Source organism: Trachemys scripta, chromosome 24 (assembly GCF_013100865.1).
Source record: "Trachemys scripta elegans isolate TJP31775 chromosome 24, CAS_Tse_1.0, whole genome shotgun sequence".
NCBI lineage: Eukaryota > Metazoa > Chordata > Testudines > Emydidae > Trachemys > Trachemys scripta.
This window is the reverse complement of record NC_048321.1, coordinates 9,497,403-9,548,452: the sequence shown is the minus strand read 5'-3', so window position 1 is coordinate 9,548,452 and position 51,050 is coordinate 9,497,403. Positions and strand designations below refer to the sequence as shown.

Genomic DNA, 51,050 nt, shown 5'->3' with positions numbered 1-51,050 from the left:
GGTGGTGGTGCACTTTGGGGCCCTGCCAGCTGAAGATGACTGTCTCCAGGTGGGATATTTTTCTTAGCTAGCATGACTCCGCACGGAGCCCACACACAAAAATAACCCTCCGAACGGAGCGTGGAAGAGGCAGTCGCACCTCGGCCACGCACTAAGTGGCTGCGATTACTCTGCCTGCATCAATCACGCTGATGGAGCAGCCAAGTGTTATTTCCCCCCCACACACACATACACACCTTCCTTGCCACCATCTGCCTACACCGTGACTCAGTGCCAAAGGGTGATGTCATCCTAGTCCCCAACTGCTTCGCCCACCGGCGCTGCCAGGGTGGAGACGAGGAGGGTGATGTTATTCTAACACACCGTGGCTGGTGACTCATTCTTCCCGCATGGAGCCGGAACAGGTGCGAGACGGGTCCCTCCCCATGGAAAGGTGACTGGGTCACATGGTCTGTGGGGATCTGGATGCAGCGCTGAATTGGTTAGGGGCAGAGCAACAGGTCAGTTTCCCACGGTAAAAGGAGTTTAGGAAAGTGTGTAAAAAGTCTCACGCCTGCTTGTCCCAGTCCCTGGCCCACAGAGCTGGGACTCAGCTCCTCAAAGCTCTCTACACACCTGACTGCCATTGATTTCAGTGGAAATTAGAAGTCTCCTTACCTTTGAGGATCTGGACCATACACACTGCACAGCAAAAATACCCCAAAACCGTGGCAGCGCGTCTTGGCGCCCAGCTCCACCGCCTCAGGCTAAAAGGAGCAGGGTAGAGATTTGGGCTAGGGTTGGAGACTGGGTTTCACCACCCTCTCCCGTGGCCAGGTTTCAGAGCCCAGGATCCAGCCTGTCTAGATGCCTATGCTGGTATTTTTAGCCTACAGCATGAACCCTGCAAACTCAAGTGAGCTGACCCAGGGTCTGAGACCTGCTGCCGTGGGTGGTTTTTGGCTGTGTAGACGTGCCCCTAAGGCCTGGTCTAGGCACAGAATTTGCCCTGCTTTAGCTAGCCTGGTATAGTGAAACCAGTACAGCTTCACTTGTGTGAACACAACTATAGTGATATCAAGGTACTTTATATTGGTATAGCTACAGGGGAAGAAGCTATATTGTTATAAGGCACCTTTTTCCTTATATAACTGTGTCCACATTGGGGCATGTACTCGTATAAGTACATTGATTTAAAAAGAAAATCATATCCCTAACAGCTTAGTTATACAACTATGTGTAGAACAGCTGTAAATAGATAGGACTGACAAAGAGCAAGAGGGGAAACTGAGGCATGGGTGTGACTTGCCCAACGTGCGGGGTAAGAAGGTTCCGTTTCCTTGGTGCGAGTGATTTATAAGGTTTTCTTTTTCTTGGGACCCTTTTGGGGCACTTGCTCCCTTCTTTGTCCTTGTAGGGTTGAACAAAGCACTTAAATCAATGGGAGTCAGGTGCCTGAAAACCTTGTAGGGCCTGGGTCTTGAGTGTATCGAAGTGGTGTTAAAAATCAATGAGCTTTAGACTTCTCAATCCCAAATGTGACTTTTGAAAAAGGGAGAGAGACTCTTAAGTCACTCGGGTGTTTTTAGAAAGACCATCCCATCTCAATTGAAATCAACCCAAATGAGAGAGAATTCCAAGCTGCTCTGATGATTAACGACCCATACAGTTAAAAATGTCACCTTGTTTCTGCTCTGATTTCTTCTAACTTCATCCTCCAACCGTTGATTCTTGTCCTGCCTTTGTCTGCTAGATTAAAGAGCCCGCTAGCCTCAGGTACCTCCTGGCCAATCACCACCATACTTCAAATTTGTAACTAAGTCTGATGGATTTTGATTCTAAAAACATATTCCATGGAAGACACCTTCAGTCACTGAATGTTTTTTGGGATTGAGCTAAAGCTCAAAGAGGAAATCCCAAATCTTTAATTCAATGCAATGAAATCAAAAGGTGGGAAATTCAAAACCAATAACTAATCATTTAGACTGTGGAACTCATTGCTACAGGAAGTTGACAAGGCCCAAAACATACCAAGACTCTGAAAGAGATTGGACATTGATATGGATTTCAATATCCAGAGATGACATAATTATGACAAACAATTTTGAAAGGGCTGTAAGAGAAAGAATACTGGACTAGAAGGACCTTGGGTGTAATTCAATCTGGCAATTCCTATGTTTAAATCCCAGACCTGGATGGAGGCCACCCTCAATGGGCAGCTCGAATGACTGGATCAGTCAACAAGTCTTTGAATTTCTCCCATCTCAAAGCGAAGGCAGGAAGATGCAGGAAACAATCAACACATGACACCAAGTTTCTTAAGTAATAATACTTTAATAAAATTAAGTTCTTAATGTAATTTAGCACATTTAATACATTAACCCTTTCCCTTCTTTGTTTTCTACAAGTTGTGCAACATCATTTTAATTTTTTATTTTATTTTAATTTTTTTTTCTTCTTCTCCCCTTTACTATATGCCTCAAAACTCAGACATCGAGCCTAACTCTACTTTTCTATGTTCGGTTATATCTCTCGCAGGCCTTTAATTTATTTATTTTTGCGAGATGCTGGAGAGATGAAAATAGCTGGATGGAACATGTGATCTGTTTCTGCTAGTAACAATCCCAACTACAGGTTTCCTATGATGAGAACAAAATAAAACAAGGAATGGACTTTCAACAGAGTGGCCACACAACTGGGAAATCAAGGCTAACGCTGGGGAATTTTGTGGCTGGCTGGTTTATCAAGAGAGAGATTTTGTTTTAGACCGAGTGATAGGAACGTACAACGGTGCCCAGGTAAGAAGGAAAACAAAGCGCACACACAAGTTTGCACTGCAAGTGCAATCTCAGACAAGAGGATGGTAATTTTGTTGTTAAGCAAAATACAGGAAGGGCTGAAGGGACATTTGTAATTTACTTTGAATGCACTGAGCCAGATTCGTTAGTTGTGCCAATCTGCATAGCTCCACTGAAATTAGTGGACTCAATTTACACCAGTTGAGGATCTGGCCCATTGATAATTGTGATTCTTCTTATTTCGCTCATCTCACCAATTCTGCAATGCTGGGTCCCCGTGGAGCACGCTGAAGTCCATGATCGGGATTCCAGTCTCTGTTGCTCCAGTGAAATGTGGAGTAACTCCACTGAATTCAGTGGGGCGAATGTGGTTTGCAGCCGGACAAATGAGAGAAGAATCTCCCATGTTGACTTCAGTTTGACTCCAGTGTAATTTCAGTGCAGATATGTCAGAGGTGAGATCAGAATCTGGCGCAGTCGGAGGAGAGTGGAACAGTGTGAACAGGAGAATGGAATTTGCTGAGATTGAGGTGAAAACGGCACTGTCATTTTAGGAGCCAACAGTGTCCAAAACTCAGCTTCATAATCCTGAAGCCCTTCACGTTTGCTTAACATCTTTTCTAATCTAGGAGCAAATCCTGTAGGCAAAACAGGATCTGGCCCTGAATATTTGTATTTTGAAAAGCAAGTCAGTTGTAATTATGAAAAAAAAAAGTGCTGATTATTTTATAGAATAGCAAAGCAGTTTGCAAGAACCAGACCTTCTACCACCAGCTCCAGAGAGCTTGCAGAAGGAACAAATTTAAGCGGAGATCCAAGGAGTTAGAGAGAGTTGATGGGTGTTGCTGCTACATTTCTTTGCAAGTTGTTTCAAAACAAGCTTGGAAAATCATAAGACTGAAAAACAAATTCTGCCGTTAGCTGCCAGGCTAAATCTGGTGTCACTCCAAAAGTGGCTCCAAATTTTATCCCAGTATAACTCCACTGACACATGTGGAGTGACTCTGGATTTACTCCACAGATGTCAGATTCCACTGTGTAACTCAACTGAAGTTAATAGATTAAAAATCTGGAGTCTCTATCTCCGTTGACTTTAATGGAGTCACCCCAGCATAGAATCTGGAGTCACTCCAGTAAGGTGATTCTAGATTGACTCCAATGGAGTGACACTGGAATTCCACCAGAGAAAGCAGAATCTGGCCTTCAGCTTCTACAGTATGTGAAAAATAGTAATAAAAATACAAATCCCTCCTAAAATCCTAGAAACGACTTTTTGACTAGTTAACCTTTCCTGGTCCACTCCTATCACTGCAGCCAATGGGAATTTTGCCATGGACTTAACAGAGGTAGGATGGGACCAGTGTAAAAGTTAATATAAAGTGCATCTGATCTCCAGTCCAGGGCATCACTGCATAACTTCAATCACTGACAGTTCAAGTATTAAAAACAAAAATGAGGTAAAATAAAAATAAACGAGCAAACAGCCTGCTTCTTGACCCCTGCTGGGAAGGACTAGACCTCTTCACTCCACCCACCACAAACTCCAAGGGCTGGCACACAAACCAGAAACGGTCACCCTCCGCTTTCAAAAAGCTGTCACCGTTTAAATTTTGTTGCAAGTTGGGCGATGGTGGTTCGGGCTCCGTTTCTGCTCTCCTGATTACAGCAGTGTCAGAGAGAGAAACCAGGCCCACTGGAGTTACTCCTGATTTGCAGTGCAGTAACAAGAACCAATTGTCTTCACTTCCATCCTAAACTGCCAAACGGCATTACTGTGCGCTGTTAAACAGCTGCTACGTCCCACCCCAGAAGCAGCTGCATTTCCAGCAGTTGGGGGGGAGGGATGCAGCAACTGCACTGCCTATGGAAATGCTTTGGGATCTTGCCGGGTGCTAGTGAACTGTAGGATGTTATTGGATTCTTTGTGGATGAATCACAGCACAAAATATTAAAAACTAAAAACAAAGGCAACACCTACTTCTCTGAGGCATCTCTTTTGCGGTAGTTAATTTCTTCTCGTAACACCTATATATTTTAAAACTATGTTATTTATTTTATAATAATATCATATAAATGGGAGATTTTGGTGCCATCGCCACTGCTGTGGGACACAGGGTGTAGCATGACAATACTCAAGGTTGCTGGGCAACCTTTGTCCCATCTACAGCTGCCCCAATGCACCCTCTGGGCTGTTTCCTACAGTAAAACCTGCCTTGAGTGAATGCCCAGGACACCGGATAAGATTCCATCGGCAGATCTCAAAGCTCGAGTCCTTGATCCATAGCTCCATGAACTGAGTGTAAAAGCTCACATTGATTTCAATGGCTTTTTTGGATCAGACCCTTAAACCTGAACACTGTTCTGCCAGGTAGGGAGGTGTTGGCCACACCCCCTACCAAAGCCAGGAAAAGAACCCAGGAGTCCTGCCTCCCCTTTTACATAGGGGGAAGTCAGGCATGTGGAGCGCGAGGCTGATCTGTCCCTGAGATCACAGTATCTCAGCCGCAGAACTGGGAATAGTTCCCTCTTTCACTCTGGATTCATAGATTAGCCATAAAAATAAAATAGGTATGAGGTTCATTCACTTCCATCCCTGCACCATAGTGGTACTCTGCGCTCCATCGGCCCCCTCCATTCGAGCATCTCAAATTGCTTTATCCCCAGTTTAAAGGCAGAGGAAGCTTGTGGCACAGAGCCAGGGGATGTGACTTGCCCAAGGTCTTGCACTGAATTCAGAGGTAGAGTCGGGAATAGAATCCCAGAGTCCTTGCGTGGGACTTGTGCTCTAACCACTAGACCACACTCACTCCAAGACCTGGGAGAGCCCAGGAGTCCTGATGTCCAATCCCCTGTTCTAACCCCGAGATAACACTGTTTCCCCCAAAGGTTGGAACAGAACCCAGAAATCCTGATTCCCTGCATCAGCCCCTAGATCATACTGCCTTTCCATAAGAACACATACGTCTCCTTCTTTAGCCTCTAAATCACATTGTCCCCTCTAGAGTTGGATATCAAACCCATGAATCCTGACAGTCAGTGCCCCCTTCTCTACCCAACAGACCTCCCAGGCCGAAGCCAGGAATAGAACCCAGCACTCCTGACTCCCAGTCCCTCTCTCTAACCAACAGATAACACTGCTGTCTTTCCGTTTCTATCTAGGAACCGGAGCATAAATATTAACCTTCCCACAGAGGACCTGAACTGGCAGCTCCGATGTAAACTGGTGTAGATGGGTGCACAAGAGAGTTGAGCAACCAGCTCCCCCCTCCACCCCAGCAAGTCCAAAAGACTCTTCTCCCCAAACATGACATCTCTGTGCCCCGGCAGAATGGTACAAATGCTTAGGTCTACCCGCTAATGCTAGTTGTCCATGGAAACTGGTCACGGTTTTCCAGGGTATTACGATCATCTCGTCTGACCTCCTGCATAGCGCAGGCCAGAACGTTTCACCTGGTGATTCCTGAAGGGAACCCAAACACTTGCAGTTGAGCTAAAGCCCGTGGGGTTGAGCAGGCTTCTCCACGCACACTAAGCTGTTTGGGATGGAAAAGTGGATGGTATGACATTCCCCTCACAATGCCACTTGCTCTGCCAGAACCTGCAGATTGTCTAGCAAGCAGGGGACTTTCACGTGACAAAGGGCCAAGGTTCATTTTTGCACCATCCATCCATCCCTCTGCAGTTTAGTGTCACCCGCTAATGGACAGGGTCAGTAACGCTATGAGACAGACACGTGAGACTTTGGATGCGCACCTCATTCATCTCTGGGCTTACTGGCCTGATGCTCTCCCTGTGTGGCTCAGATAGTCAGGGTGCAGAATATTAGCAGGCTGGACTTAGAATTTCCAAGAGAAACTTGCCATCAGTTTTTGCTCTGAAAGTTGCACAGCGTGAGCGTTCGGCCGGTGCATCACACAGGACCCTACATGAATCCCACATGCCCACCTAGAAGCCATACAACAGTGTCAGAGGGCCTGATTCTCGTTTATTCCACTCACTTGAAGGCACCGGCCTTAGGTGCAAATGAAACTCAGGCCCCAAACCCAACATTGCATGATCCACGAGGTGGTGAACGCACTCCTCTGACCTCAAGACACTTGGTAGAAGAAAGAGGTTAAAAAGCACCATCCTTTTACAGCACGTTTCTTTGCGTTTACAGAAGGGATTTTATTTTCCTTTGCCTCTCTGCCTATGTATAATGTAACTTGTCTCCACCAGCCTGCTTCAGGGACCTTCCAAAACCATTAGTGCTTCTGAGAAGTTTAAAAAACCCAAAGTAATAGTACAAGAAACATAACGACCACGAGATATTTAATTTTAACCCTTCTTTCTCTGAAATCTCCACTTCCACCCATGCTAGCCCAAGGTTGGAGGTCAGAATAAGGCAAAAACAAGGGCCTCACTTGCCAGTTTTGTGTGTTCAGTGGATAGCCAATTTTTATATATTAAAAAAAGGAACAGAAAACCCCAAACTGATCTTTTTTAAAAAAATACATATTATCAGATCCCATTTCCCCCCCCTCTATAAAAATAACTTCAGGACTTTGATTAACAGAAGGTACCAGACGGAGGTTTGAATTTTTGTTAGGTGCTTTGTTTTTTTTTTAAGTTTCAGAAAATAGTACTGAGCAAAAATGGATGGAATCGGTGGGGAAATTAAAACAGTAACAACTGACCTTGTTTACAAGTCTAGTTTACATTCTGTTCTGTCTGGGATCATCACCTCTACTATAGATAAAACAATATGGATAGCATCTACTATATGAACTAGTTAAGTTTATTTATTTTTTAATCTTTTCTATAGGATTATATGAAATAAATTTCAATGTTTATTATTATTTTAACATTTTTATACCCATCAACTCAAACTCCCCCCCCTCTCTTTTTGGTTAAAAACAAACAAGTCTTATTTTAAAATGCTTCTTTAGAAGGCAACAGATTAGAAACACCCCACTACCACCTTTCTGATGCCTTGGAAAAAACCCAGCCCCCGCTGACTTGTACTGGGGTCAAGAGTGCTCAGTACTTCTGCAAGTCAGGTCCTTGAGCCAAGATCATGCAAAACACTTGAGCACACGATTAAAACTTAAGTGCTTTCCTGACCAGGGATGGATTTAAACATACGCCTTGCTGGATCGGGACCTTAATGGCTAAAAGGGGGCAGGGGAATTAACATGCCCACCCTCCCCTCCAAAAGCCCACGGTTTTCTTAAAGAGGATGCATTATCTTTATAGGTTTTTGCACCAAGTGCTGCTAATGTTCTAGCTTGTAGGGGGTCAAAAGAGGGCAAGGTCAGGGTAGCCAGAAATTCAAATAAAAAAAGATAGAGGCCAGGCTCTATTCTGCGTACCCTCTTCCCCATCCTTCTGGCTTGGTCGTATCACTTACTATAATCTAAGAAGGCTGCATTAAGGCCCCCATCCTGTAAAAGCTACTGGGTGCTGCGGAACCACTTACGACAACAGGCACCTGATAATGTTTGCAAGATTGGGCTCTTGTGGTAAATCAATAATCCCGCTCCCTACAGTTCTCAGGGTCAAGCTTCTGCTCCTCACAAAGGGCTTGATCCAAAGGGGTGAAAAACGGGCCTTGCTGAAGTCAAAGGCAGAACTTCAGTGAGGCCAGGAATTCAGGCAATGGGCTTTGGATCCGGCCCTTAAGTGCATGCTTAACTTTAAGTCCTGCTCAAGTCAACGGGACTTAAGAACGTGTTTAAGTGCTTCACTGAATCAGGGCTTGAAATGACAGCATGATTGCACCAGACAGGAAAAGGCTCAAGCACATGATTAACCCTTGACTCTACTGGCAATTAAGCATATGCTTAAGTGCTTTCCCATACAGGGATGGGTTCCTGGACTGGAGCCATAGTGAAATATGCCACTGATTTAGCGAAGGCTTGTGGCCCGATCCTGCAATGACTCAGGGCCCAATCTGGCAGATTCATGCCTGCTGATAACTTTACTCCCCCAGGCAGTAGGACTACCCCCATACGTGAAGCGACACATATGAGGAGCTGTTCGGAGGATTGGGGTTTTAAATGGCAGCAAGATTTTGAATTCATAGTGGTTTTTCTCTTCTCTGATTTTTAAGTTTTTTAAAATACATACAACTTTGTGTAACTTTTTTATTTCAGGGAAGGGCCATTTGCACGGTAACTATCACCTTTTACATACACACACGCACACACAAAAAAGAAACATATATTAAAAACACTTTTTAAGCAATACTCTGGATACAAATGTATTTTTTTTAACCTACATATATTCTAACCCTTCTAAACTTTTTAAGGATCACTTTATCATAAAATAAAATATCCTTTTTTTTTCTTATAATAAATTACCTAATAAAAAGTATTTTTATTAGCCCAGTTCCTTGCTACATTTACATGTAATAAATGCATTTATTAAAATAGAATATTAAATTATAAAGAAATGTTCTAATTTTTAAATCTTATTTTTCCTCCTCTTTCTCTCTCTCTTTTTATTTTTAAAAAACGCCTGTAAAAGAACCGAAATAAAAAGTCAAACACCAAATAAGCAAGTTGAATATTTTCGATTTAAGAGGTTCTGAATGTTAACAGTCTTAGCCTTTGCATGTATGGAGATTTAAAAAAAAAGAAAGAAAGAAAAGAGAAAAAAGAATAGATATCCCTCCAGCTGAAAAATATGTTTGCGAATGGGAGCTAGGACAAGATATTCTTATAGTATCTCCTCATTAAATATAAATCCAATTTTGGTTCTTTTTTTAATTTTATGTATTATAATACATACTATTCTCTATATAATTTATGATGATGAGGATATCACAGTATATTTTATATCCCTCCCTGCCCCTTTGTTACATTTATCATCCCTCCTCCCCAAGTCATCCCCCCCACCCCCACAACCCCTCCCCGATACCTCTAAAATAATGGCCAAAGACATAGCATATTTGTGTCTCCTTTCACAGGCAAAGCAGATGTTATTAATGAATTAACCCCTCCTCTGAACATCCTGTCACAGCCCCCATCTTCTAGTGTCACAGTCCACCATCAAGGGGTGATTTGTGCCAAAACCTTGCAGTACCATATACAACACCAAGGGATGTCCCCTCCGGTCCTGAAAATCTTTACTCGCCCATCAGGACTAGTTGTTGAAGGTAGCTTGTTGAGTAAAGATTGCAGGATTAGGCAAAGCACTTAAGCGTGTGCTTATCTTTAAGCACAGGCTTAAATCCATTCCTGTTCAACAAAGCATGTGCTTAAGTCCCAAGGCTCTGCTGAATTGGGTACCAGATATGTCCCTGTTTTCTCTATCCACTCAGACTCCTAAGGGCCAATCCTGCCAGGTCCTGAGCGCTTCAGGAGAAAGGGCTCAGCACTCTCAAGTCCAATTGACGTTAACGTCTCTACGCGTATGAGTTAAGGACTATTTGCATAAGTCAGGTCCCATGTACCAGAGATGTCCCTTTCTCCCCATCCACCTATGCATCTAATCGATCTAGTTCTTTGGGAGCGCGCCCATCAGCATGGTATCGGAGCCATCTCACCTCCTATTGACTCCATGACCCCGCAGGCCTGGGGCCTAACACACAACGAGGGCTCTGTCCTGCCCTCTGCTGTGCAATCCGCCCCCTGCCCCGCAAAGCACTTAAACACGTGCCTCCACCGCTGAGCACCTTGACAGGATCAAGCCCCTCATGCGACTCCCTAGGTGTTCTATATGGTCACTGCTGTTCTATAGGGTCAAGCCCCCACCTGCTCCATTTCTCCCAGGAGCCCATTGGAATCTAGTATCGCCCGATGCTGACGTTACAACCCACCTCTAGCCTGTCCAGCAGCGCCAAGAGGTAGAGCCGCACCAGCATTAGTAGAGACCTACCCTCTAAGGCCCCGATCCTGCAAATACTTAGGCACATGGGTAACTTTACTATTACTAGTAGCCTAATTGATTACAATAGGATGACTCATGATAGCGAAGGGCAAGTGTTTGCAGGACTGGGGACTGATCCAGTTCCCATTGAGCATTCTTAACCCCTGAGGTGGGGAGAGGGTGGAACAACTCAAATGAGACCCGATACTGGTCCCATTTGCTGGGTTCCATTTCAGTCCAACATTGCCCTCTTTCCACTAGGGATGTTTTAGGGGAGGGAAGGGGGAAGGGAGATCCCCACAAATTTAGCACCCCAAATAGTGCCTCATGGAGTCCTAAAATACGTCCCTTCTCCCATGACTGCGAGGTGGAGACACTAAGGATTTGTCTACACTAAAGACATTTGCACGGGTGTAACAGTTGCAAGATGGGTCACCCAGTATCTTACCCCTCACCACAAATACACCCACTCAGATTTACATTGAGTGTAAGTTAGCAAATAAAACCCAGTACCGACAGATTAGACTGGAGAGGGGGCATTTCTTTCTTTTATCCTCACTGCTGGTGAATTGGACCAACAAGCCATTTCTAGTCACCTATCCAGGAAGGTATAAGTCAGAGCAAATAGTTAAGGTCATAGGCATTTTTTGTGTGGTTGATTTTTTTTATTTTTTTGTGGGTTTTTTTTTTTAAAGATTTTTTTTTAATATATATATACATATATTTAAAAAGAAAATAAGGAGTTATTCAAATTTATGCTCCGCCGCACGTTGGGGTCCTGGCGAGCTACTAAGAGACGGGGCCTGGGGCATTCCATCAGTGGGATGCCCCCTACAGGCGTTCAAGAGGATTTAGGCCCCCTGTGCCTCCCTCCCCCCCAAAGTATAGCCCCCTCTCAGACCAGAGGTAGCTCTTGGTGCACCTGCAGCCTGCTGTTCTCTTCTGAAGTTGCTACATCAAAATATGGGGAGGGAGAAGAGGGGCAAGGAAGGGAGAACAAAATAAAACAGGTCGCAATACTGCTACTCTGTATAAACTAGAACTGCTACATCAAGCTTTCTTTTAATATATATGTATATGTGTGTGTATATATATATATATATAAAGGTTATTGGAACTAAAGATTTCATTAAAGGCCAACTTGGAAGCTGGAGTGGGAACGCCCAGTCCATGGAGATATGGACAGGCTGCCTACTGGCCATACGGATGGCTTCCCCTCCTGGTTCCGATCGGCAACCTTGGATAGTTGTTTGGGTTAGATTTTTTTTTTTGTTTTCTTTAGAAAGGTTTTTCTAACATTTTCAGCATGCAGGAGGCTTTTATATCACTTTATGTCATGAAGGGGAGGGAGAGAATCTAAGCTCTCATACCTTCCTCCCCACCATTCCCTAGGGTCAGTGCTAGAATATGGCCCCCGTCCCACCCAGGTCCCCAGTCCAGGTATCTTCCCACCCTACCCCATCCCACCCCACCCAAAGCTCTTCACAACCTGGCATCAAAGAAAAACATTGATCAAAAACTCGCTCACATTACCACGAACAGACTTCACTTAGCCAATAATGACTAGTCACTCAACTAAGATATTGGCCCTGTGGGACTCAGCCAGGGAAGCACCGGCTGTTGTGTTGTAATCCCATCCGTTACCAACACAGATATTTCTGAACGCCCCTTTGGAAGGGTGGTCTGATTTCCAACTCGCTTTTCCCCCCAACCACTCTCCTGACATGAGTAGGAAAGGTATGCGCAAAGAGGAACAGAATTGTGGAGGTTACTCCCCAAAAAGAAAACTTATTTTTCACCTTTCCTTCTCTTCTATTGGGATCGAAACAAATCTAGATTTCAAATAATAACTGGACCCTTTCTGAAAAGGACGTGGTCAGAACAGGACAGATCCTCAAGTTTTCACTGAGGCTGTGTTTCCATTGAAGTGGCTGGGAGGGGATCTCACTGCTGCCCATTGGAGACAGCCTGAATCCCATGCACCACCATATAAGCCCTCAAGATTTGAGTGGTACTAGCCTCTTGCTCCTATGGAAGGCAACTAGCCCAATTCGCCATTGCCCTGCAGCACTGGAGTAAACGACGACATGAGCAAGTGGGTCTAAAATGCTATGGAAATGATTTGGTAGCAGTTTGCCCCCTTCTTTGCAGTGGTGTAAACGCCTGCAGAAGGTGCAGGGCAATGGAGAATTAGGCTACTTAAGGTTTGTTAAAGCTGTGAGGGGAAGAAGAGGGGTCATAACTTTGACATGACAGTGTCCCCTTTTGTACAACATTTTCTATCAGCATCCGCTGCAGAAGCTAGGAGCACAACCTCCTACCGCCGTCTATCCCCTGCCCTGTATAACAATCCACCATCAATGCAAAGTGTTATAAGTACAAAATTTCACGCCCCTCCACCTAACATCTGAAGATCATACATGGACCTTTTCCGAGGCTAGAGTCCAAACAGAGGCCTGCCTCAGTATCAGCAATCCACCCCCTGTATGTGACCGAAGGATGTCTTGAACGAATTGTAAAGGGGCTCACTTGGGGTCGAGTGGCAAGGAATCAAGAGGAAGAGGGGATAGTCCCAGGAAGCACATTACGATGAAATTAAAGTCTCCTGTAAATCAAAGAACATCTCTGGCTATTTTTATTTATTTACTTTTTGGCTGCAGAACTGTCTCTCCCAAGTTGCTAAGCTCGTTGGTCCACAGTTCTAAATCAGGGTCCAGGATTCGTGAGTAGAAGTAATTTGGGGGTAGGAAGAGAGTGGGGTGGGGGTAAATATATATATATATATTGGTACTTGGTAGGTTAATCCAACACATGTAACTTTGCCACCATGGCAATTTGGCATCCAGGTACTGGTTGAACAAACCTGATCACTTTAAGATGCTGGATTGTGATTGGCGTCGAGGCCAGATTCGAAGCCCGTCTCTCCCACTTCCCAACAGTTTAAAAAGTATCTGATTTAACAAAACCAGGAGTCTTCAAATGATTAAAAGGATGTTCAACAAGGCAATTCATTTATTTATTTTTTTGTTTTGTTCTGAAAAAAATATAATATATAAAAGTGGCAACCTCCGGAAGATCCAGGTTAAGGACAGTTGAAGAGGTTTTGGTCCATAAAGAAATATTTTCTTCTTCCTTTTTTTTTTTTTTTTTTAAATTTTCCACTTGGTTTTGGGTAACAAAAGTTTTGGTCCAGTTTAAAAACAACGACGACGACAAAATTATATATATAAACTCATTTTTTTTTGCTTTCTGTCGGGATGCATGTTGGTTTCAAATGGGCTCATCGCCTGTATTGCATGATCGTCTTTCTTAGGTTTTGGTGCGGTATACTTTTTTTAAGAAAAGAAAAGAATGTTAGCGTGTGTGTGTGTACTTTAAGAAAAAAACAATGCTGTGTGTGTGTGTGTGTGTGTGTGTGTGTGTGTGTGTGTGTGTGTAGAGCTGTGTGTAGAGCTGCAGTTGGCATCACTTGGAAAAAGCAAAGAAGAGTGAACTATGGAAACATGGAAGTCAATCCTTGCCCTTGGATGGGAACTCAAGACTGGTTTTGAAATACCCTGTTAGTGACTCCTGATTCAACTGATGAACAAATCCCAGTTTGGATTTTAAAAAAACAAAAAAAACAAACAGAGTTCCAAACTCCGCGGTGGCTCAGAATAATAAAATAAATGCTAAGCACCCAGTGTGACTCCTACAGGTTCTTCCAAACCTTCTTCAGTTTCACCGGCGTCATTTTTATTTGTTTTTTCAATGTTCTTTTTTTTAGAAAAAAAAGGAAAACAATAAAAGTTCTTTAGCTGCTGTTTTGTGGTTTTTTTTTTTTTGTTTGTATTTTTTAAAATCTTTGAGGTAATAGAGTTGTGCCCTCGTTCTAACAGGTTCCCAGAGGTTGATGTTTTTTTTTCTTTCTTTTTCCCCCCTTTGCCATCTGTTTTCTTTTCTTTCTGTTTGTTTCTTTCCGAGCTCTCCTCTGCCAGTTGGTTTGATGTCCCCGGGAGGGGGCGGGGGGCAGCTGCAGACCAAGTTAAAAGAGGGAGTGTTGGTGAGGAAGGAAGAGCTGTTGGGGAAGCCCTTCATTTTCCACGTGCCCCCGGTGTCTCGGTCAAATAAAGATGACCAAGCTTGGTCAATGCAGAAGAGCTGTGAGTCCTGTCTCGCCACAAAAAAAAAAAAATGAACTAAACCGCTTTGCTTCCGAGATCCAAGTGTGCGTTCAGAGTACTTGTTTTAAAAAGACATCGTAGGCTGGAGCATCGTTTGCCCTTCAAAATTTCTGGCTTTTCTATTCATTTTAATTTATTATTATTCACTTCTTTTTTTTTAAAAAATAATGTACATTGCTCGTAAAATAATTTCTTTTTTCTTCTTCTTTAAATTAATTATTTTAGTCTTTCATTCATTTGTTTATTCTTCAGATGTCATTCATTATTATCATCATCATTATCTTTTTATTGGACTCCCACCCCCGCCCCATTTCGGTCCCCACTTCCCCCCACCAACCCGTCCTGTCTCTTTAAGAAAATATTCTAATAGCCTGAGTGGCTACAGCATGGCAAACCGGGCACTCCGGGTCGGTCCTCTCGCAGATCCGCACAGCGCACTCCATGCAGAAGAGGTTATGGCCGCATGGCACCAGGGCGGCCGTCACTTCACTTTCAAAACACACCATGCACTCCCGGCTGCTGGAGATGGATGTCCGGGCGGTGGTGTTGGCTCCCAGCTTGGAAAATCCTTGCAGTGGTTCCCCTGGAGACCTTCTGGGGAGCCCAGAGAGGTTAGGCTCTTGGATAGAAGAGGATGGGGAGCGATGCGAGTTAGGATGGACGGCGCCGGTGCTGCCGGATCGTTGCTGCTTAGAGAAGAGCACTGAGACGGGGTTGGTGTTTTCCTGCCCGGCCCACATGGGGGCACCAGATTCTGGCACCCCATAGTAGAGATCTTGTTTGTTCACACCATAGTTAGGAAAGAGGTAACCATAATTGAAGTCATTTTGGTCGTTCAGTCGGGGTGTCTCGTAGACCGGGTCCACAGAGCAGTCACCGATGCACCCAAGGCTGTTCTGTCGGAAGGTGGAGAGAGGCTTGCAGCCTGGGGCAGGCGTGTGGACCCTCCACGCCTCTGAGTATCGGTTCTCCATGCCCGAGTCAGGGCTGCTGGACAGGAAGTCATTCTCATTGTTGTATTCCAGGATCTTGCCCGTCCTCACTGCGATGTGGGTCTCAATCTCCTCCCGGGCCCGCTCCACGTTGCCGGGTGCTCCTGTGATCTCAAAGACGGGGTCCCGGTCCCGGCTGGGTGTGATGATGTAGGTATTGGTTTGCTGCTGGATCCTCTTGATGGTGGCCCCTTTGGGACCCACTACCAAGCCCACCACACGATAGGGTACACGGACCCGGATGGTGACTTGGCCGGGCAGGGTAGGAGCGCTGCCAAAGGTGGTGCCGGCCTTGTTGCGGGAGGCCCGGATCATGGAGAAGTGCTCAGCTGCCGAGATGATCTCCCGCCTAGCCATGGCTACATCTTCCCGCCGCCCCGTCACCATGAAGACTGGCTCCTCGCCACGCACCGGGGTCTTGATGTAGGTGTTGGTCTTTGCCCTCAGAGCTTTGATCTTACAGCCTTGGGGAAAAACAAAGACAGAAAACAAGGGAAAGGGATTAGAGTCAAGGCCTTCTCCCCAACATCCTCTGCACAAAACCCCACCTGGGACTCAATTTTCCCTCAAGGCCTACCCTGGGGCCCAGCCCCATCAGAGGCCAAGCAACCTCCCACTCAAGGCCCAGCCCTGCCAGGGGCCAAATGACCAGAGACATATATTCTACACTCCCAGGCCTGTGCGTAGTGACCAGTTTGTCCAATGGTCTCCCCCAGAAATTTAGGGCCTTAACGCTATATAGCTCAGCGTTTTATGATCAGCAGCCTCCCCCGACTCCTCCCTCCCCAGCACCGGGTGCTGGGTAGCGATTCCACCCAGCAGGTCTGTTGAGAGAAATATGAGGCTCTGGTACATCCTTCGCTGGGGCCTCATCCTCTCCCCATTTCATTTTATTTGCACAGACATCACAAGTGTTTTGGGGGCCCCCTGAGCTCAGGGTCCCAGTACAATTGCCCTCCTCTCTCCCCCTTACATCAGCCCTGACCCTCAGCCCCCGGCGACCAGGCAAGGCTGGTGACTGTTGGTGGTGGCACCATCTTGAGACCAGCAAACCCAGCCCAGGAGAGGAAGGGGCTAATGCAACCGCTGGGGAGGAAAGCTTCATTTCACCACTGCAGGGATAGGTCACTTAATGAATGAGGCCCCCACCTCACCCCCTCAGCCACACACTGGGGAGTGGGGAGGGAGAGGCCCCCACCTCCCCAGACATACACTGGGGTGGAGGTGGCCCCCACAGCCACACACTGGGGAGGGAGAGGCCCCCACCCCCCTCAGCCACACACTGGGGAGAGGGGAGGGAGAGGCCCCCACCCCTCTCAGCCACACACTGGGGAGAGGCCCCCACCCCTGCCCCCCACATAAACACTGCATGTAGAGGCCTCAGGAAATCACCTGCCCTCTGCCCCACAGTGGCTTGTGCCCCCGGTCCCCTTCTCCCCCTCTCCCCCAGGCCAGGTGTCCCACCATGTCACCCTGAGAACCCTGTCCTCTTCCCTACACACTGCCTGGGCCCTGAGGGGGATTAAACAGCTCCCATGGCAACGCAGGATTCAGCCTGCCTAATGCGCCGAGGGGCGACCCATCATTCCCATTGACATTAACAGGCCTCATCCCATTGACTCCCATGGGGGAATAACGGGACCCCAACTGCAGACGAGGGAAGCTAAGCCCCTCTCAGCACGTTGAAGGTCCAGCTCCTGAATGTAACATTGGGAGAGGAGATTAGTGGTGAAAAAGAGGTGGGTTGCTTGAAGAGATGGGTTTAAAGGACAGATCAGGTGCCTGGCAGAAAAGTGTCCCGGCCTAGGGGGCAGCATGATGGAAAGCATGAAGCAGAGAGCAGGAGGAAGAGGTGAGGAAGGGATAATGCAAATGGCGGGGCCTGGGTTCCCCAACCAGCCAGTGGGAAGATGGCATGAAGCCTCCCCCGCCTCCCCGACAAAAGGGGATAAGGATGATTTAAACCCTTGAGCGAAGGGTGGTAAGGCCAAGGGGCTGAGAGTTTGGACTGAGGACCACACGTGAGGACAATGGACTTTGTTACCCTGGAAGGGGTGGAATTAAAAACATGGCCTGTCCGAAGAGCTGAACTGCAGCAAAAGACAACCCACTGCAGGACTGGAGTGATCACTGGCAGGGAGCGCTACCGAGGAAAGAGCTGCTATGTCATATCCAGCGACGAGGGGGCGAGCCAGTGGTGAGTCTTGTTATATTAATTTAGATGGAATATATGGGCCCGAAGAGTTAAAGCTGTTAACTTGACCCTGTCTGTCACTGTCCCACATAAAACAGTGTTAAATAACCTCTGGGGTTTGGTATACAGAGCTTGCTAAGTACCACGGCAAACATGCTAGGAAATTCACGCCAAAGGTTAGAAATGTATTGATTGAAACACACAAAAGGAAAAGAATCAAAAGGCGGCAAAAGGCGTTGGAACTGAGATTGAGTGATTATGCAAAACAAATTTAATCAAAACCGCTTTTTAAAGAGGACGAATACTGGTTAAAGACTTTTATTCTGTCAAGCAGTCCTTGGTGGGGGGAAAAGGATTAGTTCTGGTGTTCAGTTCTGAGTTGGAAATGATAGCCTCAACACAGAAGGGAGAGGAGGGCAACCTGGGGAAAATACAGTTTTGTCCATGTTTTTAGGGTACCGGGTGGCAGGTCAGTCAGGAATGGATGCTTTAGGATGCTCTCAACCCCACCTCACCTCCGATCATCTCACTGATCTGGTCAGGTCCCTCTCCCAGTCCATCTCAGGCCTTGCAGGACTGAATAGACTGCCTTATGTCAGTCTGCAGTGTGGTACAGTTGACTTCAAGATCAAGTAAAAAGCAGAGAGAGAGAGAGAAGACAGAAGGAATATAGTGGGGGACAGAAAGACACATGAAGGAGGGGAAGACAGAGCAGGATCTCACTCGTGTGAGCCTGGGTTCCCCACTGGAGCAGCGATGGAGGCCAAGCGTCCCCAATGGAGTACCAAGGTAAAAATCCCTATACCGCAGCCACAATGGTTGTAGCAGTTCCCTTTCCTCCCAAGCCTCTTTTTAGTGCCCCAAAAAGCGTGATGGGTGGAACGGCTCATTCTCTCCTTATTTCGCCCACCAATTAGGCCTAAGTTCCAAAGCACCAGTTTTGGCTTATTAATTTCTGGTCCGCTGCTCCCCTTGTTTACCGGTCATAATCTTAATGCAGTCCTTGGGTAATATCAGTAAGCCCCCTCTGCTGAAATTAATTCAGTCTTTCTGTCTCCTTAAATCTTTTCTTAAAACAGTTTTATGTAACAGGTCATTGTAACAATTCATGAACCTTTATCCACTTTCCATTGGCTTGGCTCACAGATACAGTAGGCCTGCTAGGCCTTCGAGATTACCTGTTATGGTAGCATCTCTGGCCCCTCCCAAGATTGGGATTTATTGTGCTGGGACATGGTGAGAGACAATTCCTGCCCTGAAGTGCTTACAATGTAAATAGACAAAGGAACAATTATTATCCCCCTTTTACTGATGGGAAACCAAGGCACAGAGAGTAAATTATTTGCATAAGGGCACACCAGGAGTGTGTGGTGGAGGCAGGAAACCAGACGTCCCGGGTCCTCGCCCAGCACCTCAGCCACAAGACCATCCTTCTTCTAGGTGGCAATAACGGATAATTACTAGTTGAAAAACAAATGTGTCCTTTGTAAGTTGAAAGAAAAATTCTTCCTGGGGGCATTCCTGTAGGACAGAGATTCTATTAAAAACTCCTATTTAAAGCATCTCAACTTCGGGGACAAATCATGTCAGGCACTGATCTGTTTGAAATAACGAAGCCGGGGGACTGGCAAGCTCAAGGGGGATGGCAGATGGAGCCTTTCACCTCTAACCCATCCGTTCAAATCGTTTTGGTAGCGACCCAGTGTTGTTAACATCTGGAGGCTATTGGGTTCCTTGTGAGAGACGAGTTCAGCAGGTCTCAGCAGCACAAAACCAGGTGTTGTCACTGGATCCCTTATTGTCAGCCTCCGTGGAGAGAGAATTGAATGTGCCCCTCTCGGTCAGAGAGATGATCCCCTTCAGACAGAGCTGAGACACACTGGCAAGCATGGTACATTTGGGGTGGTGAGTAGAATCTTGCATTGCCACTGCTGTGCTGGTACTGAAAACTTGCAGATGATCAGCTCTGCCCGCACCCTGAAGTTCCTGGAAAGACCAGTCACTGGCCACGTTTAGTGCTCCAAGGGCACCTGATCTCACCAGCTGGCTCGCAGCCTTTCTGCCAAGCTGCGGCTCACCTAGCAATTCCTCTTTTCACTTTGTCTAGGGCTAACCATTCCCTCTCCCATTGCAGCACCAAGCCTGCAGGTAGCCAGCAGCTGCACCCCCAGGCTTTGTGCGGGATCAGCGCTTCTACCAGCTCCACCCCCCTCTCCAAAGCCCCGCAGTGAAGAAGTGCACAGAGCAGGACTGCCTGAGGCTTGGGCCCTGCCCGTGAGCCCCAAATCTCCCTGTGGAACAGCCTCAAATCTGCAGCATCTGCTGCCACAGAGGGGGCAGCATTTTGCCCTGGATGAATTTCAGAGGGGTGAGATATGCAAAATAAACAGCCCTGGCCGCTGATAGTACAGCATGAACGGTAGCAAGGTGAGCTTCCTTCCTAAACTACTTGCCTGTCAATATCCTAGACGCTAGAGGAACCCGATCAACGAGCAAAGAGGAGAACTGAATCTCCAAGGTCCAGTCACTCAGCTTCTCTACTCAGGCAGCCTGGTGGTTTTTCTGGTATGGAATTGGACTAGCCCCCCCATACTCACTCCACACAGGCCACGGAACAGTTGCGAGGCTTCTGGTCATAATCGACCTGGGTGAGATTTACACACCATCCTAAAAGGGAAAGGGTACCTACCCCATTACCAGTCCCCTCACCCTTGGTCAAAAATTGCTTCCTGTCTTTCCAAAGGGAGGGAAAGGAGATTCATGGTGGTTTGATATAGGAAGGAGACATGGTACAAATAGCCTTATACCAGGGAAAGAATGAGATTTGAAAATGATCTGTAAAATGGGGATAAACCCATTAATGATTGTGAGATGCTCAGATACTATAGTGAGGGCCAAAAATGTACCTCCTAGATAGACCAGGGGTCGGCAACCTTTCAGAAGTGCTGTGCCGAGTCTTCATTTATTCACTCTAATTTAAGGTTTCACGTGCCAGTCATACATTTTTACGTTTTTAGAAGGTCTCTTTCTATAAGTCTATAATATAGAACTAAACTATTGTTGTATGGAAAGTAAATAAGGTTTTAAAAATGTTTAAGAAGCTTCATTTAAAATGAAATTAAAATACAGAGCTCTCAGGACCGGTGGCCAGGACTCAGGCAGTGTGAGTGCCACTGAAAATCAACTTGCGTGCCGCCTTTAGCATGCGTGTCATAGGTTGCCTACCCCTGAGATAGACCAAGGGTTAGATGTTAAAGATATTTAGGAGCCTCACGATCGAGGTAGGTGCCTAGTGGGATCTTCAAAAGCACCCAGGCACCCAATTCCCCCAAGTGCCTATGTAAATCACACTATGTGCCTATCTGCACTGTTAGGGGCCTGAATACACCCTGCTGCGTTAGACTGAGTGGCACCAAGTGGGATGACATCACATCGGAACATAACCAATGAACAGAGGAACAGTGGTGGTGTGGTTAAGGTGCTCGCCTGGGAATCAGCCCTTTAAAATATCTGGCCCCGTGTTCCTTCCCAGCAGATTCAGATGGAAATCAGGCACAATCCGGCTGGAGGTTCTGTAGCTCATTCTAGCCCCAAACTCTAAAGCAAACTTCAGGGCAGCCTAGTCTCTACTGCGCCACGCCTCGTGCAGTCATTTCCACCTCTGCCAGCCAAATCAGAACTGTCTGTAGTGCTTCGCACCGATGCAAATGACTGCGTGAGGTGCAGGACAATGGAGCACTTGGCCCAATAGGGCTCCTGGTGGAGCAAGGAGACAAGGCTCTGATCCTCTGACTGGCATTATCTGTATTGGGAGACTGCCCTCCACCACCTCTGTAACCCCCTTCCCTGGAAGATAAGCCACTTCCTTGCCTTCTACTGCCCTCCGGTCCCAACCTCCTTTCCTCCCTTTACATTACACCTTTAACACACCAGGGCCTACAAAGAGGTGCTCTGTACCCAAAAACCTGGGACTCCTCAGTTTATAGGCTGGAACATTATTATTTATATAGATCCTAATAAGTAACAGCAAGTCTCTGAGCTGGGAGCTCCGGACTGGAGTTCGTCTAGCAAGACACTGGCTTATGGTGACATCACAGCATTTACACGGATGTAACACTCTCCTTGCCGGGGTCAACGGCAAGGATTGAACCCTGCCCCTTCTGCGCAAGGCCACCCACTTGAGCTGCAAGGATAACTCTAGGTACAGCCACGGTTTTTCCTCCTTTTTTAAGACCTGCAGCAGCAATTGCACTGTCAACTGACTCGGGCTTGTGCGACGCGGATAAAAATAGAAGTGAAGCTGTTCCCGCTCAGGCTGGAGCCCGGGCTCTTAGATACGGCCCCGTCGCTGGGTTTCACTGAAGCCTGGAACACCTACACTGCTCGTTTTCGCTCAGTAGTGCGAGCCTGAAACAGCTGACCCAGGCTCTGAGAGTCACGGCTGCGGGATTCCCCCCCCACGTAGATGTGCCCTCTGTCAGCTGGCAATAGTGGTAGACTGTTTATGCAACCCTAGCTAGTGACTGAACCATATAAAGCATACTGGACCACCACATCATGCTAGTCAACTACGGTGCAACACGACCATTTGGGCTGGATTAGAATGTGTGGCAATGAAATACAATGACTCCACATCGAAACATCACTAGCTCATAAATAAAGAATGGTCTGGTGGTTAAGGCACTGGCCTGGCACTCAGGAAACATGGGTTCACATCCCAATTCTGCCACAGACTCTCAGAATGAGTTAGAGCAGGTCACTTAGCCTCTCTAGGGAAAATATTCCGCTGTCCTTTATTTAGGGCAGGGCCTGTCTCTTACGATGAATCTGTACAGAGCCTAGCACAATAAGTAATGTGACAACATTGCATTACACCTAACTCTCTGCCAAGGCATTGATTTCACGGAGCCCCATGGAGGGGGGTTGCTAGATGCAACCCTGAGAAAGATCAAGACAATTCCCAGAAAATCCAGGCCAGCTAGAAACCCTACTGAGTGCTATCTAGCCTGATGCTATTCCCCATTGAGATTGTGCCCTGCAGTAGATTTGCAGTGCTTTGTCCAGTCAAGGTTTAAAATGGCTCACGTGGACTGATTATTATTTACTATTTGTACTGCAGTAGCACCAGTCAGGGATCTGGGTCCGTACAAACACAGAACAGAAACACAGTCCCTATCCCCCTCGCCATCTTCATAAGATTAACTGAGAGGCCATGATGTCCTGTGGGAGATCACCCCACCATTATATCGTTAATGACATGCTTCTCCCTTGGGGAGAACGTCCACCTATTGTGTGGGACTGAAGTTATGTTTGCCTAAACGCCCTGGTATTTAGGTAAACAGGTCTGCATCCCAGGAGCAAGAGTCCCGTTTGCATCCAAAATAGGATGTCGGGTTACGCACTTGCCGGGGTGGACCTGGGATCTGCTAACAGGAGAACCTGGGACAATGGTTGCACACAGATGGAGGGAGATCCAGGCCCAGCCTGATAGGAAACAATCAAGCAGGTGACGCAAAGGGTCATGCAGGCAGAGACAAAGGAAGGGGGCTCCACGCTGGGGACAGATGGAAGGAAACCAAGGCAAGATATACATGAATGGGGACAAATGTAGAACAAGATCATATAAGCTGGAGCGGGTGGGAAGAGGTTACAGTGATAGCGAGAAACAAACAGTGATGGGGGCGGGGGAGAAGGAGAGACGCACCGAATGGCAAAGGGGACACAGGCAAGGAGACAGCACAGGAGAAAGGGGGAGGGAAGATCTGGAAACGGACAAAAGGACGCATGGTGCAGCTGATGGTGTGAGAAGCAGGGGGGAGGAGGGAGGGTCTCCAAGCGGCCTGCAGACAGGAGAGCTGGCTTTGCAGAGACAGACAGATGGGGGAACCTTTGCTTTAAACTGAAAAACACAGGAAACAAGATTGACCTACACCCAACCATTAAGCCAGGAGGCCCCTCACAGGCCAATGGGCCAGATTCGCAGCTCATGTAAACAGCTCATTGACTTCCAAAGGGAGCCACGCTGAATTACACCCGCTAAAAATCTAGCCATTCTTATATTTGATTTATCCATTTATACCTATGACGGGGCCCTAATCCTGAGCCCACACCCAATCCTGATCTCACTCTATGCCAGGGTAAATGAGGGGTGTAACTCCATTGACTTCAGTGGGTGCACTTTTTGGCAGCACAAAGCCAGGTCAGGCTCCAGCTCTATTCATCCCAGCTGGAATGAGCAATAAGGAGGGTCTCCTTTCCCCACAACACACATACACTCCTTTCCCCTATTTTTGTTATTCAAGGCTTTTTCTCATCTCTAACTAACAACACAGAACAAACCTCTTTACTTAGTGGATTAGTAAAGGGGCAGAATTACCCACGACGCTATTAAGAATGTAAAACTAAGTCGAGAAGAGAACCTCCAGCACATTTCTATAGGGCAGTACTCTTTAAGGCATTGCACAAACATCACCTAATTTATCCCTGTCAGCTAGGTTTTTATATTGGGAAGGGAAATAAGCCCTTGCTTGTCTATACAGGTTGTGGGGTTTTTTTTAAAAACTCAAGTTCATTGATCGCCAATTAACTCACGTTCACTAACAAATTTGTAAATTATTTCACTGAACTACAAACCTTTGTCGGAGAACAAACCTTTGTGGCATGTCCAGACTTGCAGCTACAAACGAGTTAGCTAACTGGAGGCAATTGGTAATCAGTTAACTCCAGCTAAACAGTCTAGTCTGGCTATGTCCCAAATATGGTGATTAGAAATGCTGGAAGATTGGGATAGACTGAGTCAAATTCTCCTCTCTGTTACCCCAATGTAAGAGCCTGCTCCAAAAATACATGGAAGTTGAGGGATCAGAGATTAAGGGCTTGATTTGTCATTAACTAACTCCTCTAGGTGCAAGGCAATCAGCGCAGTGTGGGTGTAACATGCTATTGTTTGCACACACTGGTCCCAATACTCTTCTCATACTGGTTTTACACCAGTGTGATTCCATTGAGAGCCAATTCTTGTTTACACCAAGATCCCTGTGCACTGCTCTGGCAGCGTCAAGGGGGCCTTAAAGTGGATCTAAATGACAGATGCACTCACTTTGGGTGTAAATGCTGACGCAATGGGCGGGGCAAAAGAGAATCAGGCCACTGGAAGTGTACACCCGTGTAAATCCAAAGTTAATGTCGCTGATAGCCAAATGCAGCTTTTCATTTCCAAGGACTGAAGGCCAGATCCTTAGCCACCTTAGGTCCATTGAAGCCAACAGCTGGTGTCAACTGGTGTAACTCCACTGAAGCCAGTGGGTTAGACCCTCAGATCAAGGAGCGAATGATGCTACGTCAGTTTACATCAGCTGCTAATCTGGTCCTGAGGTTTTTAAACAGATCACATCAAATCACTATTGGTCTTTACACTCACGTATATTTTTAAGATATAAATAATTCCCACAGACAAAAGTTTTCAGCCTGATTCTCTTTCACGCCACCCCTTTAGACCGCTCTGGTGCAAATTACATATGTATGGACCTGCTTTAAGGCACTTTTAGAAGGCCAGAGGAGCGTAAAGGGGCCTCAGAGAAAATGAGGACCTGGCCACCTTATCTGTAATATTCATAACATTAAAAGAGGCCTGTAAAATAAACAACCATCAAATATATCTGTGTGGCAAAACTTTGTTGCGTTGCTGGTGAAAGTTGAGTTCAAAACACATACACAAAGCACCAGAAACATGCAACCACTAATTAACTGTTGGGTGAGATTTTGTTGCGTTGCTGATGAAAACTGTATTTAAAAAACACATACACACAAAGCACCACAAATAAACAACAACTAAATCTCTTTGCAGCGAGGCCTTAGTGCCCTGCTGATGCAAGTTGTGTTAAAAAAACAACAACACACCCCAAAATAAGCAGTCACTGAATTTCCGTGTGGTTGAGGCCTTTTTGCATAGCTGATTGAAGTTATTCAACAAACACACGCATATACACCCCAAGACACCACAAACAATCACCATCTTGTTGTGTTGCAGATGGAAGTTATGCTACAGAAAAACCCAACCTCGGCAGCAGATCTCAAACAGCAAGGCATCATCATGCAGGGTAAGGTGGGTGTGTCACTGTTGTGCCCGCATGGCGCAATCCTGACGTCTGACTTTGTCACATGTTTTAGACCTCGCTGGGAGAACGGGGCCAGGAGAACTGCACAGGGATGGGGGGCTGCCAGACAAAGGTGGGAAATTGGTGGTGGTGGTGGGGGAAATCTGGAGGGAGGGGACCAAGGACCAAACAGCAACATGTTTTCCTGCCGCCCTAGATTCCAGCCACCCCACTCTGCAGCGAGGTTCATTTGGTCGGCAGTAGCACAGCCAGCAGCCAGACCCAACACATGGAAAATTCCCTTTGTCTCTCCAGGCTTCACTTTCTCCTCCTGCCACACACTTTTGGTTAGGTTCTCAAGACCCACCCAGGGCAGATTCCCCTCTTGCATCGACTGGTGTAAATCCAGACTAAGATGGGCCTGATTCTCCTTGACCCCGCTCGGGCACACAGCTCAATTTACACCCACTTTAAAGCCCTTTTGCACTGCCAGAGGGAGAATCAGGCCCCACTGCACCGAAAGGAGCTAAATCTGGGATTTCCACGGCCGAGCAGACAGCAGGATCTGACCCAGAGCTGCTCCCTGATTCTTTTAGACACACCTCCACATGGGGGGCGGAGGGGAGGAGATAGAATCATCAGGCCGCCTGAATGAAAAGGCTCCCTCGGACTATTTTTAAATGCAGAGAGCGTTAGAGCATGTTCACAGCGACACAAAGAGCCCAATCACCTGGGGTTACTGGGGCCTCTTGTTATTTGACTTCACCTCACCAAGAAAGCACAATTTATGTTAAGCTCCCGCTCAGCATAATCTCGTCTCTGTTGACAACAGGGCGAGTAAGAGCAGGCGGGGAGAGGCTTCACTAGAGAGTCGCTCCGGATTTAGGAAGTAAGGATGTTGCCATTGCTAATAAAATAATAAATCATCATCATAAATGATATTTTATTCATTGTTATTATAATGATACCTAGATCTTACAGAGGACTTCTTTTCTCAGACAGGGTGGGGGCGCAGAGTTTGCAAACCTACCGCTGGGAGCATTAGAAAGCAAACCTAATCCTCCCCCATCCCCCCACCATACATACAAAGAAATGCAACTGCCTATCAGCTCAGGACGCTGTTCAAAAACTGGAAGCCCCCAGCCAGCCCCAGGGCCTACCTTCCCTGTGGGTGGGAATGGCACCAATTTACCCCAGCCAAAAATTCAGCTCCTTGCTTCTCTCGGGCCTTTCCACAACTGGGCCCTGGGCTCCCCAGGGAAGAACCCAAGTGTCTTAGTGCCTCAGAATTTTGTCCCTTTTAAAGACCCAGGCACGTGTAGCCGGGGGTCACACCTCTCGCTCCCCTCCACTCTCATCTGGCATCAGTCCCCTCTATTGACAATCTTGACAGTCTGGGCACAAGAGCCTTCTCCTTTGCAACTCTGGTCTCTCTGCTCTTCAAAGTCACCTGCAAAGGCTGCAAACCTATTGAATTGGGGGCCAGGCCAGGCAGAGGTGCCCGCAGTGGGTTTGCACCTCCAGTGGCCATAAGCAGCCAAGTAGGGGTTTGCCTAGGGGTCATTGCTCCCACTCCAGCTGTGGAAGGGAATGCCTGGCTGGTCCAGGTACTGACCATGGCTTGGGGGGTGGATTCTGCCTCCCCTCCAATCCCTGTGCACTTGGAGTTCATAAATGCCACTCTCAAGAATCATTATTACTTTGTTCCCTGTCGAACCTCCTCTGGTTTCCTTCCATCCACTCTGATTTAAAAAGGCAGCAACTGGCTCATCCCACCAGACATCCAGGTTCATTGCTGACCTTTGTGGCAAGATGGGGGAGGAAGCGGCCCTATGTACATGGCTAGCCGCTTCCTCCAAAAACCAGGCTCTCCAGGGAAAAAGCCAGTGTCCCAGTGACTCAGAATCTTGTCCCTTTTAAAGTCCACAGCCCACATAGCCTGGGGTTGTATCATTAATGAGGCTCTCAGCACAGCAACCAGCACCACCACAACTCAAGTGCAGTTTACAGAATGCAACTGGCTCTTTAAGGGCATATTAGCAGTTCCCATGGAACGTGCATATCCATCAAGCACAAGTTTATTTCCTGGAGCGTCTATCATTCAAACTGGATCCACCCCTCCCGCCCCCAAATTAAACCACTTTGCAAAGAGAGTTACAACCATTCAAATAAAAATACATGGGGCTTGATTCTCATTTTCACTAAGATCCCTTTACACTGTTCTGGCAGTGCAAACGGGTCTTAAAGTGGGCATACATTGCACTGCCAGAAGTGTGCAAAGAGGCCTTGTGTGTGTACGTTTTTAATAAGTTGCATTTTGACAGCTGGGAAAAGTTTTTTTAAAGATCAAGAAATTTAGCAATGTATTTAATTGGAACAATGTCAAGTTTAAAAGAAAAACTGGTTTTGATTAAAAATCCTCAAACAAGTTTTTTTTTTTTAAAGGATATTTATATCTCTTTTCCATACATTTTTATCTCCTTATCCTCAGATATCCACTGAAAGCAACCATTCCCCTTTAATGTATCACAGGCTTGCATTGGCTTCATCCACTCTATTAAACAAGGGACCTCATTTATAATCTTCATGCAGTGGGTTCTCTAGAGACTCCAGGCAGGCCTTTCAAAAGAACTCAGCACCCATTCACCTAACCAAAGTGACCAGGTTCTCAAAAGTGCTTAGCACCCAAGTAGCACCCATTGTCCTCAACGGATGCCCAGCACTTTTGGAAACCTGTACCCCATCATCTAACCTCCAAACAAAAAACAGACCCCCAAAGGCATAAAATTAGACAAGAAAGAAAGAAAGATCCGCAGCTAGGGTAAATCAGTGTGGTTGCATAGACTTTAATGGAGTGAAACTGATTTAAACCAGCTGAAACTGTGTCATGTTGACTTTAGATGGAGCAATGCTGATTTACCCCAGCTGGGAATCTGGCCCATGGATACTTACCAGTTTCCCAGACATTGGAACCAACCCTCCCTCCCCACAGGCAAACCGCTAGTGGGAGAATTGCAGCAGGTTTCTGCGTTGCCTTCCATCACTCCATTCACAACACACACATTGCTGCATGCAAAACAAATCAAAACACACCCCTCTGCTTTAGAGTTTGGGTCAGCGATGCTACCCAGACAGAAAACAACACAGGCATCTTTCTGGCACCATATAACATTTCCAGTTTTGATTCGGCCTAACAAATCTCTCTCTCTTTTAACTTTATTAAACAAAGGGGGCCTGAGTCTCCATTGCCCAGCACCTTGTGCAATCGTTAACACTGGTGCAAACACTACCCTGCTGACCACGCTCACTCTGCTCTGGTGTAAATGACTGCACATGGTGTAGGGCCATCGAGAATTGGGCCCAGGGAGATCTTCCTTGGTAGCAACATACCCCCATCCCCTCTATTCGCAGAGACACTGGGCCAGATTCTGAGCTTGGTGGTATGAAACCAGAGTGAAATCCATTGACTTTAATAGAATTGCCCTAGGTTTACACCGAAATCAGACCCCTGAGGCACTTTTGCCCACGCTGGGGTCCTCTCAAGGCAGCAGGCACCTCACTGATGGCAAAAGGCCTAAAACTCGCCTTCACGGAAGAAAGTCAAGCCACCGAAGGCCCTATTGTTCCAATACATGTTCCACTTAACCATGCACAACCATTAGTCATCCATATTTCTCCTTCTCTAATTCCCCCCCACACCTCCCCCTCTGGGAGCATCAACCTCAAGAAAGGACCCCCTTTGCCTTTCCACTCTCCCCACATCTGTCCAACAGCAGAACTGCCTGCTCACGGCAATTTTGACTCAAGACCCAAAAGGAGGCATTCGGGTTTTGAACTGCAGTGTTTACCAATCACACTTCCAGTGCATCAAGTTACTTGTTTAGAAACAAAAAACACATCCCACTTAGCCCACACTGCTTCCCCCCCACCCCAAACAACATAAAACTTCTCTCCGCCAGCCGTATTAATTTTAACCCTGCGTTAGCACCGGACTGATGGCTTCCAGCAATAATCCTGCTACTTGGAAGACTGGAAGGGGGTGGAGGGGGAGAGATGGGCGATTTAAGAGTGGGTGTGGTATATATATAATTTTTTAAGCCCTCCTCCATTCTACCTCGCTTCGAATGGAGCCCGTAAAGAGAACAAAAGCATCACTGTCAAAGAGATTCTGGTCAGCTCTGGGGGGAGGGGGGGGATCGAAAAGGAGGATGGAAAATGAAGAATAGGGCACAAGCAGGATTGTTAAATTCCAAACCCTCCAGTCACATGATTCCAGAAAGAGTTCAACTTTCATTAATCTGTTATTTGAATCCTTTATAGGCCTTAAGAACGCCTCCCCCCCCACCCCAACCCACAGCACAACCCCTCGACTTCCCGCACGGAGCCCAACAAAGGGGATTTTCCCCTCGCCCCGCCTTGCCCCCGTGGAAGGAATGAGCGGACGAGTCTCCCCAGCCGGAAGGCAGGGAGTGGGGCTGGGGAGAGGCAGATTTCACACCAGCAAAGTAGCAAAAAGGAGGGTTTTTTCCCCCCGAACGAGCGGAATGATCTCACACACATTCCTCCAGATTTCATCCGGCCGGGTTTTAGAGCAAGCGAGCAAACAAACAAACTCCGGACCATCCCTCCATTCACTTCGGCCCAGAGAAGTCCTTCTCGTTTCAGTCTGGGGGGGGATCGGAAGTGAGCTTTATTTCTCCCGGGGGCGGAACAGCCAGATTTCCCCTCTTTGTTTCTTGGCATTAGGAAACACTTTGGAGGGTGATGAGGGAGAAAGGAGAAGGGATATGGGGGGAGGAGGGAAGAGAAGGGATGCGGGGCGGAAAGGAAAAGGGATGCGGGGGGGAAAGCAGAAGGGATGCGGGGGGAAGGAGAAGGGATGCGGGGGGAAGGAGAAGGGATATGGGGGGAAAGGAGAAGGGATATGGGGGAGAGGAGAAGGGATGCGGGGGGGGGGAAGAAGGGATATGGGGGGAAAGGAGAAGGGATATGGGGGGAGCATTTCCCTCCCCCTGCAGTGGCCATTATTCAGCACCGGAGAGGGTGGGTGGAAATACTCCTAATAGATGGACCTAGTTGATAACAATGGGAGAGGAGGCCTCAGAATGGGGCGGGGGGGGGGAGAGATAATCTCAAGCGGACACTATTTAACTTTAAAACCCACTTCGAGTTCCACCACGCCCCCCCCCCCCAAGAAGGGGAAAGACGGTGAGTGTGTGTGTGTGTGTGGGGGGGGGGGTGTTTCCCAAGTGATGCCAACTGAGCGGATGGTTTAAGTTTTACCACTTCTACGCCTCCCCACCCCCCATCTTAACAAAAGGACTAGGTGGGATGCTAGATGGGGGGCGTGGAGGAAGGACAGAGGAGCCCGAGTCCTGGGGGGGTGTCGGGGAGGGGAAAGGGGGGGGGAATGAGCAGTGGAGGCAGGTTAAGAAGGGGGGGTCGCTCGGCGGGGGGGGGGGCAGGAGCAGGGCACGCTTAGGGCACCCCCACCCAAAGCCCCCCCCCCTCCCCACTCCCACGCGTACCTTGCCTGCCCACTATCTCCGCCACGTGCTCGGAGCTGGGCACGGGGACGCACTCGGTGGTGTTGGAGCTGCTCTTCAGCCGGAGCTCGGCCTCCTTGTACAAGGCGCACAACTTGGTCTCGGCCGCCCCGGCGGGGGACGCGGAGGACGAAAGGGTCGCGGAGCCTTTGGGGGCCGGCGGGGGCGGCGGCTGGGGCGGCTGCGGCGGCGGCGGCTGGGGCGGCTGGGGCGGCGGCGGCGGGTGGCTGCTGTTGTTGTTGTTGCTGCTGTCCTCCGCTCCCACCGCGGCGGAGGAGGAGGAGGAGGAGGACGGCTCCCCCAACCCGAGCAGGCACAGCTGGTCCAGGGCGAGCTGCAAAGCTCGGTCATCCTCCAGCAGCGCCCGGTCCTTGCTGCTCCCCGCGAAACAGCCTAGCTCGCCGAAACCCCCGTTCCTTTCCATTATCCCTGATACTACCAGGCTAGGCATGGCTAACAAAGACTTGAGAGGGGGGTTGGGTGGTGGTGGTGGGTTGGGGAGGGTGTGTGTGTGTGTGGTGCTGGCGGGGGGGGGGGGGGGGGGAGAGAGGGGGGGGGGGGGGGGGGGGGGGAAAAAAGAGCGGGGGAGAGAGAGAGAGAGAGAGAGAGAGAGGAGGGGGGAAAAGGCAGAGGGAGAGAAACAGACAGAGGGAGAGAGAGAAAGGGACCCTCCGCCCACCTCCCCTCGCACTGGCCAAGCCCCTTTCTCTGTGTCTCTCTCGGTTCCTTTCTGTAACCTGATCTCTCTCTCTCTCTCTCTCCCAGGCACTTCCACTCCGATGTGGATCCCCTCCCACCTTTGCACAGAAAAGATTCCCCCACACAGCCCCTTCCCCCCCACCCCCCTTGGGCAGACCCCGCCTGGCTTTTGAGGGGTGTGCGGAGGGAGAGGCGCAAGAAACCGCACCAGCCAGCGTGTGCAAAAGGAGGGAGACGAGACGGGGGTGGGTGTGTGGGGGGGGGAACTCTTTTGTTTTAAATTCCCTGGCTGCAGCATGAAACTGACACTCAGGAGGGCCCCGGAGGCTGCTGGGGGATGTAGTTTCGCACCCGGGCGCACACCCCCCCTTTTCCTGCTGCTTCTGCAGTCTAGGAAAGAGAGGGAAAGAAAGAAGGGGAGGGAGGGAGGAACGGATGAAAGAAGGTAAGAAGCTTGGTCTTGTGGGTAAGGCATTGGCTTGGGACGCAGGAGATCTGGCTCTGGCCACTGGTTCCCCTTGTGACCTTGGGCCAGTCACTTCATCTTGCAGCATCTGATTCCCCCACCTGTAAAATGGGGACAATAATCCTTCCTGATCTCCACAGGATGCTGTAAGGATAAAATCCATGAATGACAGCGAGGGGCTCAGATCCTGTCGTGATAAGTACTAGGGAGAGGAAACTAGACAGGAGTAAAGAGAGAGAGAGAGGGGGCCTGCTCTTGTTTAGACCTGGGCAAATGGGGAGTGAGTCCACTAAACCCCAGAAGGGGGGAAAAAGAAGCTATCTGGGAACAGAAAGGAATACATGCACACAGGTCCCTGATTCAGCAACGGGGCTGCATGTGGGTGCTCTGTGCCTGTGCAGAGTCAATTGACTTCCGTGGGGAGCTCCAGTTGACAGAGGAATCAACACATTCATTGCAGGATCGGGGCCCTGTAGAGAAAGCAATACAGAAAGAGACCCAGAGCCAGAGAAGCAGACACACAGGGTCATTTCACTGTAGCCTTGTGCAGCTGTTTGCACCAGGGTAATTAACCTCTGGAACAATTTCCCCAGTATCTTGGTGGATTCTCCATCACTGACAGTTTTCAAATCAAGATTGGATGCTTTTCTAAATGAGCTGCTCCTCTAGGAATTGTTTTGGGGAAGTTCTATGGCCCGTGTTATCCAGGAGGTCAGACTGGATGATCACAATGGTCCCTTCTGGCCTTGGAATCTGTGAATCTACAAGTACTCCTGTTCTTTTTGTGAATCTAGTGCAAAACACTACCAGATCAGAATGCTCCCACTTCCTGAGGGTGTAAGTTACTACTCAAGTCGTAGGGTGACAGTGAATTGGCCCCTGGAGAGAAAAAGGCAGCGGGAAGGGGGGCTGATTCACCACTGCCGTGTGCACTAGTCCTTTGTACCACTCCGTTTGGTAACACTTGCTTTGCACCAGGGTAAATGACAGCACAAGGGGCAGGAGAATCGAGCCCAGTAAGCGGTACTGGGCCATCTCAGACAAGATTTTTTTAAACCTCTTAACGGACAGAGACCCAGCTTAAAAAAAAAAAAAAAAATCTTTCGCCATCTACCAAAAGAAGTGAGATCCTTGGAAAGAAAAGACGAACAACCCTGCTTTCAGATGACTCCCCGATGAAGGATTCTCTACATGAGCCAGACTTGGCAGAGCTGCTGGGGTGGGGGATGGGGGCAAAGGAACTCGTGTGCTATTTGTTCAATGCAAAAGCAGAAAACTCTTGAATTGATTGCAATAACCCAACCTCCCTTTCCCCCAAATCTAGAGATCGGGGGTGGTAGAAATACAGTGCTCCCTTTTCTTATTGAAATGAGGGGTGACTTGGTGGAAGGGGAGCATTGAAAATCGCTTTTCAGCTCCAAGCCCGCAAAGCTGTTTTCGTCCCTCCTTCCCCTTTCTTCCCTTTGAATCAAACCAGATGTCTCTCCCATGAAATGAGATTGCATGAGCTCACGCTGAAGAGAGACAATGCAGAAAGATGCAAGACCCCATTGAGCCACACTGCAGCTTTGGCAGAGGCCACGTCTGCCTCTCTGGCTGGAGGGAATTGTGTGTGTGTGTGTGTGTGTGTGTGTGTGTGTGTGTGTGTGTGTGTGTGTGTGTGTGTGTGTGTGTGTGTGTGTGTGTGTGTGTGTGTAGGGGGGTAGCCTTGTTACTGAAGCAGGAATTTGCTACCCCGCACTGTATTTTGCATTATTTCCTCTCTCTCTCTCAGATCCTTGCAACTAGCTCGCTCTCTCTCTTTTTCTGGTTCTGCTGCGGCAGAAGATCTCAGCTTGCAAATGAACTAAGCAGATGAGGGATACTGCACAAGGAAATGTCTCATCCAGTGACTCACAAGGTAAGGTGTTGCTACAGTTTTCTTTGCAACTTTGCCTGGACAGTTTGGGAGTGGGTATTTTGCGTCTTTTCCAACCAGCCTCCCTGATCCATGGCAAAAAGTCAGCCGGATGCTGCAACACCGTCAGATCAGACAGTCCAGCATGTTGTGTTTTGCTTAAACATATGAAATGATTCTGATTTTTGTTTCAATATTTCGTGTTTATGATGCGATCGGAAAAAAACCCAAGTATAACAAGAACAAAAAAGCCACCGGGTTATATTTAATGCATCTTGTTTTGACCATGATTTTAGAATTGTGTAATGTGTATGTATATACATACATATAAACCTACACGCATCACACACACATGTTGTATACATAACACATGCGTACTCATGTATGAGACATGAACACTACATATAATACAGGATACGTCTATAAGTGCATTTATTTAATATAGATATTCATATACTCACACGCAATCACGCGTACACATGCACGCATGATCTATATCAATTACACAAATGCACACATAGACAATGATATATAAAGAGAGAATAAATTACGTGAGTATATATAGATATGTACTGTGTACATGTATGCATAATAGTGCATATATTTGTGTGCATAAAGTGTGTGTAAGGTGTGTGAGTGCGTATATATAGTGTGTGGGCATACTTAGTGTATATATTTTTGGGTAAAGTGTGTGTGTGTACATATAATACATATATATAGTTGTGTGAGCATACACACACACTATAGCTTTTGGGGTGAGTGACAGAATATATATATTTGAAAAACAATGTACTTGTCTTCTAAATTACAGCATTCAAGAATTGTTTTCCACCTGGTTAGAGTTTGATCTCTTTAGAGAGACAGACAGAGGTGCCTTGTCTGTAGGTATCACTTCATTTTAGGGAGACAGTTTCTCTTGCAACCCCCATTTTATGATCCACCCTATAATTCAGGAACAGAACTGTGACCCCTAAAGCAATGAAAGTGAGGGGGGAGAGTAATTCTGATGTTTATAGGCTGATCTTGCAAATACTGGCTCACTCAGGCAAATAGCCCCATTAATGTCAGAGGGGCAACTTGCAAAGGGCTCTCTTGTTACTTACTCACATGAGTAAGCGTTTGTATAATGAAGTGTTTATTTACTCCTTCACATGACACAAGAACTGGGGGTCACCCAATGAAATTAATAGGCAGCAGGTTTAAAACAAACACAAGGAAGTACTTCTTCACTCAACGCAAGGTCAACCTGTGGAACTCCTTGCCAGGGGATGTTGTGAAGGTCCACACTATATTGGGGTTCAAAAAAAGAGCTAGAAAAGTTCATGGAGGATAAGTCCATCAATGGCTATTAGCCAAGATGGTCAGGGATGCAGCCCCATGCTCTGAGTGTGCCTAACCTCATGCAGCCCCATGTTCTGATTGCCAGGAGCTTGGTGTGGGTGACAGGGGATGGATCACTGGATGATGGCTTGTTCCGTTCATTCCCTCTGAAGCACCTGGCATTGGCCACTCTCGGAAGACAGGACACTGCGCTAGATGGACCATTGGTCTGACCCAGTATGGCCGTTCTTCTGTTTGTAGGAAGGGTTACTATGCTTGAAAATCCAAACTGGGATTTGAATACGAATAGGTCACGCCAACACCCAACATGCCTTTGAGTTTGATGGGTGTTCAGAATCCTGATCTGGATTATGGTGGAGCAGCAGCACTGCCATAGTTGTGGTTACTAGTTTACTGTGTAACAGCCAGAGGGGTAGGGGTGCACCTTAACTCTGTATTTCCTGGTTTTCAGAGGTTTAAGCATAGCTGCATACTTGACGTTCTGGAAGGGCCTGGGGCACTGCCAGTGAAACTTAACGTTACATTAACTAACTTTTGGGGCAGCGAATTTAGATCCACAATTTGGCCCTGATCCTGCAAGCTGCTCCCGGTGGTGGGAATAGCTGTGCCCACGTAATGCCCCAGTGACTTCAGTCAGACTGCACATGGGTGCAGGGGGTCTACCCAGGCAGAAGAGTGGGATTGGGGTCTGAGGGGTCTGAGGGTACAGCAGCTGGGAGGTGTAATGCCCAGCACGGGTACACACCTACGCCACCTCTGCTCGAGCTAGCACCTAAAAATAGCAATGTAGCCCCGGCGACACCTCGGGCTAGCTGCCCAAGTACAATCCCGCCCAAGTACCATCGCACCCAACCACCCAGCTCGAGCCACAGCCGCGCGGTTATTGTTAGCTCACTAGCGCGACCAGCAGTAGAGCAAGTATTGGCATTCTGGGAATCACAACTCCCAGCTGCTGTGTGTAGACATACCCTTAGTGGCTTGTCCCCCTAACCCATGCCCCTCTGCCCCCTCCAGTTGTTCCTGAGCCACATGTAGAGGTTGATCAGCCTACTAAGGTCTTGGCTAACAGAGCTGGGTCCGTCAGCTCCAGCAATAGCGGCTCGTGCTTTGAGAACCAGAGGTCTGAGGCTCAAACCCTGAGCCACCTACAGATGCCGCATTACACCCCCACCTGTGGTAGCTGATGTTCCTACAATTCATTGGGAACCTACTGCTCTTAAACCTGTTTGCTTTGTAGCATGGGCTGACAGCAACAGAGATCTTGCAGTGACCGTGCTTTCCAGACAAGGATCCCAAAGTGCTCGACAAACACTCGGTCATTAAGCCCCTGTGTGAGATAAGTAAATATTATCTGTCAAGGCCTTAATTCAAAGCTCAGTGAAGTTGTTGAGGGTGCTGAACGCTTGGAAACCTGACCCTGAGCTTTTGGGGAAATCTGCCCACTTCAAAATCTAGTCGGTTTTGAACATTGGTGCAACAGGGGTTGCACGTGGCCCTGAGTCTCACTGCCAGCTTGTGTGGTTTTACAACTACATTTTCTTATTTAAAGAACACTATGTTTCTCTCCCCTGGACCCACACAAACGAAGGCCCCAATCCTACAGTGCAGCAGTGGAGGCGGCTGTCGATTTATTTACTGTAGCATCTGAGCAAGCTCGCCATCTTTAATATACTTCTCCTCCTGTGAGGGAGGGCAGTGTTGTTATTCCCAGTTTACAGCTGGGGACCTGAAGCAGAGAGAGATTGGATCCTTAAAGGCATTTAAGCACCTCATTCCCAATGGAAGTTAGACACCTAAATATTGATGAGGATCTGAGCCTAATTGAGACTCACCCAAGCAGTCTGTGCAGGGCCGGCTCTGGCTTTTTTGCCGCCCCAGGCAAAAAAGCCTCCCGCCGCCGTCCTCCCCCCCCTTCCCCGGAGCGCGGCAGGGGAGGGCGCCGAGCCTGGCCGCGGGCCGCTCTCCCCAACCAGCCGGAGCGCCGGGAGGAGAGCGGAGAGCCCGGCCGGGGCTCCGCTCTCCCCGGCGGCCAGAGCGCTGGGGGAGGGCGGCGAGCCCACTGCGGCTCCGCTCTCCCTGGCAGCCAGAGCGCCGCGCCGCCCCCCTCCAGGTGCCGCCCCAAGCACAAGCTTGGTGGACTGGCGCCTGGAGCCGGCCCTGAGTCTGTGGCAGAGCTGGGAATTGTATTGTGGCCTCTTAGGTTATGTCTACACTGCAATAAAACACCCATGGCTGGCCCGCATCAGCTGACTCGCTGCACACTGCAGCATGAGCCCGAGTCAGTTACATGGGCCCACCGGGGGTGTTTTATTGCAGTGTGGACATACCCTTCCGCTGCAGGCTAACAGCCTGACCACTAAACTATCCTCCCCTCTAAGGCTTGCTCTACGCACAGTTTTAATGCCAATTTACCTATTGCCATTAGGGGTGTGATTTTTATGCCAATATAGCTAAGGGATTAAGGAAAACCCTGAAGCCCATTGCAGATCCCAACGACTTTCAAGAGAATGCAGGTGGGTGTGCCCAGTTTTGACTGCACTAATCCTTGTTTGTGGAATTGGGGTAAAAAAGGAAAGCCAAGAGCCAGATTCTGATACCCCTACACACACTGCCCTAGTGCAGTAGTTCTCCACCAAGAGTCCGGGGCCCCCGGGGGGGGCGTGAGCAGGTTTCAGGGGGTTCGTCAACATAAATCAGAGAGCAGGGCCGGCGTTCGACTTGTTGGTTCCAGGGCAGAAAGCCGAAGCCCGAGCCCTGCCACCCAAACCTGAGCAACTGAGCATCGCGGGGCTGCCTGTGGTGTCGGACCCCGGGCCATTGCCTGCTTGATTCTCCCTAATGCTGGCCCTGGCGTTTAATCTACTGGATATGCAGAAAAACAGTCATGGCAAAGGTGGGCCGAGGAGTTTTTATAGCATGTTGTGGGGAGCCTCAGAAAGAAACAGGTTGAGAACCCCAGCCCTAGCGGACTGTACAGGAGAAACTGTGAAATTGACTATACACACAATGCTGTCCAATGGACAAAGTTAAACAGCAAGGAAAGAGAAAGTTATTTTGTTTATCCTCTAATCTTGAGTTTTGCTCATAACCAAAGCAGGTGACGAATATTCAGCCAGTAGCAGGAGCCGTAAATTCATGGCGTCCCTTTAAGTCATTTGGCCCAGGTCACATAGTGAGTCAGTGGCACAGCCAAAAATAGAACCCAGGTGTTGTAGCTGCTCCCAGTTCTTGCAACCTCTAGACCAGTGTTTCTCAAGGACTGGTCCGTGGACTGGCGCTGGTCCCTGAGATCTCCCTGACACAGTTCAGGAAGGCAGCAAGCCGGTCCCTGGTATCAAAAAGGTTGAGAAACACTGGTCTTGATAACAGTTACTTCCTGTTAGTAGTATTCTCATCTTATGCATTGACATTTTATTTATTCATTTAGGTATCTGCTTTTTCTTAATTTTTTGCCCCTTGGGGCAGAATAATCTGTATTTAAAAAATCCTTCCTCTGCTCAGATTTAAACTGTGGGAGATGGGTTACCTCCCTTTTCCCATTCCACACTGTCGCCCTTAGTGCTCTGAATGGAGAAGGATGTTATTACATTTCATTAGGTATTCTCTCCTTTCGGAAGATGCTTTAATTGTTCCTTTCAGTCAGGGAGGCTGTGGCATGCTTTCTGTTGAGGCTAGTTTTAGTCACCCGGTAGAGATTGCAACAAACTACCACTGCTTTCTTCTTGTGCGGGGTGCTGTGCAGAAACAGAACAATGGGATTCGGATCTCTGACTCGGGGGTTCCTAGACTCTACAGCAATAGTAAATAAATAACATTAATAGTAATACTAATTTCTATTAATTTGTGTTATTAATAGTTAATGTTGCTATTAAAATTAAATAATGATCAGTGATGGTCGATTAGTAATTAACAATTACTCCGAAGGGGAGCAGTGGAAGTGACATCTCATGAGACATTTAAAAGCAAATAGAACAATGCCTGTAAACATGGTCATCGATGGGGACTGAAGTGGTGGCTGTCAGCACCCACAGAGCCCTATGACTTGAGCTAAAGAGCTTTGCTAGCAGTCACAAAGCAGCAGGTGCTTCTCCTTGCTGGCCCAGCCACCGTGGGCAACATGATCACATGCATTTAGGCTGAGATGTTCAAAATCTCCCTCAACCTTGATCCAAAGTGACCAGTTACCTAGAGAGGTGGTGGAATCTCCTTCCTTGGAGATTTGTAAGGCCCGGCTTGACAAAGCCCTGGCTGGGATGATTTAGTTGGGATTGGTCCTGCTTTGAGCAGGGGGTTGGACTAGATGACCTCCTGAGGTCCCTTCCAACCCTGATCTTCTATGATTCTATTCTATGATTCTATGACATTCAGTCTCTCTGGTTCATTCATTCCTCAGCCTCTGTGATGAGACAGCTAACAAGGAGGACAGCCCTCACCTGGTGTGTTGGTGAATCTGGTGATGTGGGCAGTTGTCTGCTAGGAAGTAGGCTGAGACCCAGCAAACTCATTTCAGAGAGGCTCCTGATGTCAAGCTGTTAAGCGGTGGCATAAGCCTATAGGTGAGGTGAAACAATGGTCCCCCAAATGAGAAAATGCCATTGTGTGCACAGTTCCAGAAACACTGCAACATGACTAAACTCACTGTTTAAGTTAATTTCAACACCTTAATGTTGAGTTCATTGGTCAGAGCCACCAAAAGACACTGTATTAAAAGATTTTTATTGGGTTTTACATGGGCAAGTTTTGTTTGTTTGTCTTTTCAGAAATGATGACGCTGTTTAGCATATGGAAAAAATGGCAAAGATCAACATTGTGCAATATACTAACATGAAATGTTTTCACATCGCATATTCCTAATTGTCAAAATATCTCCGAAGTAATTATAATAGTTTTCTGTATTTCCAATTGAGATTGGCTAACTAGATCAGTCTCACACTGAAGGTTGTGCACCCGTAGCAGTAGATTGCGTGCCCGTGGTTTGCACTGAATAGTGGGTACATATAAATGTTTGTGAATTCCTAATGTAATGCTTCTCTATTTGTAAGCTTTTGTACATGCACTGCATCATCTAGTCTCCCTGGTAGAAGGTTTTCATTTGTAATTGCCTATGCCTGTAGTACTAGCCTTTGAAATATTCTAGAAACTAGCTTTTTAGTTTGAAATATTCTAGAAACTAGCTTAATGACACTCATGCACAGGTCAGTATCAGTGTTAGAAATGACAATACACAGCTTCATATTACGAATATCCAAAAGCTAGGAGTGAGCAAAGTGACCTAACAAGAAGTAGTGAAGATGAAGTCCACAAGCTTCGGCACTGAAGGAGGATGAAGAGTATGTTACAAACCTTACTAACCATGCAATCAACCACACAACAAACCCATCTGGGCCTGAAGCGCATCCAGACGTGCTTATCCACATATCTAGTGGACTTCATGGAACATCAGATGGACAAGAGGCTCTAGTGAACATAGCAGATGTTGGTGAAGAACAAATGGAGAGACTTGTGAGAGGTGCACCTGATTCTGTTGGGACATGTAGCTCCCTCAGCCCCATCAATAAATCTGGCATCATAACACTTGCTGACATGGCCAAGAAGACCAAAATTGAGTCTGGCTAGGGAGGGACAATCACAGCAGCCATCAATCCAGCAATTGTTTTCTGCAGAGCCCTGTCCTTAGCAAGATGCAGCGGTAAAGTTTCAGTGGCAGTGGTTCTTAGTTGCCCAGTAGGACCTGTACCTATGTCCCTTTTCCATGCTGATGGAACAATGAGAAGAACAGATAAAGATGAATTAGAGCATCAGCTGGAAGCCTAAAGCGGAAAGAATCCATGAGGTAAGAACATACAAGAGAGAAACCACACTGTACATCCGAGTGGCCATGGCTGTCAAGCAAATGATGGCTGGAGACATATTCCATGCATTCGATGAATTGGCTGTCGAGTATTTGAGGCAGAGTCTCCGATTTCGCGGCTTGTCACTGATTAGTGGGGAAAAGGAAAGCAAAGGGGCATGACGTTTCTAGGACATCAGCGGTGATCGGGGCAATCAGCAACACAGGATGAACTGCTGGGATAGCACAGGAACATAAGAGTTACCATCCCAAATTAGGCCTGGGGTCCGCCTACCTCGCCCAATATCCCGGACCCAACAATGACCAGCACCAGCTGCTGCAACACAAGGTGCAAGAGCGCCTTCATCTCGGGATAACCTGCCTTCTGCCGCTGCTTCCTCCTGACCCCACCAGCTAGGGGGTGGTTTATGCCCTGAAGCAGGAGGATTTTCAACCCTTCCCAAACGCTTGAGGCCTGATTCTGCATCTCCCTGTGCCTTGTGTAGTCATTTACACCAGTGCAAAGTGGGGGCAGGGTGACAGCGTTTCACGCTCGCTTTGCACTGATGTCAGTGACCGTGCGAGGCTCAGGGCAAGGCAGAATCGGGCCCCGAGTCGAGTCAAGCCTGTGATAAATCTGGATGTTCTCATTATCCAGATAAATGTCTGATCCCTCCTGACTTCTGTTACTCTCTGGGCTTCAAAGGCACTGAGCGTAGGCAGCAGACACCCTGGCCTTGTGCTCCCCTTTGGATGTGCCATTCTGCCCCGGCATACACATCCCTGCACTGGATGAGCGGCTCTCTGGCTGCTGCGTTGCGCTGTGTTCTTATTAGCCGTTATTATTCGTTATTTTTGCCAATTATTAATTATTCCTGTAGTTATTATTTAATTGATCCCTTTCATTATTGTTAGCTATTTTTTCCTGTATTTGCTTCCCTAGCAACGCAAAGACGCTGGTTAATTTACAGACACATAAAGCCGACAAGCTCCCTGCTCCCCCCAAATGCTTATGATCTAAGCAGATCTGGCAGGGGGGTGAGCTGGCCCTTAAAGACTGCCAAGGCTCAGGTGCTCTGTGTTGAAGGCCAGACCTTCCCCTGTCACAGAGAGATCCCCCCACCCCCTCGTTACACCATCAGGGCATTGCCCAGAGATCCCGGGGTCCACCCTTAAATGTTGTGGAACCCCGGGATCTGCAAGAGAGGGGAGAGTCATCAGCAGACAAAATCCTGTACCGTTGTATCTGCTTCCCCACCCCGCCCACACCCACGCGTGTGGATAACTCTGTAATTTTGTTTCAGTTTCAGGTGCGCTGGCTACATGAGACAGCGTGGTCTAGCATTCGAGTGGGTGGGTTCTACTCTCTGGTGCGACCGTTGCTGGAATACTGTGTCCAGTTCTGCTGCCCACAATTCAGGAAGGATGTTGATAAATTGGAGAGGGGTCAGAGGAGGACCACGAGACTGATTAAAGGGTTAGAAAACAGGCTTTATCGTGCTAGACTCAAAGAGCTCAGTCTAACAGAGAGAAGGGTAAGGGCTGACTTGATTACAGCCTATAAGTGTCTATCTGGGGAACAAATATTTAATAATGGGGTCTTCAATCTAGCAGAAGAAGGTTTAACATGCTCCAATGGCTGGGAGTTGAAGCCGGACAAATTCAGACTGGAAATACGGTGTCGTTTTTTAGCGGTGAGAATAATTAACCATTGGAACAATCTATCAAGGGTCATGGTGGATTCTCCATCATTGAAACATTTTAAATCAAGATTGGATGGTTTCCCAAAGGATCTGCTCTAGGAATTATTTTGGGGAAGTTTTGTGGCCTATGTTATCCAAGAGGTCAGACAAGATGATCACAATGGTCTCTGTTGGCCTTGGAATCTATGAATCTCATCCCACCTACTTCAGGAGAGTGGGATGTAGTGGTTAGAACATGAGCCGATAGGTCCTGGGTTCTATTCCTGGTTCTGGTGTGGAAAGCACGGTCTAGCGATTAGCACAGGCAAGTGGGAGTCAGGACTCCTGGGTTCTATTCCTTGTTCTGCCACTGACTTCTTTTGTGACCATGAGTGAATCCTGTCCCCTCTCTGTGCCTCTGTTTCCACACCTGTATAATCATATCAGCATCCTCAGAGGATAGTGGGCAAATGCATTAACATTTGTAGGGACAATCTTTTTGTTCTGTGTTTGTACAGCATCTAGCACCATGGGGTCCTGGACCGTAACTGGGGCTCCTGGGTGCTACAGTAAGAGAAATAATAAATAATAATAAAAATAACAGTAATAAAGTGCCATGAGATCCTTGAACAAAAGCCGCTGCTGTTAATTATTTTATTGTTCATAGTTAGAGTGGGAGCCTTCAAAGCTTTTTAACAGAGTGTTTCTGTCTCCCTTATATTTTCCACTCTGTTGCAAAAGGGGAAGACAGCGATCCGGAGCATCCAGCAATTCCCGGGACCAGCGCTGTTGTTTGACGCTGGCTCTGGTACAGAGATCTGCAGCGAGATGGTGCGAGGATGCCTGTTGTGTCCTGGTTGCTCGCATGCAGGGAGAACTCAGATCCTCCTGCTTCTGCTGAGATGGTACCTGTGGGCCAGACAAGACACCCAGCAGCGGCCAAGGTGGTGGTCTGCGCTGCAACAGAGCATCAGCTGTTGGCAGGAGAGTTCATGCCAGCTCCGTGGTCCCAGCTTTGTTTACAGGTAGGCTAATGGCGGGGCTAGATGCTTTTCATGAGGGTGTGTGTTGGAAATGGAGCTGTTTTCTGCAACGTGCATCTGCTGGCGCTGGGAATAGAACCCAAGCTTCTGCTCTATCTACTAGAGAACATGCCCCTCCCAGAGCTGGGAATAGAACCCAGGAGTCCTGACTTCCATTGGCCTTGCAAATGAGGGTTAGGTTCAGTTTGCCTATTTACTTCTCTGATTCTGCAATCGATATGTATTATAGTTAGAGCTTGATTCTGCCATCCAAGTCACGTGGGGCCTGATTCTCCGCTGCACTTGGCGTATTCGTTTACACCCGTGCAAAGTGAGTTTAAAATGCTTAAACCGAAGAATCTGGGAAAACAACTCATGTCTTGCACCTCCACAGACATGCTTACCCGGCTGGGTGGGGCCATAGCTAGCAAAGGAGCAGAGGAAACAAATCCACACCTGAAGCAGAAGCTGTGTGTGATCCACGTTGTTCTTAAAGGGCTCTGATTCTCATTGTCACTAAGGCCCCTTTGCCCCATTCTGGTAGCATAAAGGGCCCTTAAAGTGGGCATAAAATGACAGTTAAACTTACTTTACGGCCCCTTCATGCTGTCAAAGTAGAATAAAGGGGCCTTAGCATGAGAATCAGACCCTGTGTCTTTAGAGGGCTGGTGAGCTGGTGTGGCACATACCAGGTGCAATCAGTGAAGGGTTTCCTCAGAGGATAGGAAATCAAAGCAGGTCACCAAGCCGAAATCAATGGAGTAAGAGAAACTGCCCCAGCTGGGAGCCAGCCCAAGTCTCCCGCCATGACTGGGAAGCCAGGTGCATCCATGCAAGGGGAAAATGAGTTGTGGTTAACCCATTGTTTTCTAGGGATCTGGCAGTACCCAAGCTGCTCCCGCCCAGTGATTAGCGCTCTCTGGCATGGTTGGGAGAAATTAACCAATGCGGTTTTTACTACTACACCGAGTTATAGGCCAGGTGCTGTACAAACACCGAACAAAAAGACAGTCCCTGCCCCAAAGAGCTTCCAGTCTATGTGTAAGACAAGAGACAGTAGATGAATACAGACAGGGGAACACAAGGAGACAGTAGCCAGGAGCTATATATTTGGTAGCGCTGGTTTCTGTAACATTCGCTATATGAAGGCTCATGAGAACTAGATGGCATTTTGGTGCTGTGGGCAAAATGAGTTGGGGCTTGGAGATCCTTGGACAGGCCAGATAGCGATGCATTTGGGTGGTCATCAGGAAAGCTTAGATCCATGATTACTACTATTAATTATTTGTATTACAGTAGAAGCTAGATACCCCAGCCAAGAGCAGGGCCTCCATGTGTTGACTCTGCCCCAAAAAGCTACAGACGAAGGATGTGGATTAGGCCTCTGCGATTTGTTTATGGTCACATAAGGAAATCTATGGCGTACCTAGGACTTAAACCTGTCACTTCTGAGTCCCATCCCTATGCCTTAGCCACAAGGCTATAGAAACGTAGGGCTCCAAGGGTCCTTGGTAAATCTTCTAGTCCAATAACCTGAACTGAGGCAGGACCAAGTATTATCTAGATCATCCCTGACAGCTGTTTGTCTAACCTGCTCTTAAAAACCTCCAATAAGGAGATCCCACAGCCTCCCTAGGAATTTGTTTGAGTGCTTAACTACCCTGACAGTTAGGAAGTTTTTCTTAAGGTCTAACCTAAATCCCCCTTGCTGTAATTTAAGCCCATTGCTTCTTGTCCTGTCCTCAGTGGATAAAGAGAACAATTTATCACCCTGCTTTTTATAACAACCTTTTATGTACTTGAAGACTGTTATCATGTCTCCCCTCAGTCTTTTCTTCTCCAGACTAAACAAACCCAGTTTTTTCAATCTTTCCCCGTAGGTCATTGTAACAGGTCCCCTGCCCAGCCTTCTTCCTGGGGCCCACTGGCTGCCCCAATAAAGCACAGAGAGGCTTCTCCTTCTACAGCACCCATGGCTTTATTTACAGGCTTCTCCCACCACCAGTGATATACTAGATACAGTTTGCAGGCCTTACAATTGCCACATCCACCCAGAGCCTGCCCTCAGCCCTTCCCCTGGCTATCCCCCCCTTCCTTCAGCCAGCCAGCCTTTATAGCCCTTGAACCCTCAGGCCCACAGGTGCAGCCAGTTCTAAAGGCCAGGCACCAGACCTCTCCCGAGCCCCAATCTATTCCCCCTGATTGGGGCTGGCTGAGCAGGGGCTAATTAGGTGCCTCTGCACCAGCACCCTGCTACAGTCATGTTTTCTAGACCTTTTTTTTGTTGCTCTCCTCTGGACTTTCTCAGTTTGTCCACATCTTTCCTGAAGAGCGGTGCCCAGAGCTGGACACAGGACTCCAGTTGAGGCCTTATGAATGCTGAGTAGAGCGGGAGAATGACTTCTCGTGTCTTGCTTGCAACACTCCTGCTAATGCATCTCAGAATGATGTTTGCTTTTTTTTGCAACAGCGTTACATTGTTGATATTTAGTTTGTGATCCCCTATAACCCCCAGATCCCTTTCCGCAGGACTCCTTCCTAGGCAGTCATTTCCCATGTGATATTTGTGCAACTGATTATTCCTTCCTAAGTGGAGTACTTTGCTTTTGTCCTTATTGAATTTCGTCCTTCCCTCAATGCAGATGTAGCATATTACTATCTATTATTACAAAGTTATTATCACTCGTGTCCTATAGCAATCCAGCCCCTTTTCACCCAAGGATTAGGGTTACAGGGGTTGTAACGCCTAATGGATTAATGTGCGTAAAGCTCATTGGTTGAGATATTAAAGCAGGCTAAGTGTGTAAGACGCGTCTATGGGTTTGCAGAGGGTTGGATTCAAGCGACCAAGGGGAGCTGTAATTGCAGCAGCTGATCGTGCAACCCAATCCTGGGCGATGGGGGGGGGGGGGAAAACTGATGCCCCTGCCCGCCCCCAAATCCTAGGATAATTAAAACAAAACCCTGGCATAGAGGATCACTCACAAACAAGACCTGGCACTAATTGGCACCTTTGCTGGGGCTGAGCAGGCCGTAGAGACTAAGTCCTCTCATCTGCCCCTCCTCCCCAGAGGGGGTCCCCATGGGGCAGGAGTGAGACAGGCTGGCGGGGTGACGTGTTGGGGCAAGCAGCTGCCCGGGCTGTGTGCCTGCTATGTGGGGAAGCAGAAGCCATGGCTGCCTAGGGGGTATCCGTGTGGCACCAAGAGCTGGCGTTAAATTCACGAGGGCAAGTGTGCACACTGGGACAGGGACAAGAGGGGATGCACACTTGTACATAGACGCACACATATCAAGACGCCAAAGGCAGCCGATGCCATGGCTCACTGATGGGGGCGGATTCTCCTCTGCACCATTCGAGAGCCACACAGGGGCCTCGGTTACATTTCCATCCCCTTCTTACCCTGCCGGCGTGGCGCAAAGGAGCCAGATTCATCGCATTTAAGGCCAGACGGGACCATCCCCCTGTATATCACAAGGCATGACATTTCACCTACTTCCCCCTTTGTGGAGCCCACCAACCCGGCAAAAGCATCTCTTCCAGAAAGGCAGCCAGTCTTGATTTGAAGACTCCAAAAGATGGAGACCCCACTCAGGGCCGGCTCTAACGTTTTTGCCGCCCCAAGCAAAAAAAAAAAAAAAAAAGAGCGCCGCCCCACCGTAACCACCCCCCCCGAGTGCCACGCCGTGCCGCCGAAACACCCCCCCCCGCCGTGGCCCCGCGGAACCCCCCCCCCCCAAGCACCACACCACGCTGCCGAAACACAAACAACCCAGCCCCCCGAGCGTGGCCCGGCCGAAACCAAAACAACAACAACAACTTTGAGCGCCGCCCCGCCGAACCAAAAAAACCCAAACAAACCGCGAGCGCCGCACCACCAAAACACCCTCCCTCCCCCCCCCGAGTGCCACGCCATGCCGCCGAACCACATACACCCCCCCCCCTCCCCACGAGCGCCGCCCGGCCGAAACCAAAACAACAACAAAAACCCGAGCGCCCCACGCCACCCCAAGATTGGCTGCTCCTTACAAGGTGCCACCCCAAGCACGTGCTTGGTCAGCTGGTGCCTGGAGCCGGCCCTGACCCCACTGCTTCCGGTGGTAGTCTAGTCCAGCGGCTATCGCCCTCACTGTACAAGATTTGTGTCCAATTTGAATTCACCTTAGGCTGCATCTTAACGGCCAAAGAAGTGTGGGTTTGTCCGGAGATAGGCATCTCGCTGTAAATTCCTGGAGTGGAATTCCGGTAGCCAGACAAAACCCCAGGTGATGGTGAGATGTAGGGGGTGACCTTGACTAGCTACACTATAGTTGAAAACAACCTCTGCCTCATCTCCGCTAGGATGGTACATCAGCATCGCTACCTCCACGTCGAACACACCCCTTTTTTGTAGCGAAGACAAAGCCTGGTTTCTGTTAAACCTGCACCGCTTTCTCCTGTAGAGGAGGGAACCTGGCCTGAGCCGAGCTGTTTCTTTAGCCCTCTGGCTACGGCTCCACTGGAACCATGGGGAGCTGGTTGTGGTGACAGACCTCTGCTAGCTTTCATCTAGCTGGCGGGGCTAGAAATAGCAGTGGGCTTCGGCGCAGATGGGCAATGCAAGGGATACCCAGGGTCCCAGGCAGGCTTGGGCAGCCCACGCTGAAGCCTGTGCAGCCATGTGCTCACTTTTCTTTTTAACGAGCTAGCTAGATCACAGCTCTCGGCTACCCGAGCGAGCGGCACTCATGCCTCCAGTTAAAGGGTGGATGGGCTCAGCCTAGGCCCCCTCCCCTCCCGCGCTCTAGAGCCTTCTCATCACTAATTCATGGTGCTTGCAGCTTGCTCCATTAGGGATCGAGCTGGTGACCTCCAGCTGCCTTCCCCTCCCCTCTGCGGCTGGTCGCTTCCTTTCCTCTCCCCGAAGCATTTAGCTCCATCAAGCTCTCCTCCCTCTCCAGCCAAGAGTCCTCTTCCCCAGCCCTCCTGCCCCTTCCAAGAGGCGCAGGTGGCCAGATGTTCGGAACATCTGGATGGACGCCCCCAGGAGCATAGAGAGGAACACATGCCAGTTGCCCTGGTTGAAGGAGACTTGCCAAATCACCACGAGAGGGTCTCACCCGGGCATACAAATCTGCTCTGACCGTAAGCAAGATGAAGATTATTGTCAAAATCATACAAGACAGCCTGATCTGGCAAATAACCCGACTGACGTCAGTGAGACTGCAGGATATGAACCCTTATCCTCCCCAGAGCCAGCAGTGGAACCCGGAGTCCTGACTCCCCGTGTGCTCCCACCACTAGATTGTACACTTCTGCTGGACTTAGGAAGAGAACCCAGGAGTCCTGACTCTTAGTCCCCAGTTCTAACCACTAGACCCCCCCAGGTCACATAGAATTTTGCAGATTTGGCCCAGAAATAGATTAAAAGGGCCTGATTCTCAGTCTCACAGGCCCCTCTAGTGAGTGGAAGTGGCCCTCTGAGAATCTTCCTGCACTGGGAGCGTCCCTGGCTGGTGGGGGGCTGGTGTAAGAGTTCTGTACCCACCCTGCTCCCCACCCCTGGCATAGGAGCAGGTTGGGGGTTGGCCAGAGCACAATGCACTATGGGAATTCTCGGCTTCTCGAGGCTCCTAGGGTGCCATGGGAAGCAGCGTGTAAGTTAGAGCAGCCCTGAGGCTGCTCTCATGGGTGCTGGGCGTGGCCCCAGAATACAGAGAGCACAAAACTAGCTTAAAGCGCCCCTTAATCCCTCTACCCCTGCCCCAAGTGCACGAATAGAGTAATTAAGAGTCAAGTCCATCAATACAAGGCTGGATTTCAACTGGCATAAACTGGCATCACTTCATTAACTTCAATGGAGCAAGGGCGATTTACATCAGCTAGGAATATGGCCCAAGTCCTAAGTTCTACCAGCCTAGGATATTTTTTTCTCAGGTTCCCAGTGTGGGGGATGATAAACCATGACTCCCCCCCCCCCCCCCCCCGCCACTCCCCGATAAATCTGATCTCCACCAGCTGCTCCGAGGGGAGAAATGCTAACGACAGGTGTTTGAAGGGAGCCCGGGACAAAGGCCTTTATTTCCACATGCAGCCCCCTCGCCTCTCATGCTCCTGGGGGACGCAGGCTGGGGGAGGTTGGGTTCACTGTTTCCTTTGCTCGCTGAGAAGTCAGGTGCATGCAATTATTGTCTAGACGAGTCTCGCCGGGGAGCACGGTGGCGTAATGGTCCCACGGGGACACCCGCCCAGCTCCTCGCAGCACAAAAGCCGCCTTGAGAGCCCGCGCCTCCCCCTGCCACTCAGAGAAGTGGAGAAACACAAAGGAAAGAGGCGGGGAGGGGGTTTGGATGGGAGGGAGAGACCCCCCCGCTTCATGCCCAGCACCTAATTCCGGCTTCACTTTAAGAGGGATCTCGAATAATAAAGGTTGTTGGGGCTGTCTGGAATTTGATTCATTTAAGAACAAAGCAACGGGCCTTTGGAGTCTTTGAGAGCTCTCCGAAGGCCCGAT

General features: G+C 48.3%; 1 protein-coding gene across 1 annotated transcript; it reads right to left on the bottom strand.

Moving 5' to 3' along the window:
• Nucleotides 1–15,108: 15,108 nt before the first annotated feature.
• On the bottom strand, nucleotides 15,109–32,142 carry MEX3A (mex-3 RNA binding family member A). The gene is made up of 2 exons (XM_034756739.1): nucleotides 31,602–32,142; nucleotides 15,109–16,247 (listed from the first exon to the last, which is right to left on the bottom strand). The coding sequence occupies exons 1-2, from the start codon at nucleotides 32,068–32,070 to the stop codon at nucleotides 15,142–15,144; spliced, it is 1,575 nt and encodes a 524-aa protein (XP_034612630.1). The 5' UTR covers nucleotides 32,071–32,142; the 3' UTR covers nucleotides 15,109–15,141.
• Between the last annotated feature and the right edge of the window lie 18,908 nt (nucleotides 32,143–51,050).

What these genes read in the sequence shown, in the direction of transcription:
- MEX3A (XM_034756739.1), bottom strand. Translation starts at nt 32,070, where the DNA reads ATGCCTAGCCTGGTAGTATCAGGGATAATGGAAAGGAACGGGGGTTTC. An exon ending in GGAGATAGTGGGCAGGCAAG is followed by an intron (nt 16,248 to 31,601) that starts GTACGCGTGGGA and finishes TTTTTCCCCAAG; the next exon opens with GCTGTAAGATCAAAGCTCTG.